At 39.4% G+C, this 60,948-nt stretch overlaps 5 protein-coding genes across 6 annotated transcripts; 3 read left to right on the forward strand and 2 right to left on the reverse strand.

Annotated features, from left to right (window-relative positions):
- The first annotated feature begins 1,337 nt into the window (after positions 1-1,337).
- Positions 1,338-15,811, forward strand: LOC120103759 (dual specificity protein phosphatase PHS1-like). 2 transcript variants are annotated; one of them, XM_039120703.1, is made up of 11 exons: positions 1,372-1,684; positions 1,816-1,854; positions 1,973-2,148; positions 5,065-5,284; positions 6,072-6,248; positions 6,335-6,495; positions 6,591-7,668; positions 8,301-8,447; positions 8,516-8,743; positions 14,833-14,990; positions 15,081-15,811. In XM_039120703.1, exons 1-11 carry the CDS (start codon positions 1,628-1,630, stop codon positions 15,445-15,447), a joined length of 2,808 nt encoding a protein of 935 aa, XP_038976631.1. In that variant the 5' UTR covers positions 1,372-1,627; the 3' UTR covers positions 15,448-15,811. The 2 variants fall into 2 exon arrangements, with proteins under 2 accessions (XP_038976632.1, XP_038976631.1); XM_039120704.1 differs by lacking the exon at positions 15,081-15,811 and having other exon boundaries at positions 1,338-1,684; positions 8,516-8,727.
- A 5,069-nt stretch (positions 15,812-20,880) lies between these two features.
- LOC103711416 (probable LRR receptor-like serine/threonine-protein kinase At1g53430) lies at positions 20,881-35,877 on the forward strand. Its single transcript, XM_008797551.4, has 24 exons — positions 20,881-21,113; positions 22,965-23,133; positions 24,275-24,346; positions 24,481-24,549; positions 24,659-24,730; positions 24,812-24,883; positions 24,992-25,063; positions 25,603-25,674; positions 25,771-25,842; positions 25,930-26,001; positions 26,109-26,180; positions 26,347-26,421; positions 26,561-26,626; positions 26,732-26,794; positions 26,893-26,931; positions 27,025-27,074; positions 27,224-27,594; positions 29,676-29,868; positions 29,950-30,099; positions 30,670-30,788; positions 30,949-31,159; positions 31,296-31,533; positions 33,435-33,585; positions 35,117-35,877. Exons 1-24 carry the CDS (start codon positions 20,966-20,968, stop codon positions 35,501-35,503), a joined length of 3,075 nt encoding a protein of 1,024 aa, XP_008795773.2. The 5' UTR covers positions 20,881-20,965; the 3' UTR covers positions 35,504-35,877.
- A 7,243-nt stretch (positions 35,878-43,120) lies between these two features.
- On the forward strand, positions 43,121-44,659 carry LOC103711452 (berberine bridge enzyme-like 26). Its single transcript, XM_026806361.2, has one exon. The coding sequence runs from the start codon at positions 43,121-43,123 to the stop codon at positions 44,657-44,659; it is 1,539 nt and encodes a 512-aa protein (XP_026662162.2).
- Positions 44,660-48,769: 4,110 nt separating this feature from the next.
- On the reverse strand, positions 48,770-49,839 carry LOC120107427 (the record flags this gene model as incomplete). The annotated part of the gene is made up of 1 exon (XM_039120701.1): positions 48,770-49,839. A coding segment is annotated over one exon (729 nt), but the record flags the coding sequence as incomplete, so codon positions are not given.
- Positions 49,840-59,736: 9,897 nt separating this feature from the next.
- LOC120107428 lies at positions 59,737-60,693 on the reverse strand. The gene has a single exon (XM_039120702.1). It carries the CDS (start codon positions 60,691-60,693, stop codon positions 59,737-59,739), a length of 957 nt encoding a protein of 318 aa, XP_038976630.1.
- Positions 60,694-60,948: the final 255 nt, after the last annotated feature.

Consider the following 60,948-nt stretch of genomic DNA (forward strand, 5'->3'; position numbering starts at 1 on the left):
GGGGGAAACTATTGGCTCAAAGGGAAGAATAAGGGTATTATTACCCTATTCTTTTAGGGCCAGGTTTGGAAATTTGTTGTCTCTATTCAATCTCTTGAGTGAGGTATTATTACATCTTATTTGGTTCTCCAAATTGTTATTTATCGATTTGAAGTGCCTCACTCTTCTGCTTTTGATTAAAAGTCGTGATTTATGATCTTAAGATGAACACATGGTAATTATCCACATATTTTAGGAAAAAAGTTAGGTACTTGAGCCATGCCTTACCACATCATTCTGACATCACTTGGATGTATATGTAGACATTATTAAAGCTTAATAGGCCGCTCAAGCCACAAGCTACTAGCAATACAGCATAAGGGCTCCCCATTCTTCCTACATTTTCCAGGGGCGCTCAAGAGAAGGGAGAAACATGATGAATGCTTTGGAGAAAACAATGGTTCTCAGGATGAGGAAACATGAACAGCCTTGATGTACAAGAAATGAATAAAAGGATTTATCATTTACAATTTTCGATAATGTATACACACTATTATCCATAGCTTAGATAATAACCATTGATGCAATTCTAATAGCCCTTAATCAACCATAAAATGACCATTATTCTGCCATTATCCAATTATATAATGGTTGCTATAATGCCTTTCAAGGTTTTAGGAAATATTTTTTATAAATGCTTGACTGAGCAAAAAGTGCCCATTTTTTCTGAAAATGATGCTAAATGCTGATTTTACTGGGTTCTGCTATTCGGAGATTTAGTCTTATAAAACTCTAGCATCAACTAGCTTCTTTATTTTTTTTTATCCCTTTTGATCGCAGAAATACTCTCCTATCAAAATTTCAGAAATATGCCACTCGACTAATGCATGGAATCAAAACATCCATGAACACAAGTAGAATGGCACCTGGAAGAACCATTGGAAGATGAAATCATTCCAGGGGAAGTGCGGAACCACGGGACCACCGCAGAGAAAAAATTTCTTCACAGCCACTGGCCGACATTTCCATGTGCTCCCCACGCTTGGTGCTCAAGTGCCTTCATATGGTAATCATATCAAAATAAAAACACGAGTTGGCAATATTCTAATGAATTGCCAACCCACCACAAATTAAAGCACATTATTCCTATCATATTATATCCCAAATACTTTGGATCCATTTAAACCAAAGCATAACATAACTTTCAAGACATTAGATCATAGTTAGTGGCAACGTAGTTGGCCACTATGGGGAGACTAACAAAGCTGCAGATTGAGTAGCTTCGTGCTGTATGAATCATCTATTTAGCGCAAAAAGAAAAAAACACAGACACAGCATAGCCACACTTAACTCTTTAATCACAACAGTAAAATAAATCATCACATCTTGTGAATTATGATTCCGATTGAGAAAAGCCATAGGGTATTTAGAGACTGGCAGGGGAGTGGAGTGAGAGGTCTCATAACGTCTTCCCCAGCGGCCTGCGGGGTTGAGAGAAAGGGGACGCAGTTGTCCGGCAAAAGGTGGGGATAGCGCCCCACCGGCCGTTACCTTTAACGGCTACTTTTTTCGAACGAAAGGCACATAATAGAGCAAAAAAGGAGCCCGGAAAACTCCCCCAAAATCCCCCAACCGAACTCCTCTTCTCATGGCACGGGAGGAGCAAAAGGAGAAGAAGCCCTCCCCCTCCATCATAGCTCCCAAGGTACTCCCTCTCTTTCTCAATTATTTCTCTGCTCTGTTTAGTTTTCGATCACAACTCCAAGCCTGGGGGATGATTTTTTTTTTTTTATCTCAATTTCTCTTGTTGATCCGAAGCTATCATCTTTTTCTCAGGCAAGTGAGGGAGGGAAAGAGCCCACACTCTCTTCTAGGGTGAATTTCTTTGTTCTTGCGTTGTTTTCTTATTTGGGGCCTTTCAATTTTTGTAAAATTCAAATTGGTCTGTTCTGACAAAATTTCTCTTTTTTTGGGGGGGGGGGGTGTTCTGAAGGTGGTTTCGTTACTTTTGGGAGATCTGAGTGGGCCGGGGCAGGCGTTCGAGAAATGGTTGGCGCTCGTCCGTAAGCGGAGTGGCAAGTACCGGCCTTCTGGGTTCCCCCATCGGCAGCCCAAGATTGAAGTCATGCCTAGTGGATCGCTGCACTCCTTTACTCATCACCACCAGAGGTACGACTATAATTAACAAAAATGTCAGTTAAGAATTCATTGTTTTGTTCGTTTAGAGGCCAAATTGATCATTCCCATTCAGTTCTTTTATTTAGAAAAATCAGCTTCCTTTTGGTTCAATTTCCGTTTCTGTATTAGGTACAAGACTATAAAATATCAATTTATAGGGATGAATCAATCAAAAATCTTGTGTTTAGAGTCATAAATACATTTTATAGAAATATGGCTAAATGGCAGTTCAATGAGTCTCACAAGTAATGGATTGCGAAAGTGATCTAGAAGTCTATATCACTGTTATCTGATTCACTTGTTATGCTAGAAATTTGTGAACCAATATGATCCTTAGCCATTCATGATGTGATTTGCGTCATTCAGAGTTTAATCTTTGGTTGTCGTATTTTAATCTGGGAGTGTTTGGTTATTAAGACTTTAAACAACTCGGGACTTCAGAAGCCTCCATGAGTGGGATTCCTTGTATAAGTGGATAAGTTTTTTATTTTTTTTATTTTTTTTTTATACAACGGCTGCTCACACAGCTCTTGCGTGAGTACAACCTACAGAGTCAAGAGAAAGTAAATGGCGTAATAGAGCGTGTGATTAGAGAAGGCGGGGAACAAGAGAAAGAGAGTTCCTATTATCTCTTAAGTGAACTTATTTGGAAATTAAAAAATATATATACTATATAAAATCAGATAATTTATGAAATTTAATTTTAATTACATGCACAATTTTCTTTTCTCAATGATTGTTGATTTATTTGTATTTTGTAAATTCTGCTACCTATTCTAATTAAAGTTAATTTTTATTAATATTTTAAAATTATTTTCTAATCCTACCCATAATGTATTGGGTTCTTCGACAACTAGCAAATTTTAGTTATGAACCTGAATTTGTATTAAGCGAACCAATGAACCCGGCAATCATAGGTCTGCATAGAGAAGAAGTATGAGATAGATATTGCAACACTAAGATTTATTTCATTTCATCATCTTAACATGATAAATACAATTTGATTTTCTGTATCCCATAAAATTTTTAATAGTCTCATAATTTTGGAAGCTTGATGTGTTTGTTTCATGAAGAAATATATACTTGTGATGCTCAGGCTTTTGAATGCTAAGATTGCATGCTTAAAAGGTGATGCTAAGTGGATGCCATAACAAGTGCCAGAGTAGGTCCAGGTGCAGGTTTGAGGAAGCATATCTCTCAAAAACGAAATGCTCAAGAAGTGGGTGCTGAGATGAGTTTCGGAACTGGGTATTCCACTCTAAGTAGAAATTTTTGAGTTGTAGGATGTGCCAGTAAGAGGTGGTAATCTCTAGTTTTGATGACCAATTTTGGAAAATATTCGTCTGACTTTCCCCAAGATCTTTAAAATTAATAGCAGGATAGCAATTTTATTTCTTAAAAAAAGAAATGGAACACAGATATTACTCATCAATGTAGCACTGTCCTATGTTTCTTGACTACTCCCACCCTTTAGGAGAAAAAAAGAAAAAAAAACTTTAGTTTCTTTTGTACTGACTTGAGCATCATCGATCTTTGAGCTATAGGAAAGATTTCCAGGAATGCTTGTCCAAGCAAGACTTTTGATGCTGGCTACTTGAGTTGACACTGGCATTCTGTTCAAAAGATGGGAGAGGGTTCCCACAAAGGCAAGAATTGCATAAACTCTATATCTCAACCACTATCTTGTTGTCAGGAAGATCAAGGAAGAGCATTTAGCTGTTATTGTTGAAGGTGTACTGGGTGCTCCTAAAGTTGCAGAATTGTCGTTCTAGATGCTGGTTTAAGTATTCAGGCTGAGTCATGCCAGTGTCCAAGAGGTCCCCAAACCAAGTATTTTGACACCCCTATCTCCTGCTTCCCCTAGCTAACTGTCACCCAGTTAGCTATGTTGGCTTGGCGCTGATGTGGTGGTGGATGAGTTTGGAGATGTTACTTCCTTCAAAGAAGAAGAAGAAGAAGGAGCGGAATCTAAATCAGTCATGAATATGTATCTAGTTTCAAGGCATGCAACTAATCTTTAAAAGACTAATTTTGAACCACAAAAATTACCTGGTTCTTTAAGCATATGATTAGATACCAAATTATGTCATATTTGAACTTTTAGTTTCGTTTGTCTCTGAGAAGAAAAAAAGAATTGGTAAGTTGGGAATGTGTGCATGTATGACTTTAAATTGAACAGCCTAGAGTGAGGCTCTTCTAAGGATTTATAGAATTTTTAACTAGTTATAATACTTTCTTGGTTGATTTTGATTTTCCTAGACTGCTTGGTGGATCCTAGACTGCTTCCTACTTTTACTTTCTGCTCCTTATTTCTTCCTCATCTGATATTTTTAACCCCTTCAACTTTCAGCCCCACTCTATTTACGGGGCTATGCCCGTTTGCTATTTCCAATAGTTGATTTTTTGGGGGAGTTTGTGTTTGAAATTCTATGGACCTGAATTTAATGCTGAAGGTTACATTTTAGTAGGCCAAGCATGGGCTTGCTCCATGAATTGAAATATGCATGCATCAAAATAAGCTAAAGACAATTTATTGTTTGTGTAAAAATGGGTTTGCATGCTGCCTTAATCCATAGGAATATGTGTATGTGGTATCTCTTGTACTTTTCTATTCCTAACTTCATGACTTGGTAAATTTTTTTGTGGGAGTGCTTTTCATTTAGAGAACTCTACATGAAAGAAGGCCTTGTAAATGGTTGATCTAGTTAATGAAGGAATTGAAGAGAAGATATTCATTGCCCAAAAGATGTTGCATGTCTGTGATGCTGTTGATTTAGACCAAGCAACTCTAAGCTATATGCAAGTGTAACATAAGTTGAATTGTATCATAAGCATTTGCCAATTTTTTCTTATATGACAATAATAACATAAATTTATTTCTTGTTGTGGAAACTTTTTATTTGTCAGTGCTGGAGGACCAGACTTACAAGAACCAGATGGTGCTATAATTAATACACCAGCAGATGACCAGCCTCCAGAAATGAGTTTGTGGGAAAGGCTTGGAAGTGCTGCTATGTTAGACATTGAATCAAGTGCTTTCTCGTGGAATGATCTATCATCACTGCACCATACAGAACATACTAGTAGCACTGACCACTCTGAAGATGAAATGAATAAAGCTCTAGAGGTATTTTGTTGTTACCCTTGTCTGTATGAGGCCATTGTTTTGTCTAATTAGCAGTATTTTGCCAACAATCAGCATCTGTTATGCAGAAAGTTTTGAAAAAAAATTGAAACTCAATTTACAGAACCACTATCTATTAGGCAATTGTTAGTGGTTGATCTTTGTCAGAGGTAATGGCATTCAGGAGGGATTGAAATATTGTCATAAAGTCAATCCACATTGATGGGATGGGTTTGTTGATTACACTTTAATATGGCCAAGTATTCTATGCATATAGTTCTTCTACAGTGATTTTTTACACATGCTCTAGTTTTATTCAAGTTCTCGTAAATAATATGTTTAAATCGAGAATATACTACTGTTGTCGGGAAGTTCAAATTGACTTCAATTGGATACCAATAACCATGTGTTTGGATATGTTGGATATACATTAGATGCAAGGACCTCTGTCGCCTTTTGATGATTTAATTACTGTAATTTTGATTTTTTTCTTGAAGCTTAAATTTCAAACAATTACTGGATGATGGACTCACATTCATTATTTTCCAAATGCTATTGTATTTCTTTTAGTGCTTAATGGAAATATTGCTGCAGAAAATTAATGATGAAATTTCTGTCTAGCTGAGTATAACATATTTGCACCTTAGAGCCAGGGCAAGAAATTGCTGTAAGTTGGGTTTTCTAGTAACCTGCCTTTTTGAATGGTCATCCTTCACTTTTTTCTGATTTGAGTGTCACTTCATGGGCAATAGGTTTTCTAGTAATTTCTATCCTAATCTGCCTGATACAGGTTACTGTGAATTCTGGGGGTGTTGTATTCTTTGCTTTGTTTAACACTTCAGATAATGATGATCTATTACCAAAGGAAGCAGCAGCAGTAATTAAGTTTGCATCTTCAAGAATGGCCACACAATCAGAACGTTTGGGATATGAATTTGCAAAATGGCTTGGAGTGCGAACACCTCAAGTGAGAGCTTAATCCATCAATTATAGTCACTCTGTTGTTTCAGTAAACTGTAGATTGTATCTTGATCACTGTTACAATGGATGTAGGCTAGAGTAATTCATAATTCTAGCCCTGAATGGCAACGGATCAAGGACGCTGCAGAAAAAGCACGTGATGCGGCTGTTTTAGTTGGAGATGAAGTAGGTGAAATGACATGTTCAGAGTTGTTTGAAGCTCTTGAATTGAGTCGATGTCTTTTCCTAATGAAGTAAGAACACCATCTGCTGTTGTAGTTAGTTTGTACTTTTATGATATCTTTTTCATCCTTTTTTTTTTCTTTTTTGGTTTTGGGATTTGTCTCAGTTATGTTCATGGCTCACCTCTGCTTGAGAGTCCAAATGCATTTAATTCACGGGAAGCTGCTGGAAATACTGCTGCAGCCCTCGGTAGGGTCTTGATGCTGGATCTTATTCTTAGGAATGAGGATAGACTCCCTTGTCGCGAGCTTTGGTGGCGTGGCAATCCTGCAAATCTGTTAATTGCAGATAAAGTAGCCTCTGTGAACATGGATGCATGGGAGGAAACCAATGGTTCTGCTGCGAGAAGTTACCAGCCACTGATCCTTAAGGCTCTCCAGAAAGAGAGGAGATCAAACTCTGCAAATGGAAGATTAGGTCCCCGAAACTCTGATCTTTTATCCCTGAACTCTGATACATTTAATGATGTTGGCCACAAATCCATGAAGAAACAAGCAGCGGATGAGAACAAATATGGCGATTTCCATATCGTGGCAATTGACTCCGGGGTTCCCCGCCGACCACCTGCAGGAAAACGAGCAAAAGATCAAGAACGATATCCAAAGGTTGTTGAGCTCATGCTTAATAATTCAGATTTCTCTTCCAACCTATTGTATGAAATCACTGGAGGCAAACTGGGGTTCCCTGGCCCTGAAGAGTCAGTTGCAACAACTGATTATTGTTCTTCTCTATCTGATACTGACATCACAGCAGTTGTGCATGAGTTTCGAGGGGGGTTTCGTGCAGCTCTCAGGGACCTGCAGGGTTTCCATGTATTTCTCCTCACTCTTTACCAGAAGCTGGATGGTCTATTGCGAGTGTTTCTGTCAATAATCAGTAAGAGCTCTGGAGACATTGAGAAGGATGATTTAGACTCACCATTACGATCAGCTGGATTCAATTTTAGTACTCCTCTCTCTACAAGTAAGCAACATGCTTCAAATGAAACACATGTGGATTCAAGTGATTCTGATATGCATAAATGTACATCAAAAACTTCGTCTCCTGGAGGTCGAGGAAGTCCTGATTCCATTTCTTCCATTTCACGGGATAATTGGAATGGTAGGCATTTTAAAGGTAGCGGGGATACTTCTCGAAGTCTTCGGTTGACAATGAAGCTTCGTGACTTCAACAAATCTGCCAAGGTTAGAAATTATATGAAAACATCTTTTATAAGCATTGATGGTAATGTCTAAAATAATTTTTTCATCCATGTGATCAGTTAACCTGCAGTGGATTCTTTAGATTTACTTGGATTCCCTTGTTATCAAATTTTGACCAGAATTAGGAACTTAAAATTGACTTAGTGAGGTCGCTTAGGGTACTATTTTTAACCCTCGATAAATTATTTGTTTGTCAAATTTGTTTCCTTCCTCCGGTCACTTGTTCCCTCTTTTCCTATTTCAACAATTTGCACCATTGTGGATTTTTTCCTTCTATGCACCATTATACGCATGGTAGATATTTGTAGGTCTTTTGTGGGCCTATGGAATTACTAGCTAGCTTCGGGCTGATTGCTGATATCCTTTTAGTACTTTCAAGGACATTTAGAGTTGTACTTTGCCCTGAACAACTTTTTAATAATTCTAACATTCTATGCCCAGACTTTGTCTGCTGAAAGTATTTTCCTACTTAACATAAATTTTTTACTGTGATTCCTTTTTCAGTTACCGACAACTTTTTTATAATTTTAACATTTTATATCTATATTTTGTTTGCTGACCACATGCTACTATCTTAATGTAAGTTCCTTTCTGATATACTTTTCTTGTTACAGGTTGATGCTGAATTGAACAAGGAGGTGGAACAGTGGAATGAAATGCTTAGAGAAGATGTTGTTAAACTGTGCCAGGAAAACAACTTTAATACAGGGTTTTTTGAGGGGAATGATCCCAACATTGTTGTCGATGCTTATGAGTTCAAGGTAGTTTTTAGCAGTTCGTGCCACCAGGTCATTTCGAGAAATTTATTTCAACCATTAATTTTTTGCAGGTTCGACTTGAACATATCCTTGAGAGGATAGCATTGATCTCTGATGCTGCAAATACAGAGCGGCCATCTAATGTTACAGGCAGCCTGTTTATTGGTGGTGCTTTGGCTGCAAGGTCTGTGTACACCCTTCAGTGCTTGGGCATCACGCATATATTGTGCCTATGTTCAAATGAAATTGGACAATCGGATTCTCAGTATCCTGACTTTTTCGAGTATGAGAACTTCTCGGCAAGTGCCTTTTCCTTTCTTACTAGTGATTCCTTTTGATGTCTTTAAAACTTAGATAACCTAAGTGGAATGACGGTAAGAAGAAAAAGTAACTAAAGTACATAAAATAATGTGGCAATGCTATGCACGTTATCTAGTTTCTCCTTATTTTTTGATGAATAATAGCTTCAGTTTCAAAGAATGTGGTGGAAGTTTGTTGTTGGTACACTATATAGGGTTTCCTATCAGTTGAACTTTATTGGCCTCAATGTCATTGTTAATCTAATTTATTTTATAATTCTTTTTCTTTGATTCATGATCACACTTAAAGAAAATTAAATCAAGAAAATGCTATTTATTGTCTGCTTAGCTGTAACAATCTACTCTGTAACTTGGATATATACATACATACACATTATACACACACACACACACACACACACACACACACACACACACACACATATGTACATATACATGTACATATATATATGTGTGTGTGTGTGTGTGTGTGTGTACATATGTATGTATATCCGTATACATACGTGTGTGTGTGTGTATATATATATATATATGTATATGTATACCAAAATATCCTTCGGATTTCAGAAAGGGTTAAGTCCCGGACTTCAACAAGACTCAAGTCCAGAAAATCTCTCACCTATAAAAGGGGACGGGAGGCTCATTTGTAAGGCATCTGCAGATCAGCAGCCTTCACTCTCTCCCTCCTACTCTTCCACTACCCTTCACTTTCCTTCCACTATCTCCATCTTATTCTCTCCTTCTCTCCTCAAACACTCTCCCACACTTCCACTTCCACACCTACTCACACTTCCACTTCCACATCCACTCCCACTTCCGCTACCACATCCAACTCCACTTACCTTTCCACTCACCTCTCAGCCTTCCATCCACTTCCTCTCTCTCGGACCCATCTTCTCCAGAACCAGACTACTCTTTAGAGTGAAGTTTATGTAAAGTAAGGTGTCTGTAATCTTTCCTGCTGGTGTGTATAAGGTAACCTTTACTGTAGATGTCGCTTTAGCTTTTTACTGTGGACATCTGGAGAATCTTTACTGTAGATGTCACTTCAGTCCTTTTACTGTGGACAACCTTTATTGTAGGAATTTTTTACTAAAGTCTTCTGAAGCCATTGTTTTGAAGGTCTCATGAGGTTTTCTCCTGATCGTCTTGATGAGTTTTTTTTTTCTTTTTTTTTATACTTGAAGATGATCAATATACTCAAGATGCTGGGCATAGAGGCAGTCTTTGATATCATTGTCTACTTGGGCAAGACACTTCCTGATGTTTTTTTGAATTAGTAGTTCATATTGGACTTCTTCTAGATAGTTGTTGACGTTTATTAAGGGTCCCATGAACTTTCTTTGGTCTGAACATTTGCTGCTAACTAGGTGGTTACCCAGATCCTGCTATCTAACCAATACCTCTTATCTTCCAGTTCTTTTGCTTTATAATATACTGCTATATAGGAAGAGATTTTGTACTTCTTGAGGTCAAATGTTTCAAAGGCTTTTCAGAGGTCCTTTTCCTCTATTATATTTTTGCTGGGCATATCTTCTCCATGGCCGAGTAATGTGATGTGGTAGATCTGATATGGGTCCCTTACTTCAGCTATCTCCTTTTCTTCTATCCCACTGTAGATTTCTACTTTCAAGAAATCTTCATCTTTTTTTACTTCATATAGCAGGGTAGCTACTATTGCAACAAATATCTGAAAGGTAGCGCAACAATCTACTAAAATCAATCTAACCAGCCCTTTATACATTGCTCTGATCTTGTTCTTGTTTATGTAATCTTCCCTACTGGTGTGTATAAGGGAACTCTTGTAAATATCTCTTTATCTTAATGATAGTTATTATGTGAATATTTATGTTGTTCATATGTTTCTCTTCTGATCTAAAGCCAAAGACTGATCTGGTATAAAATACTGTAGCAAAACACTATAGTAATACTATAACAGTACTGTAGCACGGCAAATTATTCTAATAGTATTATCTCCGGATTATACTGTAACTATCAGTTAATCCATATTGAACTGTAACATGCAGTCAATCTATCTAGAATAATTATAAATGCTTGTGTTTCATAATATGCTCATCATCCGCTTAACTTCTTAAACTTATAATTAAGTGTTCAGCAAATAGTTAGGTGTTTTATCCTAGGTTTGAGCCGTCTGGTATATTCTAGGTGCGGGCAGTTTTTAACTAATAAGAATGATGTCTTAATACAGGTTTTTCCTATACAGATATGGATCTCTGGGATTTTGAAACTTACCCTAAGTTCTCCACCATTGGCTGTGTGAATTTTATGGGTTGATTTCTCAAAGTATCTGGAAGGGATCAGTCCTTCTTTGATAAAGTTTACATCAGCTCCCGAGTCTATTAAAGTCTGTGTTTGAACTTAAATCCTTTCTTAATTTTGTATTGGATTTTACAGTACCATTTTTGTTTCATGAACCTTTCAATAGAGCTTGTAAACTCTAGAGATTCTTCATGCACCAAGGTGTTTTGATCTAGTTTTAAGACCTGTTCTAGTTCTTCATCCATCCTTTTCTCTAATTCTTTGGTTTCCAAAAATTCTACCTTTTTTTAAATAGTTGTATTTCTCTTTTCATCAGGTTTTGTTCTCTTAATAAATCTTCTAGACTCATTTTCTTAGTGCTTTGTTTAGACTTCCTTAACATCTGGAAGACTATAACAAAAGAATTGAAATCATGCCTCTTTTCATAATTTTGGAGGGACTTTGACTCTTGTCCCTTTGTCATGGCGAAGAACTTGGTGAGCTGATTCTTTTGCTCCTCCAGGTCTTTCAGAGAATCGATCATGTTTATAATAAACTGTTCTTCATCAGTTAATACCATTAATTCATTATCACTGGATTGATATTCGTTGTAATATTCATTACAGCACGAATAGCTTTCAATTTCTTTTTCCTCGTCAGTATCTAGGTTTAGACTATTGATGAGGTTTTCTGACTTCTTATTTATCACATCAAGACTGTTGCCTTCAGCAATCTCTTGAATTTTCCTCTTGAAATCCCTTTTATTGCATTTGTTTGCATAATGTCCTATTTATTTGCATTTGTAGCAGCATGTTGGAGGTTTCGGTGGAGCTTTTAACCTTTTCTTTTCTCCTTTTCCATGTAATTTCTCACCCCTTCTTCTGAGTTTTTTCCACGTCCTTTTATCATGATACTTCGTTTTATATTCTTTTCACTTTTTTCTTTTCTTTTGATGAGGCTTATCTAGTTGGAATCCAAATTGATAGTAGAAATCACCTAATTCCTTTCTTCCTATTAATTTCTGCCTTTTCAGTTGATCCCGAATCTTTAAGTCATTGCACAATTCAGCCCCAACTCTTTGAATTTTCTAGGTTGTTTTGCCCATGTCTAGCTGACTATAATTTATACTTTCTTCTCTCTCATTTCTTAGATGAGTCCTAACCTTTTCTGCAAATAAGGGTGGAAGTCCTGAGATAAATTTTTCTTTTCAGTATTTCTAATTTGGATCTGAAAGTAGGTACAACTTGGACAAGAAGGTGTCTTTGTACCAACTAAAGTCTGACATAGTTTTGCATTTAGGATTAATTAACTGTTCTCTAAGCTTGTCATATATATCTTGGTAATCTCCTACAAAATGGTATATAATATTTAATATTAATGTAACGACGACATCTGACGATTGTTCAGACAAATAATTGCCGTCAGGATCTCTCTTAACATAATTCAGAATTTTCTGCCTCTATTGTTCAGTGAGATAATTATCCCACCAGCCTCTCAGTTGTCCCGAAACGGCTGCCACTACCATTTGAGCCGTAGCCTTTTCCGAATTTTCATGGACCTTACAGGCATTAGAGTACATGATCATTTGATGACGCATGGTGAAGATCTGATATTTTGTAAGTCCATCAAGATTCCATACGACCAGGCTCCTTCCATCGAACTGGACTGCAACTGCAATATCAATTGTTTCTTCGATTTGCAGGTCTGCATGTGTAGGTCTAGGATAATAATTTTTTTATTCTAGAGGCCTGAACTATTTATTTATAGGCTGAGATTTTGTTTATCTCATCCTCTTCTATGGGATTTTCTAGCGATTCATCTTCTCTTTCTTCTGAAGAAGTATCCTTTTCAGAGTTTTTTTTCTTCAGATAAATAATTTATTGTATCTTTCATTTTAAGAGAAGGCATCCTTATGGATAATTCATTAATCAGTTCCTCTAATAAGAGTGGTCCTAGTTTGACTCCTACATCCAACTTATAGGAAGTAAACATTAGGGCAACATTTTTTTGAAGATGTTTCACTATTGTTTTGGGTAGCTTAACTTGATTTAATTGAGATACCCTTTTACTTTTAGGAACCTTATGGACTACCTTGTCTGCATCTCCCTTTTTCTCCAGAAGGATTGTTTCAATTCCTTCTGTCTGCTTTCCTATCGATTTGAGAGCTATATTTGTGAAGCTTTGTTGCTCCACAATTTGCTCCAGATGCTCGACTTTGGTATTTTCATTTAGTCCTTTGGTGAATACTTTTAAATAAAAAAAAAGGGACCAGCACGTACTCCTCCTTCTGCTTATATGGTTTCGAAGGGTGGATGTACAGACTCCACTTCAGCTCCCCTAGCAGTCTTCCATCTGTTTGAAAGACACTTGATTACGGCTACCTGTAGATCTGGTCTACGGCTCTCAAGCCCATCCAAGTATTCGTTTTCGTACCAGTCAAAGAAAAAAATATTTCTTTCTTCTGCCTTCATTTGACTGTAGTACAATTCTCTGATGAAGCTTCGTTTTGCTTCATCATAGCTTTTGAAGAACCATTCCCTCTTCTCTTTGTTGGCCTCAGAGTTAAAGTCCTTCCTTAATAATTCTTTATCAATTTGGAATTCTTCTAACTCAATGACATTTACTTCGAATTCTGAGATTGAGGGTTCATAGCTTTCTACATAGGTAGTGTAGGCAATATTGGAGGGTTTTAAATGACCCTTTTTCTTTATCTGTCATTGATACTGACAAAGTAGAAAATGTTTTGTCCGAGGTAAGTTTTCTACAGGACGAGAAGGATATTTCTACATCACCATCTGACATTTCAGTTATTTTCTCGGCTTCAGTTTCCTAAACCTTGTTAGGGTCTACCGCTTGAGTTAGCGTCCATTTCTCAGGAAGAGAGATTTCTTCCCACTTAAGCCGTTTTGGCGTGATGTAATTATTTTTAGGATTAGCCATGAATAGAGATATTGGGATGCATAAACTCTACTTCAACTCCTCTAGCTATCTTCCACGTGTTTGAAAGATATTTGATCACCACCACTTGTAGGTCATGGAAACAGCTCTCAAGCCCCTCTAGATATTCATTTTCATACCAGTCAAAGAAGAGGATGTTTCTCCCTTTTGTCCTCATTTAACTGTACCATATTTCTCTGATGAAGCTTCGTTTTGCTTCATCATAAGTCTTGAAGAACCATTGTCTTTTTTCTATGTTGGCTTCAGATTTAAAATCTTTTCTTAATAAATATTTATTGATTTGAATTTCTTCTCATTAAATGATATTTACCTCAAAATCATAAATGGAGGACTCATAATTGTCTACATATGTGGCATAAGCTTTGTTGGTTGGTTTAAGATGACCTTTCTTTATTGGTGATTGGTATTGATGAACTAGAAAATCATCCATCCAAAGTAATCCTTTTACTGAATATATATATACACACACACACATACACACGTACGTATGTACGTACGTACATACATACATGTGTATCTACATATGTGTGTGTGTGTGTGTACATATAGGTAGACTTGGCTTCATTCGAGTGCATCTCCACTCAGATCATACATACACACAAGTACCTTTCATGAATGGATGATTGTATGTATGTATAAGAACATGAGACGAATACACGTGTACCTTTCATGAATGGAAAAGATTAAAGCATGAAGTGCTGATTCATTTTAAACTGGATGATTGTGTAATCATACTCTTTTGTGACCTTTTTAGAGTAGTTCTTGGAGATTTCGATAACTTTTTCTGTCATTATCAATTGCTTGTTGGCTGTTTTCTGCTGCATTCATGCTAATAACACAGCATATCTCAGATAAGCGATGACGAGGATGCCAACATTAGTGATTTCTTTGAAGAGGCTTCAGATTTCGTTGATTGTGTGGAGCACTCTGGTGGAAAAGTTCTTGTTCATTGTTTCGAAGGGAAAAGCCGAAGTTCTACTGTTGTACTGGCCTACTTAATGCTAAGAAAGTAAGAAATTGTATGATGTGCATGGTGTATTGCCTCAATTATTGTTCCAAATATATTATGCATCTGAGTCCTGGACACTTTTTTCCCCAGGAGGCACACTCTATCTGAAGCATGGAACATGCTGAAGAAGGTTCACCGCCGCGCCCAGCCCAATGATGGCTTTGCCAAGATTCTGTTGGAACTTGACAGAAGACTCCATGGTAAAACTTCTATGGATTGGCAGCAGAAGAAACCAGCAATGAAGGTCTGCCCCATTTGTGGGAAGAATGCAGGGTTGAGCACCAGCTCGCTCAAACTCCATCTCCAGAAGTCGCACAAGAGGCTCGCTTCAGGGAGCGTAGACAGTGCCATGACCGTGGAGATACAGAAGGCTCTGGAGGTGCTGAAGATCAGCCGTGGCGGCAGTGTCAGCCCAACCCAAATGAAGTCACAATCACTCGACAGGTTTTCTCATTGATGTTTCTTGGAATAATGAAGGAACAATTGCTTCACTTACTGGACCAGTGGATTTAAGTTTTAAGAGTCTTCCAAATCTGAGATCAAATACCTTCTTCTTTAGACATGTCTACATCAACATATAGCAATGACTCCAAAAGAAAGGACCCGTCAAAGCATTGAAATAGTGCTTGGTAACCTGGGGCGAAAGTGTTGTTCATGCAACATTACTATAGATGGTTTATAGTTAAGTTTGTGGATATATCCTATATGTGGTTGCTTCATTAATTCATTATTTGTAGCCAACAGTGGTTCTGTGAGGTAGCAAGATTAGTATGAAGTTTTATAATTTGAACTCCTTTTAATTCATTATTTATAGCAGTTTCTTATGTTGCTTATGATTCGAAATCTGATCTCATATAGGGTGGCTGGAGCAACTTTAGCATTTGGTGGGGGTATTAACGCATCATGATGCCAATTATGCTCAGCTTTTAATTCATTGCAGTTCCTAAGATCCTTAGCCTAGGTTAGGCAATCGGCTGTTTGTTTGCATTATCCTGGCGAATAACAAATAGTCTAAGAGTTCTCCACCAATGAACCATTCTCTTCCACCTTTGTTTAGCCATAGCCTTGAATCTAATGTCTCCACTGATCACTCTGAAATGCGTAGACCGGCAGGGTACCTCTTCTATGTAATATTTACTGGGTTATTCATGCAAGTTATCCATGCAAGATCCTTTGCAAAACCATCAATAGGCTGGGATAAATAGTAAACTTAGTCACACACTAAGAAAGCAACGGCATGATGGTTCAAACCTAGAAGCTCCATCTATATGTAGGAGGGATACAACTAAGGATAGCCTAGTTTGCCTAAATTCCTCCTTTGCCTAGTAGTCTTAAAGTAATCCATAAAAAAAAAAGAAAAAAAGAAAAACAGCTGCAGAGATTATTTTTTAAAGGGGATGCATTTCGATAGGGTGATTATACTATTCTCTCAGTGAAAGAATTGGAGAACAGGATTATCAGTGCGAATTGATCTGGCCTGCTGCATTACCAAGGATAGCATGATTTGGCAAGTTTACAGGTCTCTAATTGGATAGCGAGTCCAATTAACCAAACTGCTCTATGTGATAGAAATAAATGAGAGAGAACAGAGGTTGCAATAGCACAAACTAAATTCTCAAATACTGGGTCTGACTATTATTATACTGAAATTGAAATTAGAATAGGTGATAATTGGAATCGAAGTAGCCATATTATCTAACGCATTTGGTTTATGGTTGAAATTGAAATTGAAATAATATTTGAATACCGAAAAAAAAAAAGTAGTGATTAAATTTTGAGAGATTGTCTTCTTTTTTTTTTTTTTTCTCTCTTTCGGTAGAATCGGGATGCAAATAGAACATGCGCTAAATTTTTTAACAAGTTTTTAAAAAAAAATTAATTTTAAGTACGGATATCCTCATAATTCTAGGGGAGATGGCTGAGGCTTTTCTAGTCTTCGATGTCACATCTTGGAGTCCCGCCAGGATATTTTGAGTACTTCTCTGGGATGGGATGAGGAAGTGTAAAATGGTAATCTGGTAGACCGCCGTCTTCAGCCTTTGAATTCAAGGAAATAAGCGATACATAATATTTATCGGTCTCGAGGAGACGCAAGAAGCATGGCATGTGAACTTCGTTTTTTCAGGTGAAAGCGAAACTTTTTTATTTTTTTTATGAATTTTGAGGCTTTCCCATCTCTTCCGTTGTCATGTCTCTTTCTCAACTTTTCGGTTGTCATGTCTCTTTCTCAATCGATACGCTTTATTCCTCTTTATTTTACGCAGAGTCTAATTCAATCCGCAGGGTCTTTTCTACAGTGATGTCATGGATCCGAGGTGTGCCCCATCAACTCAGTGGTCATAAAATTTTGGATTATGCAAACAAACAAAGTCCCATAAGATGGGTGCTCCTATTGTATCAGTAGCTGAACTGGGGACTGCACGAAAAGAATTGGTATATGCTATTGATGGCTTACGGATTGATAATTTAATCATAGGAGGAGATTTCAGAACTGTTATATAGTGGGGCAAAGCATTGAGATACTAGCAAACTCTTGTTAACAGGCATTTGCGCACTCAAATTATACATTATTTTGATAAGCATATCTATAGAGAAGCAAATAGTGCTATACATTAGATAGCAAACTATGTAGCTAGTCATAGTTGTGCACTTGTGCTATTAATTGGGAGTCGGCTTGAGAACTACCACTTTAATTTAAGAACTTTGTATCAAATGATGCTGGAAGTTTCCCGCGATTTAGCAGGTTGTACTCATGTTAGAGTTATATGAAATGAGTAACCGCTTTTACCAAAAAAAAAAAAAAAATGATGCTGGAAGTTGTATATATACAAAAATTTTTGTAAAGCAGTTGATCTGTATATAGAAAAAAAAGATTGCTCTTGTGCGTGCGCACGCACGTGCGCACTCACACACGTATACAAAGAGAGAGATGCCAATATATTAATTAATATGCATAATTCTTATCAGAGTGTTATGATTAGTCTCTCTTGATTTTTTTATTATTAAGTGGACGTGATTATGCACTAGCGAATGCCTAGTCTCCATTGTTTCAGACATATACAAACATTTAATAGAAAATATATTTTGCTCAAAAAAATAATAAAGATATTGATACACTTCTAAAAGATTTAATAACTAATTTTTTTCTGCCAAATTATTTCAAAGATGAAAACTGACAGTACTTCAATATGCAAGGACTATTAATCTTAATTGAACTTCGGAAGCATAAAATTATACAAGAATCCAAGAGATTAGGCTTGTGCTTTTAACTTAAAACAGTATTTCTACTCATTATCGTTCCATTCTTTGCTAGTTTTCTGGTCATATAAAGAAACCAAGGATTGGTTTACTACATAAGAGGTAAACCAGTATTGATTGAAGCTTGGGCATTCTCATAATATCTAGTTAGTATTAGCATTTTTCAAATTCGAATATTGAAGGTTAGAGAAGTTGGAGAGCTTGTTGATCATCCTCATCCCTTGTTCTAAAAAATAGTTAAAATCTTCTTTTGTGAAAATATAATATTAGTCAGAACTTTAGATTCCATATTCAAAAATTTTCATCTACTCCAGTCTGGAGTCTGTTTAAGGTTTTCAAAGACACAGCTACAAAAGCAATTGGATAATTGTATCACTAGATTTGGATATTTAACATAGAGATAAAAAGCAAAAACATGGCCAAAGCGGTAATAGGTTGTAAAGTAAAGTACATGTAATAAATGGAATAAAATTTACTTGTTATTAGTACAGTTTGTTAAATAAATTTTTTTAGTTTAGTAATAAATAAAAACATAATTATAACCCGACATAAGAATTAGTATAACTTTTTAAATAAAAATTTTCTTGTTCGACAATAAAATTTTCCATCAAATATTTATCTAAGAACCAAAAAAAAACGTTCTTCACAAGGCCCAAGGTCGGTGAGGACTGAGGAGCAACATCCACCGTACCACGGTCCAGGATGGTAGCCGCCATAATAGAATATAATTTTTCCACGAGCAGCGTGTGCATGTCTGTACTCACTACCTTTTTGCGGAAAGATCTTACTGGTCGATTTCACACTTGGCACAATCTATGGCTGAATTCTAGGCCCTCCTTGGGGAGCAACTGATAGCAGAGCTGCTGCTGCTGCTGCTTTTTTTTTTTTTTTTTTTTTTTTTTTTTTTTTTTTTTTTTTTTTTTTTTTTTTTTTTTTTTTTTTTTTTTTTTTTTCTCGTTCAGATAGATTCTTCATACAGTACATATACGAATACATCCAATAAAATCAAAAAATACTAGCTCACAGAGTGTCTATGGCAATTTCCTCTCTTCTAACCAAAGGGAGTATCTTGAGTGGTAGACCATGTAGACAACCACTCAGTCGGCCACTCCGTTGGCTTATCTGAATACATGCTTGGCCTAGAAGGTCACTCCATCCCTCATCATCATCCCTATATCCCGGATCAAGAGGTGGTTCGTGCTCTCACCCCTCGCCCCTCCGAATCCACCCAATAATCGGAGCCGAATCGCCCTTCAGAATAATCAAACTGGCCTGTAGCACCAGCCGCGCATATCGAAGACCAGCCCAGGCAGCTCGCAACTCTGCCTCCGAAACTGACGTGTCAAATAACTGGCAACCACCCGTTGCCACTACTCTGGAGTGTGAGCCCTGTATAACAAAGCCAACACCGCCCCGCGTACCTCCATCCAGCGCCGACCTGTCGTGTTGACAGCAGAGCTTTTGAAAGTAAAATTTTTGGAAGTAGAGTTTTATAAAATAAAGCTTTTATAAAAAAAAACTGTTTGATGTTTGATAACTATATTTCTAAAGTGCTCTGTCAGTTTAATATGTGCCGGTAAACAAGAAAAAATATTTTTGGTATGACAAAATGACCATAAAAAATATTACATAATATCATATAACAAAGCATAATAAAATATAATATATATCAATACATAAATATATGATATAGTATAATATAACTATAATATAATATAATATTATTATAATATAATAATATAATATTATATACTATAGCATAATAATTTAATATAATATTAATTTATTTAAAATTATATTATGATATAATATTATATTATATTATATTATATTTATAGTATAATATAATATAATATAATATAATATTATATTTATAGTATAATATAATAATAAAAATATAAATATTATAATTATTAGCGTAAATTAATTTTTCATAATATAATAAATTTTCTAGCTAAATGATAGAATTAATTAAATAATTATTAAAAGGATATTTTATGTAATTATTATATTTTATCATGGATATTTTGATAAAAAACAACTTTTCGACCGGATCTAAAAGTATTTTTTCAGAAAACTCTAAAATGTAGCTTCTTGTAAAAAACTATTTTTAACTTTTTTAAAAAACCTAAAATAATTTTTTACAATTTTTATTAAATATTTTTATTTTATTTAAAAATACTTTTAAAGAAGCAAGAAAATTTTTTTTTGCCTCCAAAACTTCTCCAAAATGGGCCTAAATCAGCAGCCGACCAGACGAGAAAAAAGAGACCAGTGCTGAGGTAATGTAATTTCTTCGTACCTTCTAAAAAGTTTCCTTTCTTAAAAAAGAAAAAATTATAAAAAAATAAAGTGACGGTGCCACCATCTTGCTTTTGACCCTAATTAGCGGCCGCGTGGCTTTTCAGACCAAAAATATTTACAGAGAGGCTAATAAGGTTACAGATTGAATGGTCTGGCCGGCGGCCGCGTCGAAAAAGAGTTGCTTAGAAATGTTATTTAATTTTTTTCTGTACTAAAATCATATAAATGATCGGTTTAGCGAAAGACAAAAAAAAAAAAACCAAAGTGGCTCGTTTTTATTTATTTGTTTATCTCCATCTCCTTTCCCTTTCCTTTCATGCATTCCAAGGCACGCCTCCGGGCTAAGAAAGAAACGAAAAGCAGAAGAGAGAGGGAGAAGGAAGGCAAGAGGGAGAAGAGAAGGCAAGAGGGAGATGAAAGTATTAGTAGCAGCAGGGGAAGGCAAGGAGTGTTGTTCTCCACCACATCGTGTTGCTATTCTTATAGTCTTCTCCGGACTGTTATTTTTGAGCCGCTTTCATGGCTTCGGCTGCAGAGCCCAGCAACTGGCCCAAGAAGAAGGTTTTTTTTTCCCCTCCTTTGCTAATTTTGTTGTTATTTTTTTTCCTTTTTCCTTCTTCGAACACACTGCGCTTACTCATCTACATTTCTGGTTCTCTGTTTATTTCTTCTTTTTTTTTTTCAATTCCTATCATTGAAATAACTGCAGTTTATAAATATACAAATTTTGATCCTAATCGCAACTGATAAATTCCTACCTTCTCTGACTTAGGTCTAAGGATAAAGTAAGAGTAATGGATCTATGCTTTTCCCAAAAATAATAAATTGTGTTAGCGAATAAGGGAAAACCCAACTGCCATCTACTCAATTCGGAGGATTTTTTCTTAATTTCTGCCGTATCGGGAAAAAGAAAAAATAATCTGGAATGTCTTTTGAAGATTAGATCGATGAATTGTTTTAAAGGAACCAAAAGAAAATTGGCTTACGAAGACTCTAATTCCATTTTTTTTTTTTCCCAAACCAAGGAATTCATGCCCCAACAAAATAAAACGGAATAGGAAGAGTTATTCGGCAATCTATTTGTGTTTTTATTTTGACGAAAAAATAACTTATTGATTGAGGATGTTTTTCTCTGAAATGGGGGACAGGAATGAAAGAGGGCCTTATTTCAGGATAGCTATTCTGTGAATAAAATAGGTTTAGCTAGAATAGAGTTCCTCCTTTCTTCATACTTTTTTGAATAAGGCCTATTCCTGTTTTATTCCTGAAAACTGAACTCTTTGGCAAGAGTTTGGCAACTATTGTCAGCTGGAATAGATTCTCTAAACTTTCTAACAAATAACAGTGGATTTGCCCAATGCTATTGAACGGATGCTGGAAACGTACGTGTGGCATGGGTTGATAGTGGTCCAATTACAGTTCCCATGCTGGGTACCTTCTACAGCTTTAATCACTACCAGGATCCTACCCCTTTTGACCTAGCAGAAAACATCACATCTTTATTTTTATTAAATACAGTTGAGTCATTTTTATTAAATATCTTTTTTTGTTCTTCTCATCTGCAATAATATATATTTCTGTAATGATCATAATGCACACATCTATGTTTGGTTTACGGCATTTTTTTTTTTTGAAAGCAGTACAAGTGTATAACAGAAATGAGCATAGAAAAGTTATCTAGTAGATGCTGACCCTTATTTTCGTTTTTTAACAAGCTGCTAAACTGAGGGACATGAGTTGTGGACCAAACAGTACATTGGATGGAGTATCATGTCTCCATGAACCACATCTGACATGAACCATGGGGCATTAACGCAATTCATGGACTTGCTGGAACTAATCCATGGTCTTATCAGCCGGTTGTGTTTAGTTGGCAGATTCTCGAGAAACTGTGAGAAGTCAATGAACTAAACTTTTCCTCTAAGAAAAGGAAAAAGGAATAATTTTCTTTTTCTAAAATTTTGTGTTACTAAAGCAAACTTTTCGTTCAAACATAGGGCTAACACAATATTACTATCCTTACTTGTAAATTGGGCTGTAGCCTAATAGTTGCACTTCTCCATTTGGAGAAGGATGTGTGTTTGGTCTTGAGAGATGTTTTCTCTAGTAGTAGTTGCAGGTAATTCTTGCATCATCTTTTTGAAATGTTTGGCGGAAGATACTCACGGGGGTTTTTTTTTTTTTTTTTTGTAGTAAGTCCATAGCAAGTGAAAGGAAAAAAGTAAAAGGGAAAAAAAAGACAAGGTTACTCCATGTGCAGTTTGAATACCATGTGGTAGTAAAATTAGGCTCGTGGTATCAAAAAAAAAAAAAAAAGTAGAATTAGGCTATGCATGATTTCATTGTACACATTTTGATTTGCTATGTGCACTAGAAAGAGCTGATGCATGAATGATAATTGATGGACCACAGTTAAAGCATTAAAGTTGATTGCCTCCAAATTGAGAAAGGAGTGGGAGTTCTCGGTGGATCCTTGTAGCGGGAATGCGGGGTGGGTGGAACCCACAAGCTCCTGTGAGATTGCCAACAATGTCACTTGCGATTGCAATGCCACCTCCAATGTCTGTCATGTGACTAGCATGTATGCCTCATGCTCGCAAATACCTCATCTTTACTACTTTTTATTGAACTCTCTATTTAAAAGAATTCTTACAAAGAAACAGAGAAAGAAATCTCAGGACTTAGTTTTTTTTATTGCAAAGAAACTGTGCAGTTTTATTGCACAGAAACTGTGCTTCTTCTAAAAGTGTAGAGTTTAAATAAAAAATGTTATGTATTCCTAAAACAGATGTAAATTTCTTATTTACCCTCGAAAAGCTTAAATTGCATCTATCCCCCAAAAAATCTACAACTTGAACTACTATTTCAAAATCTAAAAATTCCATTCACACCCCAACAATAAGATTACATCATTCACAACTAGGATGTATGCCTCATGCTTGCAAATACCTCATCTTTACTACCTTTTATTGAACTTTCTATTTAAAAGAATTCTTACAAAGAAACAGAGAGAGAAATCTCAGGACTTAGTTTTATTGCAAAGAAACTGTGCAGTTTTATTGCACAGAAACTGTGCTTCTTCTAAAAGTGTAGAGCTTAAATAAAAAATGTTATGTATTCCTAAAAACGATGTAAATTTCTTATTTACGCTTGAAAAGCTTAAATTGCAGCTATTCCCCAAAAAATCTGCAACTTGAACTACTATTTCAAAATCTAAAAATTCTATTCACACCCCAACAATAACATTACATCATTCACATTAGAAGTAATGTTACTATATTACTTTATCATTTTATCTCTCCAAAGTTTTGTACAAGTACTCTTGAAAATTGCTTAATTATTTATGCTGAAAAAGCAAGAAAAACATACCAAATTTTAATTAAAAAAATCAAATTCAAAAACACTAATTTATTGAGGCTAAAGTAGTCAACTGAGAGGCCAAGTTAACTTTTAGTCTAGCCAAATTATAATTAGAATGACAAATGAAAGCAAGATGGTTGTCAGGATATGCACACAAATGTAGTAGTTTTGAAGGAGCATAGCTGTACAGTCTACTTTTCATAAGGATAATACATGGATAAAAGAAATTTGCGAGGGTGTCTATCTGCAAAAATTTGAAAAAATATAACAAAAAAGGGCTTTTAGATTTTTGTCCGAAAGCTTTCCAACTGCCGCTATTTTTTCTAGTTTCTATTACATGCTTGTACCTTCTGGGATTGCAGCTTGCTCAAGTGTCAGAACCTAACCGGAGTTCTCCCCGAGGAATTTGCTCAGCTTACCTACTTAAGTGTGCTGTAAGTCTATGCATATGAGATTTTACAACCCCCCCCCCAAACCAAAAAAAAAGAGAAAAAGAAAAAGAAAATTGTGAGATGTATAGGAGGTGATAGGACAGCAAACTCATGCTACTGTTTTGGCTATGTAACAGAGATCTTACATGGAACTATCTCAATGGATCCATTCCTGCCACCTGGGCTTCTCTTCCTCTCACACAGCTGTAATTTATCTCTTCCCCTTGCTTCCTCATTTTTCTCCAAAACTCTTTAGTGAAAAATAAAGAAGAAAATAATGTACATGAGATAATGGTAGATTACTTCATTTTGCAGGTCTCTCCTAGGAAATCGGATCTCCGGGAGCATCCCAAAGGAGCTTGGAAGCATCATCTCCCTTCAGTCCCTGTACTTCTCCCTGCCTCCACCATAATTTTTTTTATTTAGCTCTTCTATCTTTCTCTCTCTCTCTAAATTATTTTAGAACAGGGTGTTGGAAAATAACCAGCTGCAAGGCTCAATTCCTGCGGCTCTTGGTAACCTGATCAACTTAAATCGCTTGTAAGACTTTTTTTGGGTCACACAAGATATATTTATTTGTCCATTGCCTTTTTTCTTTATTGGATTTTTCATTATTCTAAATTGCAGTAATACTTTTCCTTCTTCCAGCCTTGTTTCAGCGAATAACTTGACTGGGGAGTTGCCAGATTCACTTGGCAATCTTAAGAATCTGACAGACTTGTACGTCACAAATTTCTTCCCTCTGCCCAGTTAGGAAGTGAGCTCAATGTTCTTATTGACAATTTTTAAATAGCTATAATGGTCATATTTCACCATAGCAACAATATTCTACAAATTATTGAAGAACATTGAATTATTCTCAAATTTTTAGGCGAGCAAATGATACCCTATGTTCTTGCTGGTCCTGTTATGTTTACCACTGTTCAGTATTTTTGCCTCCCCCTGCATGATTCTATATGAACAAAAATACAAATATTTCAACAATCCTTATTGTTTTCATATTTCTAAGTTTCAAATTTTGTGATCCAAGCTCCTCCCAAGTTTTTGGCAAACTTTTGCATTTTTTCCTTTTTCTTTTGGTACATCTTTTCGCCTTTTCTGAATTCCAAGTGTAACCAAATTGTTCCCAAATATCATGACTATGGTTATCACTAGAATGTACTTGCATGAACCATGGGTCTTTCATCAGCTCGTTCATTTGAAATGTTACCTAGAATTAAAAATTTGAGTAGATGCTAAAATTTTTCAACTCTATACAGTAGAATAGATGGGAACCCAATATCTGGGAAAATTCCTAGCTTCCTCGGGAACTGGACTAAGCTCCAAAGGATGTGAGTGCTACCACTACTCTTCCATGTCTCTTGCTGATATTGTTGCAGTACGAGCCTGGAGATCAATAAATTGACCTGTAAACTATTTGTTTGTAGAGACATGCAGGGAACATCCATGGAGGGGCCTTTTCCTCCAACTTTCTCGACATTGGAATCCTTAACTCAGCTGTAAGTTCTCTTTTTACTTGTTCACTCCATTCATATCTGCTAGTCCAGTGGTTTCCAATCAAGTTCATAATGTGGCTGGGACTACAGGAGAGTTTCTGACTTAAAGGGGGGGGATGGGAAGTTCCCTCCGCTGCAAAACATGAAAAACATGGAAAGCCTGTAAGTGTGATGAAGTAAAGTTCCTTAAGGAAGCAATAGCATATGGATGCAGTCCATTGCTTTTCTTATTTGAGTACATACCAACTGCGGGTCTTGGTCTTATACAGGGTGTTGAGAAACTTGTCAATATCTGGTGAACTTCCTGATTTTATTGGGGAAATGACCAATCTTAAAAGCTTGTAAGTTTACCCAGAACTTCTCTTAGCGACCTGTAGCTTTATCAGTTGTTTGCATTAAAATCAGTACTTTGTTTGATTCAAACAATTGGCTCGTGTGAAATTTAACCATACAAATAACTAACATGGCTGCAAAACATTCCTAATATACATTATAATTTTCTTGCAGAGATCTTAGCTTTAACAATCTGACAGGTCCAATTCCAAGCAGCTTTGATGGACTGATGAATTCAATAAATTATATGTAAGCAAATAAGAAAAATATACATATATTCTTCTTGTTGACAGTTGCTTCATGTACTAAGTTTTAGTCTAACTTTTATCCCTTATTTTTTTATGTTTTTGATGGTTTCTTTCATACCCAATTGACTTTTCTCATTTAGGTACCTTACTAATAACATGCTAAATGGAACAATACCTAACTGGATCTTGAGCAGCCATCGAAGTTTGTATGTCATACTTGGATCATTTTAAGCTGCACATTGTTTGGTTATGACAAGTTGTTCATCAATAAATAATTCAGATTCATCATCTTATGAGATTCAAATTTGCAGGGATATTTCTTACAACTCCTTTACGGGATCCTTGGCTCCATCTAGTTGTCAAGAAGGAAATTTGTAAGGATTCTTAACTTCAATGCTCCCTCTTGGTCAATTGGTTCTAGTCAGCGATTTGTTTATTCCATTTCTTCGAGTACTTATTTCCTTTCTTATAGGAACATGGTTTCTAGCTATTCATCAACAGAAAGTAATTCGTAAGCTTCATATATCTCATTGTTTCTTCTTTAATATTAGCTGCAAAACTATGCCTTGGTAATTTTCTGCTAATATTTTTTTCTTTTCTGTAGGATAGCACGATGTTTAAGAAGAAACCTCCCATGTCTTGAGAAAGCTAGAAGTGAGTATAGTGACTTGCTAAAGTGTTTCTTCTTTATAAGTGTTTTGAGATTTTATTTCTTATCACTAAGATATGTCATCATATAAATAAAAATATCTGAACAAAATATTATTCGTGATTGACTATTTTCAACTTTGCAATCATTGTAGACAACAACTTGTTCATAAATTGTGGTGGTAGAAAGGTGATATTTGATGATCATGAATATGAAGATGATCCATCACAAATGGGCCCATCAAGATTTGCAATTGCTAATAGTAACAAATGGGCATATAGCAGTACAGGAGATTTCGTGGGAAATGACAGAGCAAGATATGTTGCTACTAATGTATCAGTACTGAACATAACTGATCCAGAATTGTACATGACTGCTCGTCTAAATCCTCTCTCCCTCAGATACTATGGCCTCTGCTTACAGAAAGGAAATTATACAGTCAATCTTCACTTTGCTGAAATAATGTTTACTGATGATCAGACATACTTCAGTGTTGGAAAGCGCATATTTGATGTGTCAATACAGGTTATTGTTTTTGCATTCACATTATTGTGTTCTTTCATTTTGTTTCTTTTACTATTTTCAGAATTACATTCATAAAATTCTTCATATTATACGTATGTGTCCGATTCCTGTTTACCTAAAAATACGCTAAACAGATCGCTGTTAGAACCGAGAAACAAAGTTTAATTTAATTATACTCTTACCTTTTCTACTCGAAGAATAGTGGTCGTAAGAGGTCGATCCACAGGGAGGCAGTTGGAGTTGCATAAAAATTAAAACATTCACTCGGATTCAAAATCGATTTTTTTTTTTTTGAATAACAAAAGAAAAACATTACGCCGGGGATGTTGAATGTTTTCTAATTGAAAATAAACAAAGGGGAGAAAGAAAACTTCGCAATTGAAATTGGATGCAGATTAGGGGTCGATTTCTAAAGACAGAATATTAATTAAAATCGCCAGTCGAATAGCAAAGATTAATTTCAGAGTTATCTTAAAATTAAGAATTTCAGAATAAATTGCAAAGATTAAACTAAACCTAGAGCACGGATTGCCTAAAAGAAAATTAATATATCTATATAAAGCAAACATTAAACTGAACCTAGAACACGGATTTCATAAAAGAAACTGATGGATTTCATAAAAGAAAATTGATTACAAGAACATAAAATTTAAAAATGAAATAAAAGAACAAGTAACTCGGTTGAACACTTAAAAAAAATTAAAATAGTATTTTTTTCTTCCTTTTTCTCGGAAAACAGGGCTTCTCCTCTGTTTCCAAGAACAGAGCTTCTTCTTCCTCCTTGGACCAGCCAACCACCCTCCTCTTCTTTTCCCCCAAAAATAGAGCTCTCCTCCCCTGTTCTTTGGCCCAACACCCAACCGAGAGCTCTCCTCTCCTCTCTACTCTCTCTCCTTACTCTTCCTCCTCCTCTTATAGCCGCGGGGTCACTTGAAATTTGGGGAGGAATCATGGGTCATCCGGGATGCTGGGAAGGAGGAGGAAATGGTGGGCGGATCGCTCCGGACGACTTCCCTCTTTGGCCACGGACGCGAGATCGCCGGACGCCTGATGCGGAAGGCGCGGATGGATGGAGACGTGCTGGGGACGCGCGGATGGCTGGGATTTTCGCCGCGTGAAGAATGCGGTCGCTGGGATTCCGGGATCACAGAAGAGCTGGGGATGCGGGCGTTGCTGGCACAGATGTGGGATCGCCGGGATCACGGAAGAGGGGCTGGGAGGAGCCGATCACGGCTTGATGGGTGCCTGGGATCTCTTGGAGGAGCTGGGAGCGTGATTAACGGGAGGAAGAAGATGTGGATGCTGCGTCGGATGCTGGGATTTCGGGAGATGGACGGCCGCTAGGATTTTGATCGCGTAAGGAAGGAGATCACGGAAGAGCTGCTGGGTGCTTCCTATTTCCTTCTTCCGGTGATTTGGGAGGCGGATCTGGACAATGGCTTGCCAACGGAGGGAGCCGGTAATCCAGCTGCTGGGATGCGGATGGGCTGACACTATGACGTGGCTTGAGGCGTTGGGATTGAAGGCTGAAGATGATGGTGATCCGATGGACGGCGCGAATGCTGGGACATCGCTACATGTTGAAGATATGATGCTGATGATGAACTGTGGGATGGCTAGCACAATGTGGGAAATCGCTCGGGGGCAAATGTGCTTGACCAGGTCATGGTAGGATTGGGCCCGCGCGGTTTGGGCTGTTGCTGGCTGGCACACTGGGATGAGCTGAGCTCAAACCCAATGTTATTGGGTCTCTTGGATTACTTGCACTCAAACACAAATACAACGCTAATTAGTTAATTTTATCATTAATGATTAACTATAATACTAATTAAGATGGTATGATGATTGCACTTTTGTACTCTCATCAACGTACGTACATATGATAAATCTATTCCTTTTATTGATATGTGAACCAATATCAAGATGTGTATTTCTGTTATGCTGATGTTAAGATATGAGCCAAAGCTATTCCTTTTATTTTTCAACTTTTTCATTAGAACTGTTTTAAGGCACCTATTGTTTACTAATAATCAGGGCATAGCAATAATAATTCTTATATGAAAATCTGTTAATTTGCACAGGGCCAAAAGGTTTTGCAAGACTTTAATATTGCAAAGGAAGCAAATGGCACTGGTAGGCCAATCATTAAGTCTTTTACTGCTACAGTAGATGGTACTCTGGAAATTCACTTTCAATGGGCTGGCAAGGGGACAAACTCCATTCCAGAAAGAGGTGTATATGGACCGCTTATATCAGCCATATCAGTTACACCAAGTAAACCTTTAAGACACTATTTGCTTTTTTCCTTTTGGATTACTCGTGCAAGAATGATGTTTAGCCATTTCTTTCTTGCAGACTTTCTTACAGACTCCAAGCCTGATATTCAAGAAAGCAAGCTATCTATTGGAGCTATCTTTGGCATTCTAGCAGCTTCTTGTGTCACAATTGTGCTAATTTTATTCATGCTATGGCTTTTCTTTAAAAGGAAAAATGCTGAGAAGGACGGTGAGATAATTAAAGCTCATTTTAGTTAATTGTTTGTTAAAGTCTGCTTTAGAAATAATGCAGCCCTATTATTTTCTGACTTTATGCTTTCAAGAACGCTACTACAAAACTACTTGTTGGCGTCAGATTTGTATTGTGATTTGCTTCCTGGATGCTTATTAAAATAGTTTGGTTTTCAACCATTTGAAAAGGTAGAAGACTGAAGCAGGGTTGATCAGTTCCTGCCAATTGATACACTTCATCTTAACTGTTTTAGATAACTATTCACCCTATTCAAATGCACTTTATGAGGGTTCCTAAGAATTTCACTTAGCAGATGATCTCTGATGGTAACACTAGAATTTCAATAAACTGATAAGCAATAAATTGAGTTTTTTGTATGACCTACATTTTTTGTCGATTTGATGATAAATTATCTGCTAGAAGCACAGTATTGATGGTCATCTTTTCTTTTCCTTTATTATTAATAAATTTGAGTCGGCCATTGTGTTTGTGTGGAACGTTGTGGCCATGCATTATAAATTCCTAATCAAATTTAGTAATTTAAAATAGAAAATTCTATTCTTGCAGGATTTCAAGGTTTAGAGTTGCAAACTAGTTATTTCAGCTTGAAACAGATTAAAGCTGCCACCAAGAACTTTGATCCTGCGAATAAGATAGGTGAAGGTGGCTTTGGTCCAGTTTACAAGGTATATGTAAGCATTTATAAATTGCAATTATAGTATTCCCTCTTAGGTATATTTCTTTTTTATTTTTTATTTTTCTCACTTTAGATATTTTTATGTATGTAAAATTCTATCTTTTCTCTTGATAGAGCTTTGATCCTAAAATGCTACTATTATGTCACAGGGTGTGCTACCAAATGGTCTTGTAATTGCGATAAAACAGCTATCCTCCAAGTCTAAACAAGGAAACCGTGAATTTATTAATGAGATAGGCATGATATCAGCTTTGCAGCACCCAAATCTGGTCAAGCTTTATGGGTGTTGTATTGAAGGAAGTCAATTACTGCTAATATATGAATACATGGAAAATAATAGTCTCGCCCGTGCTCTATTTGGTTAGTGCTTAGTGCTTTTTTATCTGATTAAATATCTTTTTCCAAGTTATGCATTTAATGTTATTTGTCATTTAAGTTCTCTGTCTTGACCAATTAATTTTTCCACAAAAATTGACAATAATTTGGATATTAGCAGGTCGTGAAGGATGCCAATTGAAATTAGACTGGCAAATAAGGCGTAAGATTTGCCTAGAGGTAGCAAGAGGTTTGACATATCTTCATGAGGAATCAAGGTTGAAGGTTGTTCACCGAGACATCAAGGCAACCAATATTCTACTAGACAAAGATCTCAATGCAAAAATATCTGACTTTGGTCTGGCAAAACTTAATGAAGAAGAGAACACCCATATCAGCACCCGTATTGCTGGAACTATGTAAGTAGATAATTATTTCTTCAAGGAAGTAAAATTATTCCTTTTACAATTTGACGGACAAAGAGTTTGCTAAAATATTATGTAGCTTAATAGATTCATGAAGGTTTATATTGAACATAATATTAACTTGGAAAAAGTGAAATGTAGCAGTTAATATTTCATGCTAATTACATCTGTGTTAGTCATCTCAAGAGTAAATGATTCTATTTATGTTGGAAGATAATCTAGCTTTTCTGATCATGCACCTCTGTCTATAGCTCTTAAACATCAAATAATTGAATTTATTAAAATGTTACTATCACACGTTTGTCTGTATCTATGTGTCATACACACAAATACATACACATACATATACATACGTTTATATGTATGTAGTCACCTCCAATAAATAGAAATATAATTCTTGAAGTAGTCACTGTCTCTAATAATAAAAAAAATAGATGAAAGAGCATAATGATGTGAATATAAAAGAATTAACTTGTATTGAGTCACCAAATATGCGCTTTCCAACACTGAAGTATGTCTAGTTGTTTGTATACATTATTTCAGCAAACTGAAGATTGACTGTAATTTCATTTCTGTAAGGAGAGGCCCATAGTATTTGAGGGGGAGAGGATTTAGATGATGACGCAGCTAGAAAGGAAGAAGGGGTGATTTGATTCAATGGAGTTACACCTCGAAGAATAACTTCACAAATAGAAGTAAACTGGATTCCCTTCGCTTGATGAAGTTCTCTCTCAAAAAAAAATAATAATATGTTCAAAGACTACTCCATAAACGCATATAGGCCATGATCCCCTTACTTTAATTTGGGCATTAAACCCGATACAAAATCATACTCGAAATAGGACTCAGCAATAAAGAAACATGCCAGAGTTATTTTACTACAACTTTGGAAATATGGTAAAATTTGACATTGTCCCTAATAGAAAATATATAAGAACATCCAATGAAAACCTTTAAATCCGCTGGCTAAAATTCAAATATTTGTTTGCTGAAGTGTTCACCCGCGAATCTGCTGGCTCCTATGATGCTTGGCATAGTCTAGCTAGTCATAGTACCTGTAGCTACATCCTGTGTTGCATCGGATGAACAATCATATAAAATTCCAGATTAGTCATGTTCAGTACTGGTGCATCGGTTGTTTGCTTTGTTTTTTCCTACAAAGTCTCTTGTACTGCTATATGCCCATTCTCCACAATTAGCAACTGACGTATCTTGAAGGACCCAACTGTGATGTATCATCTTCATATTCATCATCACCATCAATTGCCACCTTGCTATCACCCCAGCTTATGAACATATTGTAGTCTATAATGATTGCAAAACTCAAAAATAGTCAATGATGAATATGATTTTCTTCAGATATGTGGACGTATATTTTTTCTTTTTTATTGAATATGCTGACACATCTTAGTTATAAGAAACAGAACTTCAAAGTCTTGCAAAGAAGAAACACTTAAGCTAGACATTCTACTCACCTCTAGCTTTCCAAGGAGGTTCCTTCTTAAATATGTCATTATCCTATAAAAAAGAAAAAAATTGCAGATTAAAATTACTGAGGCATAGTTTTGAAGCTATGTAAAGAAGAAACAATGAGATCTAGAAGTTTATGAATTGCTTTCTGTTGATGAATAAATAAAGAGAAGATTCTATGAGCAAGTGAAAGAGAACTATCAAGGGAATAAGCAAATCAGCAACTAAAACCATTTAACCAAGAGGGAGTGTCAAATTTGAGAATACTTATACTTCCTTCTTGACAACTAGATGGTGCCAAGGATGCCATAAAAGAGTTACGAGAAATTTCCCTGCACTTTTGAATCTTTTAAGATGATTTCCACACATAGCACACATTCAGTGCTTCACGTTGCATGGTGATGTTTTTTTTTTCAATCATGCAGGGGATATATGGCTCCCGAATATGCCTTGAGGGGTTACTTAACGGACAAAGCAGATGTTTACAGCTTTGGAGTAGTCATGTTGGAGGTTATTAGCGGAATGAGCAACACAAATTATAGGCCTGAGGAGGATTGTGTTTATCTTATTGATTGGGTAAGCATTATTTTATATTGTTCAAGAATTTTTGTTCGCGTACTGATTAAGTGAAAAGCGAGTCCAGAAGCTTTTTTGTGGTAACCAACCAAAAATGTCAATGTATAACTTTGAGTTGATCTCTATAGCAGACAGTAACAGCTTTGAATGAGTTAATGAAAATTCATCAATTTATTAACCACCATAAATGCATCCTTCTAAATGGTCATTTCCAACATCCAAGAAACATGAAGAAGCCACTTGCTCTGAAATCATTCAAGGGTTTTTAATTTCTAGATCTATTGACCTACTTTTCCCCCATCCATCTTGTTATTATTAACCACAAATAACTCTTCTTATCCTTATTGTAATGACGTTCCACTTAACCCAATGCAACATAGCTATGTTTATTCTTTTTTTTTCTGAGCAGTTAAACCTCATAAACAAGTCAACATAGCCATGATATTTGTGAATAGGGCTGGCCTTTTGTGTTCAAGCAGAACTTCCAAAGCATTCACTCTGGAGCATCATATATATTATTCAACAAAAGAACTCATGAATAAGAAATATTAAGCAATGACAAAAATTGATTCGAACTGAAATCCTAACCCCACCTGACAACGTCTGGACTGAGTATGAGTTAAGAGCTTATCAGTTTGTATTAGGTTCAGGTCAACATGTTTTGACCCAGATGTTGACTAGACTCAAGTCATGAGTCAAAGCTTTGACTAGACTCAGTCATGAGTTTAGAGTTCTGTTTCGGCCGAGTTGGGTTGGCTTGGGCCATGATCATGGTGTAAGGTTATCTAAGAGTTGTTGGTCTTTCTTATACTAATTTACCTCAGAATCGAGTTACTGAAAGTCAAGCTGGGAATGGTTTGAGTCAGTTGTGGTTTTGCCAAGCAGAGTAGACTAAGTTAACTGTCAGTAGGTATTATATAGGTCAAGCAGTGGGGATCATGGGTCTAGAGTCTTTGACCTGATGTCATGTTGAGTCCTGTACAAGTCTAGGATGCCTATCTTATAATTCTAAGATGTGCAACCCAACCAAACAAAATACAACCTTCATATAGTATTGCCGATACAAGCTTACCCATTTCCCTTTTGAATAGGATCTGCCTGGAAGTGGTCTTTATGCTAGGAACCTTGTTTCTCAAGGGAGCACCGCTCTGTCATTTTACTAAATAGAATTCTAGTGTAAAACCAAAACAAGAAATAAAATTTTGGCTTGTACAAACATGTAAAATATTGTGTTTTCCGCTGGGCCAGGTATAGCTTTTCTAATTCTCAACATAGCTAGAGAACTGCGTATTCATAATTCTTGTGTTTTTCACTAAGGTTTAAGCTAGTAAATGAGAGTAAATGAGACATAAGTTTATATAATTATAGTCATTCTTTAATTTCCTGGTGAAATATTGCATGCCCTCTAATTCTCTAATAGTCTCCAATACTCAACCAAGTTCGATTTGTGCAACATTTCCTTCTCAATATATTGATATTTGCTCTTCTTTGTGAGATGTCAATATACTTGTTTCCTTTACATGGTCTGCAGGCCTATGTTTTACAGGAGCGGGGAACTCTGCTTGAACTTGTTGACCCGAGCCTTGGTTCAAATTACTCAAAGGAAGAGGCACTGCAGATGTTGAATTTGGCTCTTATATGCACCAACCCATATCCAACTCTCAGGCCCTCGATGTCCACCGTCGTGAGCATGCTCAATGGAAAAACACCGATACGGCTCCCATCAGTGAAGCGATCAGTCTCCAAGAGCGAGGATTCTAGATTCAAGTCCTTAGAGAGAATGTCTGACAAGATCCAAATGCGGAATGTTTCAACAGAAGGGCTGCGGGTTAATACCTCAGTTAACATTGACCAAAGCAGTAAAGAAGAAAGCAGTTTAAATTCCTCATCAAGCAACATTTCTCATCAAGCAGTCTAATTAGCTTTGGCTGCCTGGTCGTGAGGCTATGAAAGATTCAGTTGAGATCTAAACTTTGAACCTGCCATTTTGACTGTGCAAGCTCGTCCAAGCTGATAAATTTGTTTGTTTATGTTGATATAGGAATTAGTGGAGCTTAGTCCCTCTCTCTTACCAAAAGGGAAAAGGGAAAAGGGATTGCAGAGAGTAGTTTACAGTACTTGTTTGGAAAAGGGATTCCAAATTTTTGAATTATCCATTGGAATACTAATTATATAAGTTGAATAATAAGTTTGAATCATAAGATAGGAGGTCTGGGAAAGTGTCATTTCAAATTTCTGTAGTAGGATCTCTAAAATTTGTCAAGAGTGTTTATATAAGAATATGGATCTCTTCTCCTAATTGGAGGGCCCCTCCTGCTCTTTTAACAGCAAATGAAGTATTACAACCTATTGGTTCCAATGCCCATGGAATCAAATTCAATCTCAACTCGGCAAGGGCTGTGTAGATTACTTGCAAACGCCTACTGCTGGTTCGCTCAATCTTAAAATTGGGCGATGTGGATTCGAGCTCACTCCCACAAGAGTAATTCGAGTCTAATGACATTCGAAAAAAAAAATTTAGATAGTGCCGCGAAGTTTAGATGTGCTAAAAAAATCTAGTTTACGTTGGCGAAAGGCCAATTTTGTTATGGTGGATTTTGCATGCACTCAAACTTGTAATTGTCCACAGAGTTCAGATGCCAATTTACAAAAAGAGGGACTCTGCTGCAGTTACTGAAACAAATAGGGCAAGAGTCACGCGATTGAGCGCCACTAGCTACACAATATTTTTATTTATTTTGGCCAGAACAGCCACAATTGCATTTTCACATGATAATCCCTGAGACATCAGCATCCAAAATATTTAGCATAGTTATAATATTCTCCAAATTATTGTAAAATTTTTATAATTATTTTTATTTTCTTAACTGAATAATTTTCTGAATAATTCTCAAAAAACGAGTTGATTCAGAATCTCAGATCTATTCAATTATTCTTGAATTTTAGATAAATTTTATGATTTATTCATGAATTATTAATAACTATATAAAAAGTTTTATTGTTACAAATTAATAATGCTATATATTGTTGTTAGCAATAGTGTATGTCTTGGCACAATAATAAAATTGCTCTATTATACTCTAAGTGCCGCATCTGTTTGTAGGGGTAAATTTGTGTATATCGGATGCTTGAGAACCTGAATCATAACACCCAGCTGATTTATTCCTAAACACTGAACTTATGACCATGCTGAGAGAAACTAGTAAAAATCATTTTGTAATGACAATTAATATTAAATAACAACATTAGATATACTAAAAAATAAGAGAGAAAATTAATATTACCTTATGTAATGCAGTATGTTAAATAATAGTACTAGACAATTATCATACATGGAAGGAATTAGGTGCCATCAACCTCGAATGGCCAGCCAAATCACACATTGTTTCAGTCAGGTTTCTCGGTTGGGCTCGTTATTCAGATTTACTCAGCCCCGAATCGAGGTTGTTGATGATCCCAGAAGGGAGTTGCCTGAAACAATAATAACAACTGCTATTTAAATCATTCGTACCCAGATGTCGAACATCAGTTTACTGGTTCCTTCCTTGCATCCTTATCTTTGGCAAGGGCAAGACTACTGAATCTTTCAAAATCACCCAGCACTATACAACGTTCCATTATATTATGGCCTTATGAAATGAATCTAGCTCCTTGAATGGAACCACATGCAACCTTTGCATATGGTAAGGCTTCATGAATTTATTTAGTACCATATTCTTTCGCCTTGCAAGATCTCAAGTGCAATGAACCAAGAAAAATCTTGAAACGAACCGAAGGCTCCTCATATGGTATGTCTCGATGAGTTGAGTTTCTTTTTTATTTTCTTCATAGGCATGAATTGAATTTCTTTAAACCTAGCAATATTTTATAATTGAGTCCAAATATCCACATCTATATATATGGCAATATTTTTATGAATTTTTTTGGCACCATATCGCTTTACCTTATAAGAACTCATGCTCAATGAACCGAGATAAATCTTTCGGGATTCTGATCATAGACATGAATCTGGCAACCAAATCCATGGCTGGATTCTGAATTGTTGAGCCTATAAAATGGCCATTGCTGAACGGGGGCACAACCATCTTGAGGTGCTTGGAGAATTTAGCCTTTTGGCCTTCCCACTTCTCTGTCTCCATTCTCCTCAAAACTTTTCCTACATCCATCTTCCATGGTGAACCCAAGGGACACCATACTACATGGCCGGTTCAAATGGAGGGGTGGCTCGGCCATGGACATCCAGAGAAAGTTCCTGGTCTTTCTGGCGACTGGCACTGCGACCGATATTGGCGAGGCTCAATTAATGAAAGCCACTCCCTGTGGCTTGCACAAGGGAGTGGCATTGACGCAGCTCTGCTCCAGGATCCCGTGTCTTCCGGTCCATGCGTACCGTCACCTTCGTAGGGTTTCACATGGAAACCTGCAGGGATCGCTTGGCACAAAAGTGAGGGATTGGAGCTGGCTGAGAAGCGTTCACTAGGTGAGGGTCATGCAAGGTCAAGACTATCGACATCAGAGTCCATAAGGCAAGTGTTCTCCTATGACCTATCTCACAGATTTTTTTTTTCTCCCCTTGCTGCGCTCCATTCTCCCTGTACCTTCCGATCTCCTAAATAACATTTCAATCCATTAACCATTTTAATTTTATTATTGCTGTTATTTTAATGTTATAGATGCACAAATCTCCATCAAATCCCATGACATCCACCTGCGTTATCCGGCTTCAAGCTCACCATCAGCGGAGGCAGGGGCGGCCCAATACATTTGGAGGCCTAAAACGAATTCAGTAAATGGGGCCTCTTTTTTTTAAATAATAATTTTTTTTAATAAATATAAAATAGTTAAAAAATGTTATAGAAATAGATTGTGTTAGGAGAAAAAATGGACCACCCCACAAATACAATTAAAGCACCCAAATCCGACAGCGAGCCGAGCTCATGCAAGCCGAGCTCAGAAGGTCGAGCCGAGCTCAGAAGACCGAGCCGAGCTCAGGTCAAGCCGAGCTCATGCAGGCCGAGCCGAGCTCATGCAGGCCGAGCTCAGAAAATCGAGCCGAGCTCAGAAGATCGAGCTCATGCAAGCCGAGCCAAGCTCAGAAGACCGAGCCGAGCTCATGCAAGCCGAGCTCAGAAGGCCGAGCCGAGCTCAGAAGACCGAGCTCATGCAAGCCGAGCCGAGCTCATGCAAGCCAAGCTCAGAAGGCCGAGCTCAGAAGGTTGCCGAGCACAGAATGCCGAGCTGACCTCAGAAGGCCAACCTCATTGTCCATATGCTGCGGCCATGCCCTGCAGCAGCCTCACCGCACCATGCTTTACTTGCCGGCCGCGCCACGACATATCAACCAGGGACCATACCCTGCTACGACTGTCAACGCCTCACCATTCCCAAGAATGTACTGCACTGCGCGCCACAAGCAAGCTCTGGCTACGTGCCATCTCCTCCCATGATGGGAACGGGCCATCCACGGCAACTCATTACTTCACACGCCCACGTCCAATCGTGACGGTAACCCATTAATTCGCCCAGTCACATCACAGGTAACCCTGCCACTCCCTCTATAAAAAGGGAAACTCCTTCCTCTCAAGGGAGGTTTTAGGACTTCTAAATACAGTACATCTTCTTCTCTAAAATTAAGCCCCCCTCTGACTTAAGCATCGGAGGGCCGGCGCCGGAAACCCAGGCCATCGGCTTGTTGCAGGTCTCCCGGAGGATGCCGCTCGCCGACGGACCGCCACCTGCCATTCCAGCATCGAAGCTCCTCCTTCTCAGCCGACGGTCGCCCCCGGGTCCAATTTCCAGCAACAGATTGCTGTCAAGTACACTATTTCAACAAAGATGCAGGCAAAAAGTCTCTTCAGTTTAATATAATTCTTGAATGAAAATATTAAAAAAAAATATAAAAAAAAGGCCGATGAAACTGTTCTTGGCAATACTGTTTACCATGTAAAGCAAGAGCATCCCATGGCGCTTCACGGTCAAAGAATTTGTCCAGAAAGGGATCTCTCTATAACAGAAAGTAGGGTCATTATGGAAAATTCACTCCATCTAATTAATAAAAGTCCCATCCCACCATCTCTCCTTCGGGTAGTTCTAAATACACCCCCCCTATTGCTCAGGACACCCCCCAAAAATTAAAAAAAAAATACCCAAACTAACCTTTAGTGTAATTACCATATTGCCCTTGAAATTTTCTCAGTACACCCCCCCTTCCTCCTCCTCCGTTTCGTGCTCCGTTCGGCACTGGATCGCCGAACAAAATGTTTCTGTTCGGCTGAACGGTGCCGAACAGAAGGCTTCTGTTCGGCGATCCAGTGCCGAACAGAAGGCTTCTGTTCGGCAACCCTCAACCGAACAGAATCCTTCTGTTCGGCGGAGGGGAGGGGAGGAGGGGTAGGAGGGTGGGGAGGAGGCGGCGGAGGGGGGAGGGGTAGTTGGAGGAGGGGGAGGTGGAGGAGGAGGTGGAGGAGAAGGGGGAGGAGGGGTAGGAGGAGGAGGAGGAATGGGAGCAGGGAGGAATAGGGAGTGGAGGAGGAGGCAAAGAAGGGGGAGAAGGCGGAGGGGGATGCAGAGTAAGAGGGGATGGGGATGGGGGGCGGAGGTAGAGGGGTGGAGGAGTAGGAGGAGGGAGGAGGGAGGAGGAGGAGGAGGGTGAATAGGCGGAGGAGGAGGGGAGAGGGATGAGGGGGAGGCAGAGGTGGGCGGGAAGAGGGGGAGGGGGAGGAGGAGGATGAGGAGGGGGAGGAGGAGGAGGCAGAGGCGGGGCGGAGGAGGAGGGGAGAGGGATGAGGGGGAGGCAGAGGTGGGCGGGAAGAGGGGGAGGGGGAGGAGGAGGATGAGGAGGGGGGAGGAGGAGGAGGCAGAGGCGGGGGGTGGGGAGGGTGGGGGTAATTAGGAATTTTTAATTTTTTAGGGGTGTCTTTAGCAAATGGGGGGGTGTAGAGAGTATTTAATTTTTTTTTAATTTTTGGGGGGTGTCCTGAGCAATAGGGGGGTGTATTTAGAACTACCCAAGCAGCCACTGATAAAAGTCCCATCCCACCATCTCTCCTTCAAGTGAGTACCCAAGCAGCCACTGCAACATCACGGTACGGCAGCCATTCAACCCCCCCCCCCCTCCCTCCTCCTCTTTCTCTGCCCTCCTTTTCTTTTGCTAAAGACCATCTCCCCCTTCAAGGGAGCACCGAAGCTGCAACTGCATCATCACGGCACAGCAGCCATTCAACCCCCTCCCTCCTTTTCTCTCTCTACCACCCAAGAGGGGAGAAGAAACCGAGAGGAGAAAATTAAAAGAATCTCCACCCTCCAAGAAGTCCATCTCCAATCTCCCTATCTTTCTTCCTGATGGCCTAGCTGGATCAGGAGTAATGACTTGTGAGGGAAGGAAAACCAAGACCAAAACCAAAAAAGAGAAGGGATGAAAGATAAGAGTGGCTTCAGGCGTGTATCAAGCCAACCAAATCCCTCCTCTCTCTCTCTCTCTCTCTCCCCACCCAAAACAAAACTATTGTCCCCAACTTCCCCAATTGCCCCTCTGCAGGCCAGGAAACCCTCCACCTCTCTTCCAAAGCTTCCATCAAGGGGGAAGACTCGTAGCCAGCATCTGCTCCCGGAGGCCTTCCATTGGCCCGAGGCCTTAGGCGACCGCCTCGGTTGCCTAGAGCTCGGGCCTGCCCTGAGCGGAGGTGAAGGTAGTCTAAGACTATTAGAGACCCGAGCTCTAGGCGACCCGAGCTCTAGTCTCTACCAGGGCCGGCCCGAGCTCTAGGCGACCGACTAAGGCCTCGGGCCAATGGAAAGCCTTCGGGAGCAGAAGCTGGCTACGAGTCTTCCCCCTTGATGGAAGCCTTGGAAGGGAGGTGGAGGGTTTCCTGGCCTGCAGAGGGGCAATTGGGGAAGTTGGGGACAATAATTTTGTTTTGGGTGGGGAGAGAGAGAGAGAGGAGGGATTTGGTTGGCTTGATACATGCCTTAAGCCACTCTTATCTTTCATCCCTTCTCTTTTTTGGTTTTGGTCTTGGTTTTCCTTCCCTCACAAGTCATTACTGCTGATCCAGCTGGGCCATCAGGAAGAAAGATAGGGGGATTGGAGATGGACTTCTTGGAGGGTGGAGATTCTTTTAATTTTCTCCTCTCGGTTTCTTCTCCCTTCTTGGGTGGTAGAGAGAGAAAAGGAGGGAGGGGGTTGAATGGCTGCTGTGCCGTGATGTTGCAGTTGCAGCTTCGGTGCTCCTTGAAGGCGGAGATGGTCTTTAGCAAAAGAAAAGGAGGGTAGAGAAAGAGGAGGAGGGAGGGGGGTTGAATGGCTGCCGTGCCGTGATGTTGCAGTGGCTGCTTGGGTACTCACTTGAAGGGAGATGGTGGGATGGGACTTTTATTAATTAGATGGAGTGAATTTTTCATAATGACCCTACTTTCTCTTATAGAGAGGTCCCTTTCTGGACAAATTCTTTGACCGTGAAGCGCCATGGGATGCTCTTGCTTTACATGGTAAACAGTATTGCCAAGAACAGTTTCATGGGCTTTTTTTATATATATTTTTTAATATTGTCATTCAAGAATTATATTAAACTGAAGAGACTTTTTGTCTGCATCTTTGTTGAAATAGTGTACTTGACAGCAATCTGTTGCTGGAAATTGGACTCGGGGGCGAACGTCGGCTGAGAAGGAGGAGCTTCGATGCTGGAATGGCAGGTGGCAGTCCGTCGGCGAGCGGCATCCTCCGAGAGACCTGCAACAAGCCGATGGCCGGGGTTTCCGGCGCCGGCCCTCCAATGCTTAAGTCAGAGGGGGCTTAATTTTGGAGAAGGAGATGGACTGTATTTAGAAGTCCTAAAACCTCCCTTGAGAGGAAGGAGTTTCCCTTTTTATAGAGGGAGTGGCAGGGCTACCTGTGATGTGACTGGGCGAATTAATGGGTTACCATCACGATTGGACGTGGGCGTGTGAAGTAATGAGTTGCCGTGGATGGCCCGTTCCCATCATGGGAGGAGATGGCACGTAGCCAGAGCTTGCTTGTGGCGCGCAGTGCAGTACATTCTTGGGAATGGTGAGGCGTTGACAGTCGTAGCAGGGTATGGTCCCTGGTTGATATGTCGTGGCGCGGCCGGCAAGTAAAGCATGGTGCGGTGAGGCTGCTGCAGGGCATGGCCGCAGCATATGGACGACGAGGTCGGCCTTCTGAGGTCAGCTCGGCCTTTTGTGCTCGGCAACCTTCTGAGCTCGGCAACCTTCTGAGCTCGGCCTTCTGAGCTTGGCTTGCATGAGCTCAGCTCGGTCTTCTGAGCTCGGCTCGGCTTGCATGAGCTCGGTTTTCTGAGCTCGGCTTGCATGAGCTCGGCTCGGCCTTCTGAACTCGGCTTGCATGAGCTTGGCTCGCTGTTGGATTTGGGTACTTTAATTGTATTTGTGGGGTGGTCCATTTTTTCCCCTAACACAACCTATTTCTATAATATTTTTTAACTATTTTATATTTATTAAAAAAATTATTATTTTAAAAAAAAGGGGCCCCATTTACTGAATTCGACTTAGCCCCCAGATGTATTGGGCCGCCCCTGCTCTCTACTCCTCTCTTCTGGAATCCTCCATTAAAAACCTCCGCTTCGCATCGCCTTCGAGCTCAAAGCCACGCTTCATCGTCGTTCCCACGAATGAATCCCACATCCAGGCATCAGTCATCTGCTGCAGGAGCCACCGCCTATCGATCAGAACCCAGAGCGGGGGGCACGACTACGAAGGTCTATCCTTTCGGTCCGAAGACGACGAGGAGCCTTTCGTTCTGGTCGACCTCGCAAACCTCCGATCGGTGAGCGTCGACGTGCAAGACAATGTGGCTTGGGTCCAGGCTGGTGCCACTCTCGGCGAGCTCTACTACTGGATTGCCAAGAAGAGCAGCACCCATGCGTTCCCTGCTGGCCTCTGCCCCTCGGTCGGCGTTGGTGGACACTTCAGTGGAGGTGGCTTCGGCACCCTTCTGAGGAAATATGGGCTCTCTGCTGATAATATCCTTGATGCCAAGCTAGTCGATGCAGATGGAAGACTATTAGACCGGGAGTCCATGGGTGAGGATCTCTTTTGGGCCATAAGAGGAGGTGGAGGAGCAAGCTTTGGGGTGATCGTTTCATGGAAGATCAGGTTGGTCCCAGTTCCACAGAGAGTCACAGTATTCACCATCTGCAAGAACTTGGAGCAGGGTGCTGCAGTAGAGCTTATTAACAAATGGCAGTACATTGCGCACAAGCTCCCCGAGGACTTATACCTCAAAATTGACATAAGGCCATTGGATTGGGTAGGGAAAGAGAAGGCAGCTGTGTTCTTATCCTTGTTCCTTGGGAAGTGCGGTGAGCTACTCCAATACATGGGAGATAGTTTTCCGGAGCTGGGACTGAAGAGAGAGGACTGCAGAGAGATGAGCTGGATTGAGTCCGTCATATACTTCGCCAGCTTCTACCTCAGTGGAGATACCATGGAGGCTTTGTTGCACAGTAGATCACAACCAAAGGAATTCTATAAGGGCAAGTCCGACTATGTGAAGGAACCCATCCCACTGAGCGGTTGGGAAGGGATTTGCCAAAGGCTTTTGGAGAGGGAGAATAGTACCATGGTCCTCACTCCCCATGGTGGGAGGATGGGTGAGATATCAGAGAGAGAGATCCCTTACCCTCATAGGGAGGGCACACTGTACAATATCCATTATGCTGTGTGGTGGGATGATGGTGGGGCCTCCGAGAACAACTTGGGTTGGATTCGTAGGTTGCACCGGCATATGACTCCATATGTTTCCAAGCATCCCAGGGCTGCCTATTTGAACTACAGGGATTTGGACTTGGGCAGGAATGAGAAAGGTAACACAAGCTACGCAACGGCTGAAGTCTGGGGTAGGAAATACTTCAAGGATAATTTCAAGAGATTGGCTATTGTGAAGGCCAAAGTTGACCCTGAGAACTTCTTCAGAAACGAGCAGAGCATCCCACCTTTTCATGCAAAAAAAGGGGATGAGGGTTGGTTCCAAGGAGTCCGTTTCAGACCCCAAACCATTAATAAACCGCATGCTTTGATTAACAATAAACTGACATGAATTGAGTTGCGTGGTCTATTGGCTGCGGATTGGCCAGGACTAAGGCCTTGTTTGGGGGAGCTGTTGGCAGTAGAGCTGTTGGAAGTAGAGCTGTCTGAAGTAGAGCTGTTATAAAAAGCTGTTTGCTGTTTGGTAACTACATTCGTAAAGTGCTGTGGTACTTTGTTTTGTGTTTGGTAAACAAACTGAGAAAATACTTTTATATGACAAAATTACCATAAAAGACATTGCATAGTATTATACAACACGACATAATAAAACATAACATAAATTAATACATAAATATACGATATAGTATAATATTATTGTAATATAAAATAATATTATGTTAATATAGCATAATAGTAATATAATTATTAGAGTAAATTAATATTTGGTAATATAACATAATATTAAATTATTTAACATAACATATTAATGTATTATGATATAATGTAATATATATTATATTTATAATATAATACAATAATAAAAGTATAAAATATTATAATTATTAGTATAAATTAATTTCTCATAATATAACATAATATTAAATTATTTAAAATAACATATTAATGTATTATAATGTAATGTAATATAATACAATATTTATAGTATAATACAATAATAAAGGTATAAAATATTATAATTAATATTATAAATTAATTTTCCATAATATAACATAATATTAAATTATTTAAAATAACATATTAATGTATTATAATGTAATGTAATATAATACAATATTTATAGTATAATACAATAATAAAGGTATAAAATATTATAATTATTAGTATAAATTAATTTTTCATAATATAACATAATATTAAATTATTTAACATAACATATTAATGTATTATGATATAATATAATATGATATTATATTCATAGTTTAATACAAAAATAAAGGTATAAAACATTATAATTAATATTATAAAATAATTTTCCATAATATACCATAATATTAAATTATTTAAAATAACATATTAATGTATTATAATGTAATGTAATATAATACAATATTTATAGTATAATACAATAATAAAGATATAAAATATTATAATTATTAGTATAAATTAATTTTTCATAATATAACATAATATTAAATTATTTAACATAACATATTAATGTATTATGATATAATATAATATGATATTATATTTATAGTATAATACAAAAATAAAGGTATAAAATATTATAATTATTAGTATAAATTAATTTTTCATAATATAACATAATATTAAATTATTTAACATAACATATTAATGTATTATGATATAATATAATATGATATTATATTTATAGTATAATACAAAAATAAAGGTATAAAATATTATAATTATTAGTATAAAATAATTTTTCATAATAATTTTCCATAAAATAATTTTTCGCGGTCCAGGGGCTCTTCTTCATGGTCCACGCTCGAGGAGGACCTCAGCGTGGGCCGCGAGGTTGATAATAAAAAAAAACAATAGATTGATTTTGGAAGGTATGGAAAAGGATTAAAATTTTTTCTTCTAAAATGTGGTTCAAGAGATGCATACAAAAATTGAAAAGAAAAATACCTTTTCTTACGGAAGGGAGTCTGACGGCTTGGGTTCTTGGCTCTAGCAGATTTTTAGGTTTATACAGGGATAAACTATGTAATTATGTTATTTTAATATGGGCATTTTTGTCAAAAATATAGCTTTCCGAAAAAGCTGAAACAGCTTCCTCCCAAAAGCTCCAAATTGGAGCTTCCTTCCAAAAGCTGTTTTCAGCTTCCCGCAAAAGCTGAAACAGCTTTTTGAAAAATTTACCAAACACAGTTTTTCATCTAAAAGTACTTTTGGAGGGCCAGAAAGTGCTTTCTGGCCCTCCAAAAGCTCCCCCAAACAGGGCCTAAGTGCTTAGATGTAAAACTTAGGTGAAATTGTCTTGGTGCAAAAATAAACTAAATAAAAGCACTCCCTGCAGAGACTTCAGTGGTAGGAAAGTTGGAGGTGTGCCACCGAGAGTGTAAAACCACTCGCTGTACAAAGCGCCCTAGTTAGCCCTGCAATGGTAAAGAGTTTATGGAACTAGCTAATAGGTTATCAGTTGGCTTATTGTTTACATTGTGGGATAAAATATTATTCTCTCTGCAAATTTTTATATTGGTTTCCTTGCACCAGCTTACAATTAGAGCCAATTATGTAACTTTCCATGCATATATAATTTACTATTCTATCTGCTTATAATTACTTTCTCTCTCTTCCTCTCTCTTGCTTTCTCTCTCTTAATTAATGATCTGATACGTTGATTGATCGAGGTTGACTTGTGCTATTGGCAACCAAATCTAGAACCCCTAATTGAAACCGAACTGAGATTCTCTCTCGTCTCCATCTTTCTCTCTCTACTCTCTCTCTAGGGTAGTTGGATATAGTAGGAATTCTTCATAATGATTTTGAATTGACCCGGATGAAGAATTCTAATCTAAGGTCGTTGGGCAACGTGTCAGCTCCTGGCCCTGCTAAATACTGTAAGGTTTGAATTGCTCCGATTTTGTTGAATCACTTGTGCCCTAATCCAAATATGATACAATGAATTTTACTTTGATCAAATTATGAGACATTGTAAGTTGAGTTAGTTGATGAAATAAAGATTGCCTATTATTAGTTTAAATTATTTTGCTGCATATTGATTATATCAGGTTGAGATGTCTTGCACGCTTATGGAGAGAGCTCCCTATAAGTGTGCGGCGGTTGCCATGACTCCCGACTCGCGATCTCGTATCGAGGGCGTGACAAATATGGTCTATAAAATTTTATGATCCTTTATCGAGATCGGAGTCCGAGCAGCATGAGGCCCTTCTACCGGCTGTTGATACTTGGAGATGGAAGCTCATTGATAATGCCAACTTCACCATCAGATCCTCCTACAAGTCCATCAATCAATGTGGAGTCCTCTGGCCATTCTATAAAGCAATTTGGAAAGCGGCACTGCATGAGAAAGTTGGCAATGAAAAATATATCACATACGGGGGAAGTTTTGGCTACACAAAAAAAAAAAAGGCTAGGCAAGAACATCTCCGTGTGCATTATGGGGCTAACTCTGAAACTATATGACATCTTCTAATCAAATGCTCATTTGCAAGAAGTCTATCGTTTATAGTGAAAACTCAGCTCAAGATGTTAGAGACCAATGGACCTCTTGGAGACGGATGAGAATCAGAAAAACCTTTAGAAGTGGATGGGATCAGTTATATACGGTGATTAGCTGGCACATCTGGTTGATGAGAAATTCCCGCATATTTCTCCACAGGAATTCTTCCATTAATTCGGTTCTTCGCAAGGCTTTGCGAACATTCATTCATTGGAGGACTATCTATCAGTCACGGAAAAGCAAATGAGAGCCCCCGGGCCAATCACAATCTTCTCCGACCTCTGTTGCCGGACAGCCACCGGAATTCCACTGATATCGGTCCTTGTGCCCTCTGAATTTTATTGTTTTATGTTGTTCTACCTGCTGATTACAGAGACCGATTTCTACCCTTCTGTTAACAGAGCAACTATCGGGCTCTGGTAAACTGTATGTTCTTGTGACCTCTAAATTCTTCTCACAATACATGCATGGGGAAAGCAATTCGCTTCCTCCATTTTCCATCAAAAAAGATGATCCAATTGCATGAAGGTGAACCCAGCTAGAAATTTTTGATCCCTCAATGAATGTTAGATAAGAAGCGGAAGGGCAAGCGATCGTTGTTTCTTGGAGGAGATAATAACATTTCTACTTGCCATTCTCTTTGAAGTCTCACTAGAACCTCTTACATTCTAAGAAACGATGATCATATAGCCGTTAATGTCGCAATAGGGTTCAAGCACTATGAGACTTCAAGCTGATTTCAACTTCATCCTCACAAACCACCATCTGTCCCTTCCTAGGTAGCTGCCTTCTCTTTCTCTAAAGCCGCTACTTTTTCGGAAAAGGAAAGCCCACAAGCTTGACCCCGATCCAGGAGCAATTAGCGGAGAACCGAATGAAGAAGTAGGAAAGGGTTGTGTGTCTCAACGACAACTTCTCTAGCTTGTTTTTTCTTCCCTCTTGATGGAGTAGGAATGGAGTTATTCGATGACCTGCTAAGATCTCTCATACTCGAGAAACAACCACAGCTGCAATCGCAATTTTGTGCAAGAGCATGACATAATATTCACTCAAAAAACATTACTAACTTGTGAAACCTTATTAGCAAAAGAACCATCAACCATAAACATCTTCTCTGCCTTCCCCAAATTCCTATCATTTTCTTCACTGCTTAGCCAAAATAAAACATAACCTGATCAAACCCTTTATGATTTCCACATAATTTTAGCCCAACGATCAGATTCAGATAATTCACTTATAAGACAATCCAAGTCCAAGTCCTTGAGCAAGATGGGACATGTTTACAACCAACCCATCTTTATTTCATAGTTACAAGAATCTACCATGCCAAACCAAAAACACAAAAACCATCAAGGAAGGATTTCTAAACCCCGGCGCGCTCTCTCGCGAAGCATCCTCGCGAGAGCTCGGGACTGCGGCGAGTCGGGATCTCCCCTCTCCCTGGCCGCCTGGAACATCTTCTCCGCTCTTTGCAGCGCCGCGTCCACCGTGTCCTCCACCATTAATCCCCTGCCCCCCTCGCCGCCCCCCACGTCGTCCCTCGCCCCGCCGTCCCACGCCTGGTTTATCGGCTTCCTCGTGTCCATGAACTCGATCTCCGAGAGCGGCGACGGCTTGTGCCCCTTGTAATACGCCGCGTACTCCTCCTCTTCCTCCTCCTTGAGTTGAGCTCCAAAACTGCCGACGCTGTCGCCTCTGCCGGCGAGCGGGCTGCCGTCGGCCCCGACGCAGGTGGCGTCCTCGAGGAGGGCGCGGCCCGGCGCCGCCGCGTGGGACCACCGGCGCTTTTGCTGGAAGGAGGGGTCACCGGGTCGGCCCACCTCGTGGCTCTCGAGCTTTGGGGAGGGAGCGAAGGGCGGGATGTTGTCGGTGGTTGGTGGGGCTTCGATGTCTGGCTGTCGTTCTCGTCGTTGTTTCTCTTCGGCGGCGGCGGCGGCCTTCGCCGCCTCTTCCGCGTCGTCTTCCTGGGGGTCTTGCGAGTGGACGGCGGTGTCGGCGGGTCCGGCGGTTGCGGGTCGAGGCACGTGCGAGGGGGAGGAGGCACGTGCGCGTGGCGGGGAGGAGGCGGAGGGCTCGAATCACTGCTATCGACTGCATTTTTTCTCGTTGCTGCTTTTGACTTCCGACAGCCAGATGGTGTGCTCAAAGCTGGGCATCGATAGAGGAGGGAGATATTTCACAGTAAGAAGGAGATGAGAGCACAAGGCATAAGAAGGGGGTTTCAGCCTAGAACACTCTAGAGAGCACATGAAGGGACACGTGTGGGTTCTAGCACTGGCTAGAACGCTTGAGCATGATGTCGTGGCGCTGCACGAAGGACCATCTGGATCTAGTTGTTTCTGGAATATTTAGATACGCTTCGGATCTATATCTATATCTACAGCCAGAATAAAAAAGCGAAAGGAAATTTTGGCCTTTACCCGTCATGGTAGCTACTTCTCGGTCCGGCTAGGATGAGACGATCTCCGTTTCAAAAATATTTTAACAGTTCTGAAAATATCACCCGACGGGTCGCATGACTGGTGTGGTGTCTCATCATCATTAGCAAGCAACGATCACATCTTTAAAAAAAATTGCTTAGAGGTTTTTTTATTATTATTATTATTTTATTTATATAAATATTTAAGATGTAGCTGATGTATAGTTGATGTGGAATTAAATACTCATAGTGTTATCTGTGCCTCGACTGTTCCAAGTCCAAAGTAGCTCTGTAGCTGATCATGGTTTTGATTCAGGCTAACAATGGAAAGAAGGGAGCTAACGTGTCTATACTCCATCTGAATCTGAGTTAAAAGGGAAGTGCGGCAACCTTAGTTTCCAAGACCTTGTTCTTGAATTGTTAAAATCAGCCACCTTACCATTCTTTCCTGCACAGGTAAACATCAAAGGAAACATAACTTTTAGTGGGACCTCACAAATCTAATTATCATGCCAGAAGAGGGTTTCACAAATCTAATTATCATCCCAATAACGTCGCGCCATAAACGAGCATATCTGCGGCTTGGTTTCTAATTTCTAAAGAGCTTGGTTTTCTTATGATGAGTAGATTGCAATAGCTCCCTCCACAGGCCTGGCTCCTTGGAGAGGTACCTCGACCCCCACTTGGCTAAAAGAGTGAGGTCGAAGCATTCGAGATTCTACGCCTCAAGACCCCCTTCTTTTTGAAGACACACCGAATCCCGATTGACCTTGCATGATGGTCTACTGGCTTCTGAATCAAACCACAAAATTGATCTTTTGTGCCTGTCTAATCTTTTAATTACCCACTTAGGCAACTTGAAAATGGATATGTAATAAACTGGAAGGGCTGAAAGCACAGCATTCACCAATGTGAGTCTCCCTCCGAAGGAGGTGAACCAATCTTGCTTTCATCTTCTGTGGTGAGGTGAACCAATCTGATTTAGAGGGTTTTCCTCTTCCAAAAGGTAGACCCAAGTAGTGAGATGGAGTCGGGGCAGAAAAGCAATCAAGCCATTTTGCACAAGATTCGTCATCAAAAGAGCCACCACCGCTAGGAGAAATGGAACTCTTCTTATAATTGATAAGAAGGCTAGAAATCAATTCAAAACAATAAAAGATAATCTTCAGTACCGCCAAATAATCTTTCTCGCCACCAAACCATGGGTTACTTTTAGGCCTTTAAAGGTCTTTGCACGTACAGCTCTTTCAAACATTCTACATAAAGGATCAACTGCAAGATTAATGAGAAAGAATGAAGGAGGGTCTCCTTGCCTTAGACCATGCCTTCAGAGGATCCAATTACCCAGCTCACCATTGATGTTCGCTGCTGTCAGAAGATTGGAGAATGTTATCCATCCAAGCTATCCATTTTGGAAGGAAATCCCTATTGGAGAGAACCTTCATCAAATAACTATGCACCACTCTGTCAAAGGTCTTGGAAAAATCTAATGTGCACACAATGGCACTGTCTTTAAATTTTCTAGAATAGAACAATATTTTATTTGCACTCAGGAGATTATCCAGTATGGATGTACCTTTGATGAAAGGAGTTTGGGACGGGTCTATCAAATCCTCTATGAAAGGTTGAAGCCGAGCCGCCAACACTTCAGAAAAGATCTTAATACAGCTATGGATCAAACTAATAAGGTGATAATCAAAGGGGACTCTAGCTTCATCCTTCTTTGCAACTAAAGCTAGAATGACATTGTTGATCCACTCAAGATTAATGTAGGAATCAAAGAGGTGTTAAGAAATAAGAAAGATATCATGACTAACTACATCCCAAAAATGCTGGAAAAAATACATTGAGAACCCATCAAGCCCTGCACTTTTGTCGTGCCCCGAACTCAACACTCATATCGGCCGCGTGATACGGCACACACTCTCTAGAAAGATGCCCTATAGAATATGCAAGGCATGACATTTTACTACAACCTCAATATCATTGAATGATAATGATCTCAATTCATAACTAATAACAAAATATGTATAATTACAAAATAAAAACATCCGACCGGTATCAGTGATGCATCTATTCATCCTTTCACACATGATCCCAACCACAGCCAAGTACCAAACATCCTGTGACTCTAAAAGAAAAAAGAAAAGAGGTGGTGTGAGCTTTACAGCCTAGTAAAAACCCCCATATTTCTTACACCAACACAATAATATAAGTTTGAAAATAGCAAAAAATCATTACACACATTATGAAATCGCAATCGACTATTAGCAATGCTCAAATAAATAGAATACATATATACATCAAATATTAATAGAAATTCAACCACTCAAGAGTGACATTAATACAATATTTTATAAATTTTCAATAGTATTTTCAAGCAATTTTTCATTCCATTCCTTTTTAACCTGATTCGAATCCAAAATCAATTATCTTTTCGACTTTGGGCCAAATTTCGATCTCATTTTCCGCCCCTGACGAGGCAATCAAGATGTCATATTTTTTTACCCATAATAGGATAATCAATAGTGCCACATTTTCAGTCTGTGATGAGACAATCGATGATAATGAGATCAGTCCAAAATTTTTATTCATTCAATCAAGTTTACATCCACATTTTTTTTTATTTTCGGATTTAAACTAACCACAGTCATGTTTTCTGCTTGTGATGAGACAATCGATAGATGTCACATTTCTAGCCTATGACGGGACAATCAATAAGTGTCATGTTTTTCATCCATAACAGAGTAATCTATATAACATGGTTAGTTCAGAGCACTACATCCTTTAGTCTAATGGTGCAAATATAACCTATACTCATATATGCATCCATTATACTATCAATCACAAATACGCAAGATCAAAACATAATTTAATATAGAAACCATCATAGAAGAATTTTTGCATCTTATTTATCTTGATCATTAGTATATCACACACACACACACACACACACACACACACACACATATATATATATATATATATGTGTGTGTGTGTGTGTGTGTGTGTACACAAAATATCTATAAATATATAGGTAGGTATACACGGATTCTTACCTTTAACCCGACAACCCAAATAAACTAATCACATATCCATATTGCGATCTACGAACCGAAGTGCGCAGAACTCTGCTTAACATCCTCTTGCCTAAAAGATAGTTCTCATACAAAATCAAATTAACATTACAAATTATCCAAGATAATCGACAACTCAAAATCATCTACTGGTCTACTAAAGGGTCCACCATTACGTAATAACTTAGACTATCCACTGACTCCCTTCCACCTAAAAATTCTCTGAATTAACTAGAGGGAGAACACCAAGATAGAGAGAGAAAAGAGAAAGAAAGAAGCAAGAGAAAGAACAAGAGGAAAGATAAGCTAGAGAGGGGGAGAGAAAAGAAAAGAGAGAACTGTGAGTCTCTCTCTCTCTTCTTCCCAAAATGGAGGAAACTACCTCGAGCGGCAGCGGTTGCTAGTGGGCTGTGCCTCTTAGTGGCTAGCGACTCACGGTGGTGCCGGCGGCGTGCCACACCTGGTGGCGGCCGGCAAAATCAAAACAAAACAACATGAAACAGGAGAGGCCCTGTTTACCATCAATTCGTTAACTCGCCATCCAGATTCAAGGTGGAGATGGTGGCCCAAATATGGGAAAAAGGAAAAGAGGAAGCCTGATAACCATACCTTGTGTCACGCCCCGAACCCGGGGCCCGGGGCGCGAGCAGACGCCGCGCACCTGCAGGGCGGACCCCGCAGGCACGCAAGGCAGATGAATCAGATTCCACATCAATAGCTAAACAAAGATAAATTCCAACTTTCAATTCAAATGTCCATATATACATAAGTCAAAAGAAAAAGTCAATATCTACTAGCTAACTACATCATGATCACTCCACCCCGTAATCCCCATAGTCACATATCATCACCTGTAAAAAATGTAAATAGTAGGAGTGAGCTAACAGCTCAGTAGGCAACATCATGCAATAAAGTCGTCATATAACATGTCATGATGCATATAAAAAGCAGCTAAAACTCATGAATCCAAAAATTCACACGACAATCCGTAAACCCGATCCGAGACTCAAAATAACTCCACCGCATGACTACGGCCACATCACCCAGTGGCATGGTTACACCGAAGTGCCAATACAACTCTCCGAAGAGCCGCTTCACTGAGCCAACGCACCACTGTGCCGCACCCCCTGGTGCCAAACTCACGCTCCACTGAGCCGCTCCGAAGAGCAAAACGCACCCCTGTGCCGCCACTATTCTATCACCGGTGGTCGCGGTGTCGGAACTAGTTCCTCAGTACAAGTCGACAGGGCCAACGTATCATCCCATTGGCGGGGCCTAGACTATAGTCACGCGGATTTTAAAAATCAATAATCAACTTTCCAAATCAAGTCATGATCATACTCCCAATAGTAAAGTACATAACAGTTTATGAAATTAAATACTTAATTTTAATTCTAATACATAATGCCAATAATAATCATAACATCCATATATGCAAGATACATGTTAAAATTCTACTTTAAAGCAATTGGTCACCTACCTGAGTTCGCTCAAAAATCCCTGCCACAGATATCACGAACCCCTGGTTAAACATAAATATTAATTATTTAATTAATTTAGAAACATAATTTAAACTAATTCCAACCCCTTAAATTCCTAAGTTCAAAGATCCAAGAATGGGTCCCCAAAATCAAGCATAGACCCTAAGAATAAATAGACTAAATCCCAAAAATCAGAATCCTTTAACCCAAAACCAATTGTGGCCCAACACAGATTAGGCCCAACTGAACCAAACCAGATTACAGGTCCAGATCAGATCTCGGGCCCAAACCAACCCAGCCCACAGATCCAATCAGGCCCAACTCAGCCCAAAAACAGTTTCCTAGCCCAACCCAAACCAGGTCTGATCAGACCATAACAAAACCCATTCATGAAATAGGTGGAACCGGTTCACAATATAAACTCGGTTCAAGATCTGGTTCCCAAATAAAGCACGGATTCCAAAGCGAGGAAAAACACCCAGGCCGAATAAAGAAGAAGAAGAAGAAGAAGAAGAGAAGAAGAAGAAGAAGAAGAAGAAGAGGGAAAGGAAGAAGGGGGGTGGCTGGTGGCTCCGGTCGGCCCTCGGCGGCCGACCGTGGCCCTCGGCGGCGGCGCTCGGCCCGCCGCCGTCGGCCATCCCACTGTCACAAGCCGAGCGGAGGAAGAAGAAGAGAAGAAGGAGAGGAAGAAAGGGAGGAAAGAGAGGGAGACCGGGGCTGGAAGCCCGGCCCCCGTTCACCCACCTCCGGCCGAACTCGTTTCGGCCGGATTGACCCCGGCCGGCCACCGTCGGCCGGCCGAATTCCATTAAAATTTTTTCAAAAACAGGGGATGAAAATCGGTTGTCATCCCTCTTTTCTCTCCCCTTAAATCCCCAAAAAAAATAATAAATAGATTGCCTTTCTCACCTCTAGTCGTCGGCGTGGTTCCCCGGCGGCGATGGCGGCTCCGGCGGCCGCAGCGGCTCTCAAGGAAGGGGAAAGAGAAGGAATGGGGCTCTCAGAGAAGAGAAGGAGAGGGAGAGAGAGAGAGATAGAGAGGGAGAGAGAAGAGGGGAAGAGGGAAGAGGGAAGAGGGGGGGGGGTGTGCGGAGATCTCGCTGGCCGTTCGGCCGGCGTGGTCTTCGTGGGGAGACCACGAAGAGAAAACTGAAGTCGGCATCCATTGCCGACTTCAGTTCTTTGGGCCCAATAACGGGCCCAAATTCAGATCCTTACACTCTAACCAACTAAAAAAAAATTTCGTCCTCGAAATTAAAACATACCTCAATCCGAGAACAAGGCAGGAAACTTCTCTCTCATCTCCTCTTCCAGCTCCCAAGTAGCTTCTCTCTCACTGTGATTGCTCCACTGCACCTTTACATAAGGAATCGTGCGCCTCCTCAAAACTTGGTCCTTCCTATCCACTATACGGATAGGCTGCTCAACATAAGAAAGATCTGCGCGGAGCTGCAAAGGTGTCACTTCAATCACATAACTGGGATCAGCAATATACCTCCTCAACATAGAGACATGAAAAACAGAATGAACCCCCGATAAGGCAGGTGGAAGTACCAGCTTATAAGCAACAACTTCAACTCTCTCAAGAATCTCGAATGGTCCCACATATCTCGGGCTGAGCTTACCCCAAACTCCAAATCGCATTACCCCTTTAGAAGGGGACACTCTGAGAAAAACATGATCTCCGATTTGGAATTTCAGATCCCGCCTCCTGATATCAGCATAACTCTTCTGTCTGCTCTGAGCTGCCCGAAGTCGTTCTCTGATCAGCTGAACCTTCTCCACTGTCTGCTGAATAATCTCTGGACCCAGAATTTTCCTCTCCCCCACATCATCCCAACAGATAGGTGATCTACACTTTCTACCATACAACGCCTCATAAGGAGCCATCTGAATACTTGCCTGGTAGCTATTGTTATAAGCAAACTCTACCAACGGCAAATGATGATCCCAAGAACCCCTCATGTCAATAGAACAGGCTCTCAGCATATCCTCCAGAATCTGAATGGTCCTTTCGGACTGCCCATCTGTCTTTGGATGAAAAGCTGTACTGAAGCTAAGAGTGGTCCCCAAAGCTTTGTGCAAACTGCCCCAAAAATGAGCCACAAATCGGGAGTCTCTGTCAGACACTATAGATACTGAAACTCCATGCAGCCGCACGATCTGCTCAATGTACAACTCTGCAAATCTCTCTAGTGTCATCCCAGTCTTAAATGCTTGGAAATGTGCTGATTTGGTCAATCTGTCTACAATCACCCAGACTGAATCATTACCTCTGAGGGTACGAGGTAACCCTGACACAAAATCCATAGTAATATGCTCTCACTTCCACTCTGGGATCGGCAGGGGCTGAAGCATACTAGCTGGTCTCTGATGCTCAATCTTAACTTGCTGACAAGTTAAGCATTGAGATACAAATTGGGCAATCTCTCTCTTCATATTGTTCCACCAGAACACAACTTTCAGATCCCTATACATTTTTGTACTACCAGGATGCACTGTATATCCCGTACTGTGAGCCTCCTCCATGATTTCCTTCTTCAGACTAGGATCATCTGGAACACAAACTCTGCTAATGAACCTCAATAAGCCATCCTCATGTATATGAAAATCAGGCTGAGATCCAGACTCAACATCTTTCTTGATCTTCTGAAGTCGAGAGTCATCCTCTTGCGCTGCCTTAATTCTGTCAATGAGTGTAGGCTGGACTCGCAAGTTTGCCAACTTCAAGGTAGCATCCTGCAGATATACCTCTATTTCTGCCCTCCTCAGATCCTCCAGGATATTTCTCTGAGTAGTAATCAAGGCTGCAACATTTCCTGAAGATTTTCTACTTAGAGCATCTGCTACCACATTTGCCTTCCCAGGGTGATAATGTATAGATAAATCATAATCCTTCAGTAATTCCAGCCACCTTCTCTGTCTCATGTTCAGCTCCTTCTGAGTGAAAAGATATTTCAGACTTTTGTGATTAGTGAATACCTGGCATGTCTCTCCATACAAATAATGTCTCCAGATCTTTAAGGCAAACACCACAGCTGCAAGCTCAAGATCATGAGTGGGATAATTCTCTTCATAGGGCTTGAGCTATCGGGAGGCATAAGCAATAACTTTTCCATTCTGCATTAGTACACAACCCAAACCCTTCTTGGAAGCATCACTGTAAATGGTAAAATCAGTACCGGTAACTGGTAAGGTCAGAATAGGTGCTGATACTAGACGGTGTTTTAATTCCGTGAAGCTCTTCTCACACTGATCCGACCATTCAAACTTCACTCCTTTGCGAGTGAGTCGAGTCAGGGGTCCGGCAATACTAGAGAAGCCCTCCACAAACCTTCTGTAATAACCGGCTAGTCCAAGGAAACTGCGAATCTCAGACACATTACTCGGTCTGCTCCAATCAACCACAGCTTCAATCTTCTTTGGGTCAACCATAATTCCATCCTTAGAGATAACATGCCCCAAAAACATCACCCTGTCCAACCAAAATTCTCATTTCTTTAATTTACCATACAACTGATTCTGCCTCAGAGTCTCCAAAACAATCTTCAAGTGGTGCTCATGCTCTGCCTGACTCCTTGAATATATCAGAATATCATCAATAAATACTATCACAAATTTATCCAGAAAAGGTTTAAACACTCTGTTCATCAGGTCCATAAATGCTGCTGGTGCATTAGTCAAACCAAAAGGCATCACAAGGAACTCATAGTGTCCATACCTGGTACGGAAAGCAGTCTTGGCTATGTCAGACTCCTTTATTCTCAGCTGATGATATCCAGATCGAAGATCGATTTTGGAAAATACCTGAGCACCTTGAAGCTGGTCAAATAAATCATCGATCCGGGGTAGAGGGTACCTATTCTTAATAGTCACCTTATTGATTTCTCGGTAATCAATACACAGTCTCATGCTACCATCTTTCTTCCTTACAAATAATACTGGAGCACCCCAAGGAGAGACACTAGGTCGAATGAAACCTAGATCCAATAGCTCCTGTAATTGGTCCTTCAGTTTCTTTAGTTCAGCAGGGGCCATTCTATAAGGAGCTTTAGACAAAGGTGCAGTACCAGGGATTATATCAATAGCAAACTCGACATCTCTATCAGGAGGTAAGCCAGGCAGATCATCAGGAAAGACATCAGGGTACTCACTGACTACTGGTATATCCTCAATTCTCTGTTCAGACTGCTCAGAATCTGCAATTGCGGCCATAAAGATGGGAAACTCCTTTCTAAGAGATCTTATGCCCTACATAGCAGACACTACCTGAGAAGAGACACCCTAGTCATCACCCATAAAACTGAACTCATCAGTACCCGGAATCCGGAAAGTCACCCTCTTCAGAAAACAGTCTATGGTAGCGTGGTATGCAGCCAACCAATCCATACCCAGGATTACATCAAAGTCACGTAAATTCATAACAATCAAATTAGCTCTCAAATCTCTACCCTCAACTAGTACTGGACAGAAAATGCAGATCTGACTAACTGTCATCGTACCCCCAGCTGAAGTACTAATACATAATTCCCTCTCTAAGGAAGAGTAGTGTAAATCGCACTTATGCACATATGAAGATGAGATAAAAGAATGCGTAGCACCAGAATCAAATAACACATAAGCATAAGTAGAAGATACCAACAGTGTACCTGTCACTACAGTGTTGGATGCCTGAGCATCCTGCTGGGTCAGTGCATAAACTCGTCCCTGGGTACGAGATCCTCCTCCCCTTTACTGCCTGGGGACAGCTGACTAGGTAGCCTGTACTGGAGTGAAGGAAGTCTGTCGTTGAGGAGCTACAGAAGTCGGTGGCCTCTGCGCGGATCTAGTACGAGGACAACTGGAAATCCTGTGACCTGGCTGACCACACTCGAAACAAACTCCAGAAAAAGTCTGAGTCTGAGGGCACTCAGCTATCCGGTGGCCCTGCTGACCACACCTGAAACATGCTCCAATACCAGGTCGTGTCTGACGACACTCAACAGCTCTATGTCCAGTCTAGCCACACCTGAAGCACACTCCTGATATCCCCCTGCAATCCGGTGCAGTCCTCCCATATGGAACTCGCTGCCCTGCTCCTGGACGGAACTGCATAGGTCGGCGCAGATGCCGCTCACCGTCAGAATCAAAGTCCCTGGTCCTCTTCGACTTCCCTTTCTGAGCATCCTGTGTCTCCTTCCAGATGATCTCCATATTTTTAGCTCTGTCAACTAGGTCATCATAATCAGTCGAGTGAACAGCAGCTAAACCCTGACGCAGGCGAGGCCTCAGTCCTTCCTCAAATCTACTAATCCTAGATTTAGGGTCTTGGACAAGAGATGGTGCAAAACGGGACAACCGATCAAACTCAGCCTCATAGTCCTCCACAGTCATACTCCCCTGAGAGAGGCTCAGAAACTCCCTCTCCAGCTCCCTGATACGACTGGAAGGGAAATACTTGGAGTAGAAGGCCATGCGGAATCCCGGCCAGGTCACAGATCCTGCATCCTGCATCATGGTCCTCTCTACAGACTCCCACCAATGATGAGCCCGGTCCTGAAGCATATAGGTGGCAAATTTGATCTTCTCCTCCTCAGTACAACCCATGGCCCTGAAGGCGTTCTCCATCTCATCTATCCACCATTCGGCCTCTTGGGGATCGGTAGTTCCCTTGAAGGCCGGAGGAGCTAACTTCCTGAACTCTGCTATACTCCTCCCCTGATCTGAAGAACTAGCAGAGGGAAATAGCTGTTGTGGTCCCCTCTGCTGTCGAACTAACCCAACCACCTCTCTAATCAGCTCCATCACCTGGGTCGATCCCCCCATCCTACTCTCCTGGCCATGATCTGGTCCATCCAGTACTGTCTGATCAGTCTCGTCCCCCTGGACTCTCTCAGTCGGATGGGAAGTGGCTGGATCACTCCCGATAGTCTCGATCAGGCGGCGAGGTGCCACACATGCACGGCGGGGCGGCATGCTGATACATACACAAATAACACAACATCAGGGTTAAATCCATCCACTGTAAAATCTTCTACCCCACTATCATTTCTTCACATGTGTCCCTATATTCCTAAGTTTTTTTTTTTTTTGAATAACACATCATTAGTGTTAGATCCAACCGCCCATAAGATTTTCTACTCCACTCTCATTTCTTCACATGTGTCCCTATATTCCTAAGTTTTTTTTTAATTTATTATTATATTTATTATGATTCTGTTATAATGTCCC

The sequence above is a fragment of the Phoenix dactylifera genome, unplaced genomic scaffold (assembly GCF_009389715.1).
Source record: "Phoenix dactylifera cultivar Barhee BC4 unplaced genomic scaffold, palm_55x_up_171113_PBpolish2nd_filt_p 000861F, whole genome shotgun sequence".
NCBI lineage: Eukaryota > Viridiplantae > Streptophyta > Magnoliopsida > Arecales > Arecaceae > Phoenix > Phoenix dactylifera.

Coding starts and splice junctions, on each gene's coding strand:
- LOC120103759 (XM_039120703.1), top strand. CDS start 1,628: ATGGCACGGGAGGAGCAAAAGGAGAAGAAGCCCTCCCCCTCCATCATA. Junction 1,685..1,815: donor CCTCCATCATAGCTCCCAAG/GTACTCCCTCTC, acceptor TCTTTTTCTCAG/GCAAGTGAGGGAGGGAAAGA. Junction 6,249..6,334: donor TTGGAGTGCGAACACCTCAA/GTGAGAGCTTAA, acceptor CAATGGATGTAG/GCTAGAGTAATTCATAATTC.
- LOC103711416 (XM_008797551.4), top strand. CDS start 20,966: ATGAAAGTATTAGTAGCAGCAGGGGAAGGCAAGGAGTGTTGTTCTCCA. Junction 21,114..22,964: donor GCAACTGGCCCAAGAAGAAG/GTTTTTTTTTCC, acceptor GATGGACCACAG/TTAAAGCATTAAAGTTGATT. Junction 26,932..27,024: donor TCATCAACAGAAAGTAATTC/GTAAGCTTCATA, acceptor TCTTTTCTGTAG/GATAGCACGATGTTTAAGAA.
- LOC103711452 (XM_026806361.2), top strand. CDS start 43,121: ATGTATTGGGCCGCCCCTGCTCTCTACTCCTCTCTTCTGGAATCCTCC.
- LOC120107428 (XM_039120702.1), bottom strand. CDS start 60,693: ATGCCGCCCCGCCGTGCATGTGTGGCACCTCGCCGCCTGATCGAGACT.